This window comes from Electrona antarctica, assembly GCF_951216825.1.
Source record: "Electrona antarctica genome assembly, chromosome: 19".
NCBI lineage: Eukaryota > Metazoa > Chordata > Actinopteri > Myctophiformes > Myctophidae > Electrona > Electrona antarctica.
Genome location: NC_136800.1, coordinates 28,900,636 through 28,972,724, shown reverse-complemented (window position 1 = coordinate 28,972,724; position 72,089 = coordinate 28,900,636). Strand labels below are relative to the sequence as shown.

Sequence of the window (72,089 nt, the reverse complement as noted above, 5' to 3'; positions counted from 1 at the left end):
GCACACACACACACACACACACACACACGCACACACACACACACACACGTGTCAGCATGTGTCTCGGTCTGTGTTCAATGTGAGAGCGGAAAGATGAGACACATGGGATTTACAGTACTAAAGAATCCCACTGTGGGAAGTATATCCCACGTGTGGGGGGGAAGGAAACGAGGAAGTAGCAAGCTTAGAGTATATAAGGTAGCATGCCAGATAACAAGTGACTGGGAGTGTCCCCTGCATGCCGCCCCCACAGCCTCTCCTTCATTGGCTGAGCAGCGTGACATCACAGGGGGAGCTGACTTATAAAAATGCCAGTCTTCCACAGAGGCAGCAGACCACAGCGAAAGCAGCTCTTTGTCAGTAACAACGGAAGGCTCTCCACAGCTGCATGACACACTAACACAGCAACACACTTTGGAATTATACGCAGCCTAGAAGAAGGAACTAAGGAAGAAAGAACTAAACCATCTCATCCATCATGTGCAAAGGACTTGAATTACTGCCCATCACTTGTTTGGAGAGGTCAGTTCCATCATAGAGAAATTAATTTTTTCCTCTCAGACTAAAGTCATATTTTGTTACTGTGTCATGTGCACATACTGTATGAAGCAAATCGCTATACTGTTGTCAGGGCTCCTCAAGTCATTTGACTAAGGAGTAGTATATAATGTATGTACCCATCTTTAATGTATTTTTTGTTTTGTTATTGTTGTTACAGAGCAAAGGAACTCAAAGCCTTGTTTGGAAGTTTGCTGCACAAGCCAGACCACAGCAACATGGGACACACAAAAAAGACATGCACACAGAACACAGACGAGCCTTCAAAATGGAAGGAGTCGTTCGAAAAGCTTCTGTCTTGCCAAAGTAAGTACGCCCGCCGCTCAGCGTTCATACAGCACTTAGTAACTCTGTGAGAAAGGCTTTGAATCATTCCACGTGTGCGTGCGGTGTGACGTTTCTAATGAAAGCCAGACACTGACCCTCTGTCCTCCTCCCCGCTCGCCTCTCTCCAGATGGACTGTTCTTATTCAGAGCCTTCCTGGTGTCAGAGTTCAGTGAGGAGAACGTCGCTTTCTACCTGGCTTGTGAAGACTACAGGCTCACCAAGACCTCCAAGCTCGCCACCAAGGCCAAGAAAATCTACGAGGAATTCATCTGCAGTGATGCACCGAGAGAGGTAAATACCTACACTCCTACAGTATTCAAAGCATGATGACAGATGCTGTCAATTAAACCTCGTAGATACGGTGTATTTGTACATACAGAGCCCATGGCAGTGGTTCTGTCTGTGGAGCCTAGAGTCCTTAAGCGGCTTCAAGGGTGTCCCCCGCAAAATTAAGAACAATTTAACCACTTTAGTCCAATTTACGTAGGGTACTTAAAAGTAGCTAATCTGCACGCTCACTTTTTTAACATTATTTGATGATACTTAATTGTTCCTTCCATCCTCTTCTCCCAGGTCAACCTGGACCACGAGACCAAAGCGATCACCAAAGACAAGCTGGCGCAGCCCACCGTGGCCTGCTTCGACGTGGCCCAGGCTAAAATCTACATGCTGATGGAGAAGGACTGCTACCCTCGCTTCCTCAAATCCCCCACCTACCTGGACCTCTGCCGAAAGGGCAAGACAGGCTAAACGTGCCCCAATCCCCAACATGTTTTCAAATGTAGAAAAATTTGGTCGAGAGGCATGTGAGATGCACGACAGGGGTCAAATTCAAACTCGGGTCCTCCTGCAGGATTCACAAGGAGCATAATATTCTGTACACTAACTGACTGATCTACCAAGCAGCCCCAGCAAAATGAACCTTTCTGCAGGCAGATCGGTTGTGACTTGACCGCAAGCTGCTGGCTTACTTGACGCACAACGGAGAGAGTGTTTTCCGACAAGGGGGTGGGTCAGTGCAGAGTGGTCAGTGACTGGTGACACTACTGGAAGAATTTCAGTACTGTATGTATAAATAACTGGAAGCCTTGGAGCTTTGAAGAGCTCTCTGCTCCTATGACACAGAAGCAGAGACTAAAAGCTGTAGTGTCCCTGTACAGCGCACACACACAAAGGACTGCATGACGCATATGCCAGTGGAATGGCTCATAATATGAAGCTTTCCGGAACCTGTAAAGTTCTGGGATGTTTTTTTTGTTTACAAAAAAAGTTAAAAAACCAAGATCACTCTTGGTGAGAGAACACTGCTTTGCTTAATTTGCACAATGACCAGCTGGAGACAAGCTACTTTTAATTGTATTTATTTTTTTGGTAATGTGTGATGATGATGTATTTATTCTTTTGTATTTATTTTCCATAAACATGCATTTTTTTTAATTATGTGACTGTTCTGTGCAACAGTTTTGATGGTGACTCAAGTCTTTTTTCTATTTTTCTATACAAAGTATTGTGCGGGCAAACCGACCAACATGCTGAATAAAGATAAATGGTGTATAGTAACATAGTAACGCAGACTCCTGTTTACTTCTCTACCGTACATTTACTCAAGCACTGTAGCCTACTTCATTTTATACTACTCCACTACATCTCAGAGGCAAATATTGTACTCCACTACACAACTACAGTATTTGACAGCTTCAGTTACAAGTTATGTTGCTGATTTAGATTATTATATACCAAAGCCCTATTTTATACTTACAAAATAGCTGATCTACAAGCTCAAAATATGTTGCCATGAGACACATTGTGAGCTTGTAAATCTGCTGCTATAATAATAATAATAATAATACTAAATAATAAAATGAGTGAATAAAGCTAAGCAAATTTGTAACGAAAAAATAGTGAGAATAGCTAGCTAGCTATTTAGATCATTATAATTAATTAGTATAATAATAATAAGGGTAATAAGGGTGGTAATAATAATAATAAATAATAATAATATAATAATTTTGGTTTAGTTCATGAAAAGTTTTGCTTTTTTTGGGAATGTTTTTTGAAAATGTTTTGAAATAATAATAATTTAAAACCAAATTTAGGAAACCAAAAATAAGGGGACCCATAACAATGTGTCCGCGACCAACAAATGGGTCACGATCCAGTGTTTGGAAAAGTTTCCCAAACAGTGGGCTGGATCCATTTATGGGTCACAACTCGACAAATTCCCATTTCCTACATTAAAAAAAAGATATACAGTATATTTCAAAAGATTAAAATAATTTTATGAATTATAAAACAAATAAACAAAGTGGATAAATTCAATAAATAAAAATAAATACAGTAAATACATTAAGAAGTAGTGAAAATGGGGGCACGTTGGCACAGTCGGTAGTGCTGTCACCTCACAGCTAGAAGGTTCGATTCCCGCTGGGGACGCTGTGGGCGCTGGGGGCGTGTTCCCTCCTCCGTGTCATCAGTGCCCATACCCGAGGGGGGGTTGGCAAAAGGGCCTTTCTGTGTGGAGTTTGCGTGCTATCCCCGTGTCTCCTAGGGTAGGTAGTACCTACCCTAGGAGACACGGGGATAGCATGTTTTTTGTGAGGGTACCTACTAGGTACCCTCACAAAAAACATGCAGTAATCCTGGTCTCTAAACTACCTCCCTCTGGTCAGCCGGGGCGCCTGATGGAGGGGCAAGGAACTGTTCAGAATAACCACTTCCACGCGCTAAGTCCAACCGGGGAAATTCCCCCCTGTCAGGTGAAAAGCTTGGACTCCTCATGCATAGAAGGAAGCATGAGGTCAGTCCGCTGACTCACTCCCTCACTCCCTCTCTCTCTCTCTCTCTCTCTCTCTCTCTCGGTAGGAATATTCCGGTTAAAATAAAGATGAAAAAAGAAAAAGAAACTGCATGTGCCTTAATGCACGTGTCTGTGTGTGTGTGTGTGTGTGTGTGTGTGTGTGTGTGTGCACGTGCGTGCGTGCGTGCGTGTCCAGACAAAAGCAGCCCACGCTGCTTAATCATTCTTCTCCCACAGAGCGTGCGCGCAAGTGTGTGTGTGTGTGTGTGTGTGTGTGTGTGTGTGTGTGTGACTGCTATAGTCTCCATAGAAACAATAAAGACAGTTTTGTTGACCTGATAGCAGCAGGCACAACTCACAACCTGTGACTCACACCTCCCTCCCTCACCCACCGCCCATCCACCCCCCACTCACTAAATCAGTGCTTCCCAAACATTTTCATGTCAAGGACAGATAGGATAGACTAGAGGATAGATAGATAGATAGATAGATAGATAGATAGATAGATAGATAGATAGATAGATAGATAGATAGATAGACTTTATTGATCCCGAAGGAAATTAAAGTCTAAATGTAGTATGTAAAACATACTATACAGAATAAAAAGAGCATGATGAACATATAAAAATACATTACATCAGTAAATAGAATGCATTAGAAAAAAGCAATACCTATAAGGCATGAGTTAAAAGTACAACACCAGAAAAGCAAAGCAAATACGTTAACTGACCAACCCCCTCCCTCCTCGTCTCCCCCCCACGGCCCCCATTGATTTATTATATAGTCTAATGGCCCTTGGGATAAAGGAGTTCTTTGGGAACAAATGCACTGACTAAGTCACCCACACTCTCTCCATTCTCTGTCTATCCATCACCTCCACCTCATGTGCCCGCACCTCTGCGAGTGTTGCTCCCACGCCTGCAGACAGACAAGGGACTTTATGCAACGACGGCTACGCCAGTCGGATACGGCAACCGGAAATGGATCAGTGCTCCATACATAAACCTGCTCTCCGTCGCAGCCCTTTCTACTACGGCAGAAGCTACACTTACACGTAGTGTCTACAACGCCATGTCATAACCATGTTTATTGAAATTATAGCTGTCATACATTTACACCGATTGCTCCATCGCCTCTCTTATGCTGTGTAAAGTGTTGGCATGCTCTGAATGAAGAAATAACACTAATACCATATGTCATATTAACCATGTTTATTAAAACGGTTTTAGAATAACACAGATTGCTCCAGCACCCTCCTCTTTCCACTGCTGATCATGTCCAGCGCATGTAAGAATTAAGCAATATCGGCAAGTTAGCTGACGCGCGACGGGGTGTTTAAAAACAAAGTGTTTATGTTTGACACATGCTGCATAGACGCGTCACCATGGGAACCAATGTCGCCGTCGCCGACGGCTGTTTGCTTAACGATTTTGACAGCTACGGCGACGGCGTCATAGCCGCCGTACTTCCGCATAGCGTCGCCGTCCTGAAACAGTCGTTGCTTAAAGTCCCTATTCTCCTCCTTAAGAATATTGACGCTGCTCTGCGGCGACATGGGCATAAGGGCTACGCTTGCATGCAGGCCCTTTGTCTAAGACAAATTTCTTCCTCGGGAGACAAATAATAAAGAACCTTGAACCTTGAAGAAATGATGGCCATTAAAGCCCATCGCTCAAACACACAATCATGGTGAATGGAGTAGGTATGTATTTTGTTTTTCTCTTTCACAGTCTTCATGCATGCTTGAAAAAGGTCTGTGTGGCAGAAACTGTGCATGCTGTAATCCTTTTTTTTCTTGTACTTTGCAAATCAGAATGTTTGCTTAAATCAGTCACTAGTCTAACATGGGTAAAAAGTTCAAAGCACTTACAGTGTATAGGAGGATGTGTCTCTCATCTCATTAAAATGAATATCAAATATCTAAATATATAATCAAGCAACTTAAAAATGGTCTGCGAGTGCGGAGCACACAAAACCCAGAGTAGAACTTAAAATGAACCCAGAAGTGTTTTAAAATGACTTCTGTTCATTTACATTTAGTGTAGTCCTTGACTTGAAGTCCAGCTATTTGGTGGTACAGCAACAGGCCTGTTTGGGGCTTCGCTACTCTGTGCCATATACTGTCTATTTGGTGGTACAGCAACAGGCCTGTTTGGGGCTTCGCTACTCCGTGCCATACAGTATACTGTCTGTCTTTTTCTGTCCAGAGACTGATGTACCGTATGGTATACACAACCCTCATTCACACTGATCCTTTGTGTGAATGAAACATATTCTTTCTTGAGGCAAATGTCTGCTGGGCAAGTTCCATGAAAAACCTATCTTGCTATATCAGTAGTTCTCAAACTGTTTCATGTCAAGGACCCCCAAAATGTGGCTGTATTTGGCCCCCACACAAATATTGACACAAACCAGATTGGGGTCCTTGCCTTCAAAATGAGCACTACACTACACACTCACAACAAAGATGATCATTAATCATGTGGGAGTGTTAACTCCCTAATTTCTTAAGGCAAATGTCTGACAGACAAGTTGGCTTATAGATAATTATCGAAACCCTTGAAATGAAATCCAGTCAGACATACCTGGGTGTGCATGCTTTGTGTGGGTGGATGGAATGTGTCTTGAGTGTCTGTTTTGATCGGTTTTGCCTCAAGGTTGTTGAGAAAGAAAGAAAGAAAGAAAGAAAGAAAGAAAGAAAGAAAGAAAGAAAGGAAGGAAGAAAGAAAGGAAGGAAGAAAGGAAGGAAGGAAGGAAGGAAGGAAGAAAGAAAGAAAGAAAGAAAGAAAGAAAGAAAGGAAGGAAGGAAGGAAGAAAGAAAGAAAGAAAGAAAGGAAGGAAGGAAGGAAGGAAGGAAGGAAGGAAGGAAGGAAGGAAGGAAGGAAGGAAGGATCCATGCACAAATGTTAAACACATTATGGCAAGAAAGGCAATATTATGTGGGATGCCAGGATATTTGTGTGTGTGTGTGTGTGTGTGTGTGTGTGTGTGTGTGTGTGCGTGCGTGCGTGCGTGCGTGCGTGCGTGCGTGCGTGCGTGCGTGCGTGCGTGCGTGCGTGCGTGCGTGCGTGCGCGCGTGCGTGCGTGCGTGCAAGCCACATTTTGCCAATCTAAGTGCATGCTTTATACATTTTTTTTTTACCTTAAGCCTTTGAAGCACATTTTGAATACAACTGAAAATAAGAAATTACAAATTACATTATAACAAAACATTAAAATAAGAGCATTTCAGTGTATTATTAGATATTAAAACGAAAGAAAGAAAGGAAGTGGCAAATAGAAATGTCAGTTTTAAACAGGTCACAGGTTTCCCCTGTAGGGCATTATTAGCCTACACGTGTGGCAGCGTAGACAGCAACGGCAGAGAATGGGTTAACCTGAACATGACCCACATGTGTGCAAACGTGTGGTCGACATCTAACGCTGACTGTGACTGTATTCTTCACAGTCAGGGCGTCTGACTCACAGGTTTACAACAGTGGGTGAATTTCTTTTTCTTTTTGGGCAAGCTCCATCATTTGTGTTGTTTCCATAAGAGAAAGAGAAGAATGAGAAGGGGTGCAAGGGAAGAGAGGTCAATAAAAGCTAACAAATGATCTACATCTGGTGCGATAAGTACAATGGTATGTAAGCATAGCAGCAGATATGATACTGTACATGATATGGTACATGATATGTTTAGCGGTTTCTGATGTTATCAGACGATCAAATAGCCGCCATCAGCCCTTATCAAGACCATGCAATGGAGCCAGTATGGACATTTCCTACATATTAACGTTGTTGTGCAGGTATTGTCTGACGTCGCGTTGGTCGCGTTGTCCGACTACTAACGCTATTACTAACCCTATCCCAAACTCCAACACTAACCCTAACCTCAGTCTTAACCGGCAACGTAAGTAAACAAAATATGAAGTTGTTGTATAGCGCAGTTTCACTTTCGCTACTCGCGGTAGGCAGTAAGTAGGAAATGTCCATATTGTTCCATTGCATGGTCTGATGAGGAGCATATTGGTGATTATCGGTTGATAACACCCGAAGCGGGTGATATGTTATGGACGTTAGTTAAGGTGCAAATTGTAGGGCATAGGGCACAAATTGGGCCAAATCCGGGCCTGTGGGTCCAAGAGGAATATAGTCTGGAATATAGCCCACTGATGGGCCGTGGGGATCAAATAATTTTAATGATAATAATTCATATAAAAAATGTTTTGGAAAATGTGTTGTCATTGTGATGCCAATAAATAGAACGTAAAGTATACTACGTTAGTTGCATTGATCCAAGCTGGAACACGATGGATTGATTCATCATTAAATTAAACATACTCTAATAATGCACGTGGCCCACCCATCTGACCACTTAACAAGGCAGGCGTGTGAAAAGGTCAGATGGGTGAGCCGCAAGCCCTGATCCAGAAAAGGTTGGGGATGCCTGGATCAGAGCAAATCATCATCTCAATTACATTATGTCAGACACAGGACACGAGGCAAGGTGAAAGTCGAAATGCGGTGACCCACTTAAAGCGAGACACCTGGGTGAAATCTTTCAGGTCACAGTTAAACATTTTGCGTGTTTCGTGTATGTCTGGTTGTGTGTGTGTGTGTGTGTGTGTGTGTGTGTGTGTGTGTGTGTGTGTGTGTGTGTGTGTGTGCGCATGTGTGTGTGCGCATGTGCGTGCGTGTGTTGCTGAGCATGTATGCAAAGTTGTAAAACCTTCTTTTTTTTATCAGATCACACAGAATATGGGTCAGACTCATCATCCCCCAGCATGGGGGATGATGGGTCTTTCTTTGTGCCAGTAGCCATCAAACTCCATGACCACACTACTACAGACCCATCATGTATCTGCTCTCCTGTGTAATGGGTTAACAAATTCCTTCTAAATCAGTGGTTCTCAAACTTTTTGCGCCAATGACAGATAAGATAGATAGATGGAGTTTGCAGCTCCTGCTATGCCGTGCTGCAAACTTGTATATCTGCTATTTTTGAGAACCACTGTTCTAAACCACTGTTATAAATCAAGAGTTTTCTGAGAAAAACGTATGTTGTCATCCAAAATGACATGGATGCTTTCCTGTTTTAATGGATAAAGTTGTTGGTAGACTGCAGTACATATAGGCCTACAGCACTCATTATATTCACTTTGATTCATTGATAGACTATAATTATCCAGATGATATACCCAATGTTGTAGGGCAGCTAACACTGTACACCAGTCTCATATTCAGTAACTGTTGATAGTCTGTTCGTATGTCCATTCCATACTTGAAGTGCACTATAGGTTCAGCCTCATTCCTTTTTTTTTTTTTTTATTTTAATATTTTTCTTATCTCTGTACTGTCTTACCTGTATCCTATTATGTTGTTGCTACGGCAACACACCCATGGGGATCAATAAAGGTTTATCTTATCTCATAATGTGAATGTCGCCACCTGGATTTGAACCCTGCTCCTCCCACATGGAACACCACACACCTGGCACTCATCGCAAGGGGAATCCTCACTGCTCAAGGGTGATATTATATAGGATTCTAAGTTTCAGGCAGGGCTACTCAGCATTCAGTATATTCTCCCATGTGAATGAATAGTTTTATTTCCATCTTTTTCAATGAGAATTTACAATATAATTATTTTCTTTCTTTTAACGTGATCAAAACGGTATAGGCAGAAGCTTGTACTTTATTAATGCCTATCCTTATTACATTTTGTTACATATTAACAAGAACGGGAAAGAAATGTTGATTAATTGAATACAATGGAAACAATCCCCGGGACAATTTTGTTATCCTTTTAGCCTGAATGTCTGACTGTACATAATGCTGTTTACATTAATAAAGTATACAATCAATAAAAAAAAAGAATTTGGGGAAAAACAATCCAGAACGAGCCTTGGTTTTGGTGAATATCAATTTCTACTTTTTCTACTATTCTAATCGTAGTACAGTTTAGACATCAAGCCATGGAAAACCTCTGTCAATGCGAAAATGCATAGTCCCTTCTGGCAGAACGTTAGAGATATCGTTGATGTCTGGGTGGAAACCTCATATGTCCAAATCTGTTATCTGTTATCTTTCAGGATTCAAATTAAAAAGTAGCAAAAGTAGCAGATCCACTAGCTGCTACTTTTTATACTTTTGTGTGACGCTGTAATAGTGTAGTATGATCAAGTAGGGCATTCATTTAAGTTAAAAAAAGTAATTATGGACAAAAGAGGTTTCTGCCGACAGCAATAATGGACAAGATCTAGTCTCAGGGGTGTCATCATCGTGTTCAGGGGTGTCATCATCGTGTTCAGGGGTGTCATCATCGTGTTCAGGGGTGTCATTTGGGGTCCTTGGGGGATGGCAATTGCCACCACCTACAATAGCATTAAAGATTGACCTTTTCTTTCATGCATTATTTTCTCCACCTTTCAACATTTTTCCAGATGAATCAGATGAATCAATGCATCAGAATCCATGCCCATCCATCTACATGTGACACACATGTAATAGACACGTGTGCCACATGCCACTTATGGCTGCAACCATACATTCATTAGTCTCGTAAGTCTCTCAACCTAGTTTTTTTTTTTTTCCTTCCTGAAATGACACCTCTGATTGTGCACGTGTTCAGCCACCTGGCTGTGAACATATGTCGATTATGAACCATCTAGTTTCCTCTTGGACGTTGTCGACCAGGTAATCAAAGGAGGAAAGCACTGAGGCCCACACGCCTCTTTGCAGGTTCGAATTACCACAATTTTCAGTCTTTGGTGCACCGGTACATTGACTGATAATGATGTAGAGATGTGAGCGCCATCGGCAAAAAATATTGAAGCACACTCACACTCCAGCACAGATCCAGCACGTGATTTGATATCATGTAATATATAATATGTGAGTGCCATTGTCAAAATTACCGGAGCACCACTCGTCCAGCACAGGATGTGATTTGATACACTAGGTGGACAATAGGCTTGATTCACAGCAGCCATATTGGAAAGTACAGTAATTGGGCGTCTTCCTTCCTTCACAGGCCAAGGTACCCTCATGATTCCTTGACAAGTTGACAGAGTTCAAAATGACCCCTTACGGGTGTGTAACTAGTCTGAGAGTGTACAAAGAGTTATGGTGGTCCTTGAAATTAAAAGGTTTAAGAACCACTGTGCTACACTAAATGGAACAGAGCCTTAATTTGTATAATTGGTATTGTTATAATTTCATTCCAATAATGGCTGCTGTGCATATAATGTAATATGTGAGCGCCAATGGCAATAAAAAAAGCCACAGGTCATAATTCATTAGAAGTTCTTGCAACAGAGGGTGAGTCAAATGAATGCTTTTAGCATCATTGGTGTACACTTCCACATTTCAGAGAAATACATAGAAGACAGGGTATTATTATTTTCCAACACTATATCTCACACCAGAACATGATGGTATTTATTTAGGTTCAGAATTGGTGACATTTTCCAGTAAGCAGACATTGATCTATCCAAAAACTGACATTTGACATTTTCCTTTTCTCAGCAGTGTCATTGTGCCATGAGATTTCTGATACAGTAAATGCTGTTGAGGTGAAACAAGACAAATCCAGCTACAAACTGGAAAGCCTCGGACACAAATTTGGCAGCAGGTGACAGACATAAGTAAGTTGTGCGTAGGTAAGTATGTATGTATGTATGTATGTATATTAGAGGGTATGCCCGATTGCACGTGACATCATCATCATAGCCATACCCGGAAGTTAAGCGGGAATGCCTATACTGAGTGGCAAGAAACTATTTCCTGGCCTTGACAGCCGATACATCCAATCTCATTGCAGTAACGACGTTAAACAACGTTAAACTCACTTTGCCACTCGATTTGCCAGATCACCTTATGCATGCGCATACCCTCTTACATTTCATGGACAGTTCGTTTTGTGTGGCTGTAACAGGTGCAACAGATACTGTACAGAGACGAGTTCTGGATTTATTTCAAAGTAACATTATGGACATTGTGGCAGCGGTGGCCGTTTGCGGAGCGGTCTTGATACCGGAAGATCGCCAGTTCGTATCCCCGGACCGGCACGTTAAAATTACCACCGCTGAAGTGCCCTTGAGCAAGGCATTGAACCACTACTATGAAATGTTCTATGAGCAGGGCCTGGCTGTAAACAAGTATCTGATGCTTAGTCCAGTTACCCTGGGTAAATATAGTAACTTTGCTTTGCTTTGCTTACAGACATAAAATAAATGTGTGTGCACGTGCGCACATGTAGGGACTAATTTATCCTGTCTACATTGATTGATGCACTACCTGCCTGTGTCGTCACACCCAGCTCAGAGTCTAGACTATAGATTTGTCTAGTTTGATGACAGGTCAGGTGTGGCTGATCGCCCACCATATATTGCTTAATAGGACTGGGTGTTAAAATCCCTGACAATTCAGCACAACTTTGGGGTTGAAGATGACATTGTGAGCTTGTAGATCAGCTATTTTCTGAAGATTTTTATACAATTGAAAACTTGTGAAATGAGACATTTTGCATAATTAGTACTTTCTACTTTTAGTACTTTACAGTAAGTAGCGTACTTTTGATACCAATGCTTTTGTACTTTTACATTTGGAATATCTGGACTTTTACTTTGTAACAGTGTATTTCTACATTGCATTGATACATTTTAAGTAAAACATTTTGAGTAGGCTACTTCTCAATAATTGTGTCAGTACTCCAGGAAATATGTTGGTCTATAGCCTTATCATATTAATCTTCACTTTAAAACATTAACATTAACATTAAAACACAATAATGACAAAAATAACAGAACACTGATATTTTGTGATTTTGAGTGAAATTAACAGAATTCAATCAATTCATTCAAATTGTGTCTCGCTTTTGTTCTTAAATTTAAAAATGAAGCTTTTAGTTTTATGAAAATTATTCTTCTGCCCCTAATACATGCAATCATGCATGCAGAGTCACATTTTATGAAACATTACAGTATGGTAGAGAGGGTCATGCCAAATAGCGCTGAGCAATCGTTTGAAAATGAAAACTTTTAACAGGCATAAATCATGCCTCGTTTGGCCAAAAGCCATGGATCTTGTTTACACATGTGCCTTGACTCATGCGGACACAGTGCATGTGGACAGTTCAGAAACCCGTCCACCAGTGACATTATCGTTAGGCAGATAATATTAACAAAAAAAGATATATGTTTTAATTATCGTTAGAACGATGGCTTAGTAGCTTGGATTCCCCATTGATGATGTCACTGGTGGACGGGTTTCGGAACTGCCCACAGACCTCCTATGAGACACAGACTGAGTAGAAAATAATTGTGTTATTTTATCAGGATCATTGATGGACCAATTATATGAAGATAGGTTGAAAAGTCTGGAATTGGGGCTGGGGTGGACTGCGGGATATTTCTGTGCATCTCTGTTATATTGTTTTGTTTTGTTTTGTTATGTGTTTGTTTTGTTATGCATTTATTTTGTTTCATTAAATGAAAATCAAATTGCAATAATAAAAAATAAAAATGCTGGAAAAATCCCGCAGACTTTCTTCTTATCAACATTCTGCTTTCTGCTGAGGACAGAACAAAGAGGCTATTGTATTTTATGAATTCACTATGAGATTCAAGCCCTCAGCATTCAAGCCTTGGCAACAATATATACAGTACATATCAGGACTCTAGGGCCCTCATTTATCAACCGTGCGTACGCCAAAATATGGGTGTACGCCGAAATTACCGCAATTTTCGGCATTTATCATTTGCGCCAACGTTTGATTTTGAACTTGAGCCAAGACAAAAACCACGTCTGGTCGGGAGCTGTCGTACGCTTTGTCCTCACCTGTTTTTCTGTCGTAGAACAGCGGAGCAGCATTGTTTGACCAGCTGAGAGGCTGTCACAGGCATCGAAACATATGTATTCACTCCTAAAATGTTTATATAAAACTGTATGTATATGGGCTAAATGTAAAAAAGAAAAAAAAGTTAAGGAATACATCAACGATGTGTCTTTGTGTCATATGAAATTAGTAGGAGATTTCCAACTTTACAAGCAAGCAATTAAAATCGCGCATTTAAAAACAATGTTGCAAGTTAGATGCGTAAGCCATTTAAACAGTGTTTTGCATGATGAGCGCATACATGCGAGGATTTGGGCTGAGGATATTTCCATGACGGGACGTTGGAGAGTAGGCTATAGTGCAGCGCTGCAGCTGCGGAGAGTCCCAACATGGGTAGCCTACTGTAGCCGAATCTACAGCAGGCCGATGTCTTTCTGGAGTTACAGTAGCCTATGTGCAATCTCCTCCTCGTTTAATAAACCCGACGCGTCGCTCGAATGCCAAAATGTGCCGTGCCGGCGTGCCAGCGCAAAATTGGGGACCGCTGACCGCATCAGAGTTAGGTATAGGCTAAACCACCCAGCCAGGCTGCCAGCCCACCAGTGCCAGTGTGCCACATGAGGCTGGTTTAGGCTGCACATTTATATAATTGTCAGTTGACTACTGCGACTAGCGAGGTAATCTAAATAGATTGTCATGAACGTGCATGGTCGCGGTGTCATGAACGGACCACAGTGATAGAGACAGACAGGACAGGAGAGGAGGAAAACAGCAGCGTGTGTGTGCGCCTATTTGTTATTTAATTCATTGTTCACATGCAGGTTCAGATTTTCGTCCAGTAATATATTGTTGTAGGCTATATTAAATGAATAAATACTTTAATAATTTAATATAGGCTACAACTAACAACACACGGCAGGCGCGTAGCGCGGATCAAATGATTGACTGGGCAAATTAGCATGGGGGGGGGGGGGGGCGCATCCACGGCCGATAGAGAAGTGTGAACTGTGAACGGTTTGGGGAACCATTTTAAAACAAAGGCGGCTTGCATGCTGTGGTTTACTAACCAGAAAGTTGCATGCACAAGGCTCAGTTGGGCCAGCTCTAAACTGACTGGGCCACGGCCCGTATGTGCGTGTCGTGTGTGTGTGTGTGTGTGTGTGTGTGTGTGTGTGTGTGGGGGGGGCAGCAAGGCAAGCGAGGCGAGAGGAGAAACAGACAGGGTACTTTACAGCTACAGCTTTATTTAATTCATACAGGTGTTCGTTCTTTATTTATTTAAGATAGGCGACAACAAACCAGTTGGACTTGCAAGTTGCGTGTGCGTGCGTGCGTCTGTGTGTGTATGAGAGTGGGGGTGACTTTTGTATTGACTTTTTTCGTCATGTAACTATGGTTTCCAAGGTCGTACTGCAGTTGTTCATGTCGCAAAAACGAGGGCGAGGCTTGATTTCATAGGGCGTGCCAGATAGATTTCAGCCGTCACATTTATAAACGTCCGAACGAAATTAAGGAAGAAACAGCTGTCTGCGATCACTTTGTAAATGCCGACCCGACGTGGGTGTACTACGAATCCTACACTCGAATTTGGGCCAGATTTTACACTCGATTGATAAATGAGGGCCCTAGGAAACTACATTACGGCTCAAAGAAAGGTTATCAACTTGTCTTATTGAGTAGACTCAGTAGAGGACATGTGTGGGTAGACTGAGCGAAGGTACGTATCTGAATCACTGGCAGAAGATACGAGAGCAGAGTAATGGTATTCTGCTCAGCACATCTCTTATCAGTGTGAGTCAACTACTGTAGGTGCCCTTCCTTCCTGAAATACAGTACTCCTTAACCCATTTTGGGCGGGAACCCCTTTTGGTGTTTTAAACATTATGTTATAATTTAGCTATTGAAAAATAGCAGATCTACAAGCTCATAGCGCGCCACCGAGTGGCGCGCTACGAGCTTGTAGGTCTGCTATTTTTGAAAAATCGTGAAAATATTTATTTCAGAAAACTGGAGGATTTAGAAGATTTATTTTAAATTTCGAGGTCAGGCCTAAGGCAGAAGATACGAGAGCAGAGTAATGGTATTCTGCTCAGCACATCTCTTATCAGTGTGAGTCATGCAGCTAGGTGCCCTTCCTTCATGAAATACACTACTCCTTAACTAAGAAAAACTCTATCTTTGCTCTGAGGAAATCGGAGAGCTTTGAAAAAAAAAAAGTGGCAATGATGTATTATGTTAGGTCTTAGAGAATGAATGGAGCTCCACCACAGCTGTTCCTTACCTCACTGTCGTTGCTGACAGAATGATTATGAAGATTATTCAAATTTCAAGATTGTGTTTTTGAGTGGTGTAAACCACTCCTACAACTGGCTTTGTTAGTGCAGAAAAAATGAGCATGGTTGCTATGTTCACCCTGTTCACCCGGGTGTGATTTCATTACGTCAGACAGTCATTGTTAGTCTGTGCAGAAAAAATGAGCATGGTTGCTATGTTCACCCTGTTCACCCGGGTGTGATTTCATTACGTCAGACATGATTTCATTACGTCAGACAGGCTATATAAGACCTTACACCACTCAGTTCACACGGGTATGATTTTTATTGATATGTATGATGGTGTCACATGAAAATAGTGATCTGCAAGCTCACAATGTGTTACATTGTTAGCCCAAAATTGACAATCTCACAACACACACCTCTCTTACAATTAAAGTGTTGTTTTTGAGCAACCACTCCTATAGACAGCTATGTGTGTCCCCTCTGTGAGTTTAAAATATGTTAGAGAAAACATGACAATATGTACAAAGGATAGGCATCAATAAGCTTTGAGCCTATGCCTTTTCGATCAACTATAAGAGAGTGTGACTCCGCCCACAACCGCGCTCGTTCACTGTTGATGTTTGTCCGTATGTGATTAAGGATTGGACCAAGTTGCATTGGCAGCCATAGAATTTTTTTACCCCAGGCTAAAACCGGATGTGACATTTTTGGGCGTTCCTGTCTAGCGTGGTGTCAGTGTATGCTTAGAGGAGCATCTGCATGTGAGAAAACCTGACAAAACAAAGAAGTGTAGCCATGGCTACCATGTAACCTTGGGAACTACAGCCGAGCACAACTGAGTGGCATCAGCTTGGCATTTGCTCTGAATTAAAATATTATCTCCAGAGTGCTTTTAATTCGGTCGCACTTCAGTGGTGTGGAAAAATAGTCTGCAGCCAATAATAATAATCAACTCTGTTTAGTTCAGCTCCACTCCAACGCCCAGAAAGTGAGAATAAGGTGTTTTTCAATATTTATAGACTAGTCTCCATGTTCTAAGTTTTTTCCCCCCGTACATTCATCTAAAACTCCATTCAATAGCTCACAATGTGTTGCATTGTGATGTGTTATGAGCTTGTAGATGTGCTATTATTGCTATTCTCTCAGTGGATTTTATAAATACTGAACCTTCCCTCCTGGAAAGTAACTGTTTTGGGCATGCAAGGCTAAACGGTGTGGTATGGAGGGAGCTGGCCTGCTTTTCAACATCTGGTCCCAATTATCCAGAACCGGATCTTTCATACTGTACAGCAGTTGTGATTATTATTGTTGCTGTCAGGCAGAAACCTCTAATCTCCATACTTTAACCTGTTGTGTTTTTTCATTAACTTGTTCACACAAAAGCATCAAAAGTAGCAGATTAGAGGAGTTTCCTCCATGACCCTCCATGACTCACCTATCTGTCTGTCTGTCTGTCTGTCTGTTTGTTCTGTTACCATATGCAACGCATAAAGAACTCCAGGGAATCCTCCCAATACCAAATGACCCGCCCTTTTTCCACGTCGCCTGCTCGGAAAGTAGAGACATGTCACCCTGAAATTTCAGAAAATGCAGATATCTCACCCAGAACCGTGGCCAGCTCGCCCAGAACCGCGGAATGCTCGGTCCGCTGAAGGCTCGATCTCCCCAGTTCTGTCTCCCTATCTCACTCGCTCTCTCTCTCGGATTCTCTCTCACGTTTTATAACACATCAAAAAAGAGTGTGTTCCAAAAAGGAACAAATGGCCTCTCTCTCTCTCTCCCTCTATCTCATTGATAATTCTAATGTCTTATCTATGATGAAAGCATCAGCCATCATCATTTAGCCTATTTGCACCAGGTGAAAGAATGCATGTTTTCATTATTTGAATGAAGGCTTAATCACAACCCAATGATTCAGAAAAAGAGCACAACACAACAGAGCAATCAAACGTCCTGTCCTTCCTCTCTGTACAGTATGTGGGCCTGTCCAATATGACTAACAGCTAGTCAAATCCCCTCCACACAATACTGAGGCAAGAGGTATCATAGAGGCCAGAAAAGACAATTAAAAAAACAGTTCCGGCAGAGTAGTTCCGGAGTATCGGATTGTGTGGCCCTGGTCTTTCCCTAATGGGACTGATCGGAGGTAGCTATACTGGGACGTAAGTCGGGACTTGATCACCCCCGGCTGGGTCACCTGAGAGAGGGGTATGATGTTGCGAGACCGAAAACCCCGATGACCTTAGAGGATACATCACTGAGGATACGTCCCAGGTGCATCCATGCAATGTATTTTTGTTTTATATGAGACCATGGCCCTCATTTATCAACCGTGCGTACGCCAAAATATGGGTGCACGCCGAAATTACCGCAATTTTTGGCATTTACCATTTCCGCCAAAGCTTGAAATTGAACTTGTGCCAGGACAAAAATCACGTCTGGTCGGGAGCTGTCGTACGCTTTGTCCTCACCTGTTTTTCTGTCGTAGAACAGCGGAGCAGCATTGTTTGACCAGCTGAGAGGCTGTCACAGGCATCAAACATATGTATTCACTCCTAAAATGTTTATATAAAACTGTATAGGTATGGGCTACATATAAAAAAGAAGAAAACAAAGAAAAGTAAAGGAATACATCAACGATGTGTCTTTGTGTCATATGAAATTGGTAGATTTCCAACTTTACAAGCAAGTAAAATCAATGTTGCAAGTTAGATGCTTAAGCCATTTAAACAGTGTTTTGCATGAGCGCATACATGCGAGGATTTGGGCTGTCTGTGCTGAAATATTTCCATGATGGGACGTTGGAGAATAGGCTATAGTGCAGTGCTGCAGCTGCGGAGAGTCCCAACATGGGTAGCATACTGTGACAGTATGACCCCACCCTGTCACTGTCTGTTTGCTTTTACATGCCTTTCAGTAGCGCGCACTGTTTAGGTAGGGTATGGACAAACAAAACTACAAGCAAACAGATCACAAACAGCTCTCACCACAGTTTCACCACAATTTCTCAAACAGTTACTAAGGGGTCCTGTCACTTTAAATAGGGGACAGCACAGCACTAATGGGCCAAGTTGGGCCAAACCAACTCCTGTCTAGGGATAGGGAGGATTGCTTGTCGCCGAGGGACATTGGAGTCTAAAATGACGTTGGAAGAGGACTTGGGGGAACTAGGGACTTTGTGAAATAGAAGAGCTACAAGCTCATTGAAATATGAATGTATATAACTGCGTTTAACTTTTGACCTATACTGTAACATGTTGTGGATCATGTTGACCCCTTTTAATTTGGTCCTGTGTTGTGGGAGGAGCCAGGGGGTATATAGCTCTGGGAGATGGCAGTCTCAGTCAGTCTGGCCTGGAGCTGGTTGGGGAACTGTCTCGCTGAGGAGGTGATGTTTTGTTTATTATTTGTTACCATGGTTGAAAGGATCTAGATCTGTTGATTTATTATGATGTCTATATATATATTACAATATATATATTATGTAGTATGTTATATATATATATATATATATATTATATAATAATGGTTTATTTAAAATGATTTGATTTGCATTATTGTATATAATATAAAGTACTTGATTTTGAATATACCTTATTTTCAGACATTTGGTCTCTGTATTTTTGTCACTTATTTCTGCACTTGGAAAAATAAACTACTGTTAAAACTCTGCCCAACTGCGTTGCCTCGCCATTCCTGGTGTTCATATTACCCCGCCTGAGACAGGGGTGTGACACATACTGTAGCGTAGCCTAATCTACAGCAGGCTTTCTGGAGTTGCAGTATGTGCAATCTCCTCCTCGTTTAATAAACCCCACGCGTCGCTTGAATGCCAAATGTGCCGTGCCAGCGCAAGTGGGAACGCATCGGAGATAGTATAGGCTAACCCAGCCTGCAGCCCACCACCACTGTCCAGTGCCACATGAGGCTACGGATTTGGCTGCAATATTCATATAATTGACAGTTGACAGCCACTGCAGCGACTGCGAGGCAATCTAAATAGACTGTCGAACTGCATGGTCAGTTGGTCACGGTGTCACGGACGGACCACAGTGATAGAGAGAGACAGACAGACAGGAGATGCACCTTGCAAAACGGCAGCGTGTGTGCGTGCCTATTTGTTTAATTCATGGTTCAAAGGTTCAGGTTTTCGTTCACTAATATATCTTGTTGTATATTAAATGAATAAAGACTTTAATAATTAATATACAACAGGATAAAATGATTGACTGGGCAAATTAACATGGGGGAGGGGGGGGGGGGGGGGGGGAGCAGCGCAGCGCAGCGCATCCCGGCCGATAGGTGTGAACGGTTTGGGGGACCATTTAAAACACAGCTTGCATGCTGTGGTTTAAACCAGAAATTTGCATGCACAAGGGCTGCCAAAGTAGGCTATCTTGTATTGTTTTGTGAGGCGGGCAGCAAGGCGAGAGGAGAAAAACAGACAAGGTAGGCCTTCAGCTTTATTTAATTCTTGCAGGTGTTCTTTCTTTATACAACACACCAGTTGGGCTTGTTGCAAATTGCGCGTGCGTCTGTGTGTGTGTATGAGAGGGGGGGTGAGGCGGGCAGCAAGGCAATGTAACTATGGTTTCCAAGGTCGTACTGCAGTTGTTCATGTCGCAAAAACGAGGGTGAGGCTTGATTTCATAGGGCGTGCCAGATAGATTTCAGCCGTCACATTTATTAACGTCGGAACGAAATTAAGGAAGCATCAGCTGTTTGCGATCACTTTATAAATGCCGTGGCGACGTGGGTGTACTACGAAACCTACACTCGACTTTGGGGCAGATTTTACACTCAATTGATAAATGAGGGCCCATATGTGACCAAATTCAAAATTATATTCTGCTTTAAGTAGCATGTGATGTGTCCAACTAGGGGGTTTTCATGATTCTGAATCCATTCCAAGCATTAGTTTTGCACAAAACACTCCTAGGGCTAAAAACGGCCATAGCCGTCATCACAAATGTGATGAGGTCAGCACATTTTAGATACATTTGGGCAAGTGGCTATGGCCGTTTTTATGGCTGTCACATATATCCCCTATTAAAAGAAAAAGCTCAATACAGACAGCCGGTCAGCCATTGGATTCATGAATGTACAGTGTATATAGACAATGTTTTAGGCAAATAAAAAAAATATATACTAAATTTCCCACTTTAAACAAAAGAAGCCTGTTGGCTGCCGGACTAATACAAATTTTATTCTTTGGTGTACAATGGTGTTTCGGGAAAATAACTGATCTACATGCTCACAAGGTGTTGTATTGCAAATGTCAGCTTGTAGATTTGCAATTTAGGAAGAAAAAATAATAATCATTTCCTTTTCTTATTATTTGACTATGTGCGAAAATAGGGTCTCCCGGTTGAAAGTGGTTCAATCCTGCTCATAGCTCTCCAGCACATTCTCCTAACCACTGGATTAAGACCCAACAACTAACCTCATTATCCTCTTTCAAGGACCTGGTCAAGAACACATATTTATGGACGTTGCTCCGCCTCCTAAAAATAGTATCAGCGCTTCATTATTCCAGTCTGTGCCACTTATATTGGCCTGGTCATATTATCAAACGTGTTTACAACATGGTTGCTTTGGCAAACCTACTAGCTGACTCACTTAAACTCAATGCATTTATGGTAATAACTGTTGCTACCAATTTGTTGTTTGTGGTTTGTATTATACTGACATTGCTCTGATTGTTCTGCATTGTGTTGTCTATGTCATCACTGCTTATCTACACAATCTGTACTGAAGCTGAATACTAGCAGACTTGACTTTGTGGCTTATAAAGTATGTCTAACCGCCCATCTCTCTTAGACAGTTCCCTTTGCAATACATTATGTACTGTACAATCACGCTGCAAGTAAATATGGTAGTAGATATACAAGATACTTGTTTTGGTTCAGCTTGTTCAAACATTGCTAAAGCATAAGAAATAGTGTATACTTGAAGCAGCATAACTTTCCTCTTCTAACAGTCAGTGCATGCCAATGAATTACACAACAGTTAGGGGTGAGAAACAAGTTTGTAGCTTTTCTGTTTGTAGAGAAATAAGTCTGAACAAGCATTCACGTGTGTATGTGTGTGTGTGAACCACTTTAACCCTACAGTTGGTTGACCGGACTCAATATTTTTCCCAGAATATGGAGGCTGAGCACAAGCCTTCACCTCTGACCTCCATCGTTCTTATTGAGCAACAGAGTTGTTAATTCACTGGGCATTCAGCCAACAGGCTGCCTCTCTATAATGATGACACATACTCAAAGACACAACCTTTTCCCATAATCTGTTTCTGTTCCATCGATGTGGCAATTTGACACAAGTGTCTATGCTCAATACAGATCAGAATGTTGTGGTATTAAATAACATTTTATTATAATTTATTATATATTTGTTTCTATCATGGGGCAAAGAATATCAGTATAAGTTTAACATACTGCGCTTTTACATTAATATACTTTATATGTATCTTATATTATCTGACGGGATACAACCAAACACTCATAAGAATACAAGAAGATGCACAACATCACAAACTCAAGAACAAAAAAAAAAACACTTCTTGTCCTTTTCTACAGTATGTTATGCCAAAACGATATAATTATATAAAAAAATGCTAAAAGTCATTAGAGCTCATCATTGGACAGAACGTGGCATTAAATATTAAATCGTTCAATAAATACGGTTCAATAAATATGGGGCGGCAGTGGCTCAGGGATAGAGTGACCGGATGGGAACCACAAGGTTCCCAGTTCGAACCCGGGCTCCCCCAGAGTTAGTGTCGAAGTGTCCTTGAGCAAGACTCTGAACCCCAGTAATTGCTCCCGATGTGCAGGTTGGTGCTTTGCATGGTTTCCTCCGGCATCGGTGTGTGAATGGGTCAATGTAATGCACAATCTCTGTAAAGCTCCTTGGATAAAGGCTATATAAATGCACCATTTATCTTGCAAGCGGTCTTCAAGCGTCAGTCAAATAGTTAGGGTTTATCCTCCATGATTGCACTCGTCACATTTCATGGAAAGATTCCTGAGATAATGTGCACTTGAATTCAGCTTCTCCTCCATGATTTTGAAAATGTATACATACTTGTACACAGCCTTTCATCTCAAAATAATGATATAGACACACAGATACGACGTGGGAACGCTGATTATATTGGGTGGATTTGTTGGACGGACCAGATCATCTGGTCTATACTGTATATCCAACCATGTACGGCAACAGATCAGAAACCTTGCCGTTTCGTACAGCATGAAAATAAATCAGATCTGTCAAATGACATATTCAGTGTGATGAAATGATCTGTGTTAATTCAATTAACACCTCATTTAACTAAGATTATAGGGAACAGGAAATAGTCAAATTAAGTGAAAATACTACAGTACAGAATGTTCACACACATGCGCGCATGCACATGCACGCACGCACGCACGTATGCACACGCACACGGCACGCACATGCACACAGTCTAGTTAAGCTCAATATATTTGCAGTGCATCGTCAACAAACATGTTAATCAAAATGACAGGGCATGCAAAGATGGACATAAAGGACAAACTCTGATAAAGACATGAGGGACAAACAACACAAGTGAATATTTAGCAGAACCAGTTCTGGTTTAAACTAAAACTTTACTTGAATACATGTACTTAGTTACTCTCCGCCACTGCACTTTAATCAAAATAACACTGCAGCAATTGACATAAAGGACATAGGCATACATGTAAGGGACAAACATCAGGAGGGATTTGGCAGGTAGGTAAGCTCATGGCAGCAACAGCGTGTATTCAACAGCTACAGCATAATTAGCTCTGTGGGAAGGTAAACTTTAATTTTGTTAAGCTGAAAACTACAGCACACGATGTATGGTCTATTTACTGAGCTATGAAAAGCAACCAGTGCTTTGACGTAGTTGCTGCTCTGTTTGTTTGTACGCTCTCACGGCACCTCATGGATATTGACACCAGAACTGGCAGCTCCTCTCTTTACCAGTGGTGGACGAAGTAGGCTACTCGGATATTATTCTTTTTTTTAATTAAGTAAAAAAACAAATCATAAAAACATACTGTTACAAGTAAAATCCTGTGTTTCAACATTTTAAAAGTAATTTGGCATCAGAATATAGGCCTACTTAAGGTACCAAGTAAAATAACGTCCGATCTACAATTCTACATGTTTATAGATTAGCTATTTCCGAATAGCTGTTCTACTGTACTTCATATTTTACTGCAGTACTTGAGTAAATGTACTAGTTACTTTCACTGGTGTTTACCACCATCTCAGATTATACCATGCGGCACTCGGCCGCACAGTTTAGAAGCACCATGGAAATACATGAGTGAGTCGTTGTTTATGAGAGTCACCATGACAACAGTGAGGTGGCAGTATACTATCATTAAAACAGAACCTTTCTGTTTGGAGTAGAATCGCTCAGCTTGGATCGCTGCCATCAAACCATGATTATTGACCAATTACACTTGCCCTTTTCATTCACTGACACACTCAGACACAGGTGTTTGATCTACTGTATTCTAGGGATAATTACCGGTAACCACTTAAACCATATTCTTGGTTGACTGGAGTTCAGAGTCAGGGTTCTATACTAATTTCTGTTTTTAGTCTTTATTCAATATTTTTGCAGAAATTAGCTGATTAACCATTTTTGGCAAAACCTTTTCCCCAGAACACATACCGGGGTTTAACTGAAAATCTATGGAAAACGATATTTAGAATCAACAACGAACTTGATCTTGCTCAAGTAGGTTAGTCGAATAAACAAGATGGAGTTTTTCTTATATCAACGAATCGACGCAAAATAATTCTAATATACTCAAACTAATTCAATTAGACTAATTAGACACTTTGTTGAACAATTGCGGCACTACAGAAATAGATCTGCTATTTTCCCTTTTTTCATTTTCATAATCATTCATTAAAGGTAGAGTAAGTGATTTTCTTTGGTTAAGTGTTAAAATGCTCTATATTGTGATGGTACTCATTGCTATAGAGTGTTTGTTCAGAAACAGGAGTCTCCATGTCTCTTCAGCTTTTTATTAAACAGAAAATGTATTTTCAGGTCAGGATACCTTGCAATTCTATCCAATCAGGGTAGCGTACGCACTAGTCAGGATACAGATTGTGGAATTGTAAGTGATGACACAAAGAAATGAGCAGACACAAATGTTGTCACCTATCTGAAAATGTATTTTCTTGTTTATTAATTTAAAGAGCTGGAGAGACAGGGAGACCCCTGCTACTGAACAGACACTCTATAGCAGGGGTGCCCAAAAGGTAGATCGCACAAAGGTAGACCACATGACATGACATGGTCCTAAATATATTTAATTTAACATGTAAAATAAACTTGTTCGCATCTGCCACTTGAATTAAGGTGACATGATTGATTGACATATAAAAGGGCCTGTCAGCTCAAACCCACAATGCAATACTTTGCTTTCAAGAGTGTTGTACACAAACGTCAGTAGCATTACAAAGTTATACACAAAAAACCCTACAATTCCATTTCCCCTCTATTATCCATTCCAAGTATGTGCTTGTCTCATGTCTTACTGTATGTAACTATTCCAATTCCCCCTCAGGTACATTTTTAAACAAATTTCAGCAATGGGATCATCATTTTTTTGATGTGTAGATCTCGTTGAGCTGTTCATTTGGAAAGTGGCTCTCGATCTCAAGTATAAAAAAAAGTGTGGGCACCCCTGCTCTATAGCAATTAATACTATCAGAATATAGTGATTTAAACTTTTGACAAAACCTTTTTGTTTTAACCAAAAGAATATCACTTAGCCTACCTTTAATTGTAATAGAAGCTGATTTGAAGTCATATCACCGAGCCCTAGTTTGATGAAATGATGGACTAAATACTGTGGGAATATCGTTAAACTAAAGCAAAGGTCTTCCCTGTGGATACCTGTTGATGCTACGTTAGAAAGACAATAAAATAACAGCCAGCAAGCAAGCAAGTCAAAACATTGAATAATACTATAACACAACCATACAGCCTGCATACTCCTTGTATCCTTAGATAAAGAAATTACAGTATATTTTACAAAGCCTTTACTATACCCCCAAACCGAAGCAGCTTAATATAATTTAACTTTATGAATATTTGGGTTTTCCCAATTCACAGTGTAGAAAGCCTTTAAATCAGTAGAACATCCATCCATCTTCATCTGCTTATACGGAGTCAGGTCATGGAGGCAACTGTTCCAACAGAGAGTTATGACTTCCCTTTCCAGGCCACAGCCACTTCATCCTGGCATTCCATGGCCTGGATGAATGAATGGATGGATGAATGAATGAATGAATGAATGACCGGACGGACGGACGGACGGACGGACTATCTGAACATGACCGGTTTTCTGAAAAATATGAGGCAATGTGTCACATTTGATAGTTATACAATTACGTTTCTGTGATTACACGACAAAGTCTAAGTTATGCTTTTAGGTGACGTGTGTCATGAAACACATGAACCCATTAAATTGCTGCATTAAGTTCAGTCACCAGAACATTGCACCTACAGTGTGAAGTGCACGTCTCGAGTGCCAAAAATAAATGGGCTGCGCCTGCTATTGTTGAGTAGGGAAACACACGTGCTGTGTACCTTTGTATTCGGGGTCTCTCTGTTCCAGGTTGACAAAATGAACAAGAAATATGGAGCCCAACTGGTCTTTTACCTAGGAAGTCCCTGTGTCTGTGTGACATAGGTGGCGGCTGTAACAGACCGAAAGCAGATTGAAGTCTATTATTTCCAATGGGAGAGTGAACGTGAACATAGGTTCTGAACAATTTTTATTTTGTTTTATTTTAATAATATAATAAAATAAATCTGTACATTGAAACTATAGAAACTATAGGATGCCAGGTAACAAATTAACCTACAGTAGCGTCTGTCTAAATAACATGCTATCTAAATTACATTGCATTACCTTTGCATGAGACTGCATGGTCATTGTGCTACAGGCTAAGGTGGAGTCTGAAGAAGTAATCAGATTATGGCGGAACATTGGGAGTGAATCTGCAGTTCTAATTGCGCTGGGGAGTTTGTTCCACAAAGCCGATCTGAGTGAGCGGGAGGGGTTGGCCCCAATCACACCCATGGTACCTGGACTAAATATTGGACCCAATTGTCACAAGCCACACAATCTTCCTAAAATCTGACACTAAAATAGCTTTCAGCGAGACAAATCAGGAGAAAATAAAAATCGGTATTGACCTTTCTTTTCCCAGCAACACAATCTTGCGGATCTAACACCTGCAATAGGATGTTCAGAATATCTGCCGGCAGACAGCATCCAAGTAGGAGACCATTCACCATTGTGTATAATTTTGCTTCTGGTGATGAAGCATGGGTTGGGCCATCTTCCTAAATGAAGCATCTTTGTTAACTAAAACCAATTAAATAACAAAAACTAGAATTGAAAACAGCATTTTATAGTTAACTGAAAGGAAAACACAAAAGAGGCCTTACAAAAGACAAGAATTAACTGAAACTGTATTGTGAGTGAATGATTGTTGATCTGCTATTTAAAAAAATGTTCTGACCATGTTGAGTCTTGCTCCTGACTAGTTCATATTACGATAAAACACTAGTAACTCAGGGTTCCATCCTTGGTCCCATCCCACTAGGCTCACTCATTAAACAACACAATGTATCATTTAATTTCTACGCAGATGATGTTCAGCTCTACTTACTGCTAAATACGACCAGCGCCGACCCCGCTCAGCCGCTGTTAAAGTGCCTCTCCGATATCAAATCTTGGATGAATACAAACTTTCTCACTCTGAACGAAAGCAAGACCGAAGTCATCATTTTTAACCATGACCCTAGCTCTCCCATCACCCCACTCGGTCCCTTCAGTGCCAATATCCGTTCTTCAGTTAGGAGCCTTGGTGTCACGTTTGACAGTAACCTCAAATTCGACAAGCACATTAGCTCTGTGGTCAAGGCTAGCTTCTTTCAGCTTAGGCTTCTAGCTAGGGTAAAGGCCTATCTGCCCCGTACCGACCTTGAGAGAGTCATCCACGCTTTTATTTCTACAAGACTAGATTACTGTAACGCTTAACCGTTTCCGCGCCATTGCCGACGATTAAAGTCAATTGAAGCCTAATTTTGATACTGACGCTTAACGCCATTGGCGACGGCCTACGGCAATTGCGCTTTTATGGCGCGTTCGATTGCTCGAGCCATAATGCTACTCACGTTAGCCGGTTAGCTAGCTGTGTTGTTAGCACAGCACTGGATCGCCCATCTTAAATCGTCGTCGCCATAATAATCCATTCTATCCATTTCTTTCAATCGCCTGTAATCTCCTATTCCTTGTCCCAGATGGCATTTTGGTCAAAACAGCGTTTCTTTGACGGCACAGATATGATGATCTGGAGCTCTGCAGAGCTCCGGTCTGGCTTCAGATGGTAAACAAGGCCTGTCCGCTCCATGTAGTTTCCTAGGTTAAGACATACTGCTCATGGACCGGAAATGGCGGCTTTTCAAAATAAGAGCTAAAATTAAAAAAATGCTGGCGTGAATTAGATCCTAATTTTTCAATAAATGATAGCGGCCTAAGTGTTAAGTTAAAAAAATCTGAACTATCCCTTTAAAGCCCAAAATGACCTGTCCCCTCCATATTTGGCGGAATTGATCACTCCGTACGTCCCAACAAGAGCCCTGAGATCGGCTCATCAGTCTCTCCTGATTGTGCCTGACACACATTTCAGGACCAGAGGAGATCGCGCATTTGCCGTGGCCGGACCCAACCTCTGGAACACCCTGGCGCTCCATGTACGCTCTGCTCGGTCGGTGACGGCTTTCAAATCCCTATTAAAGACTCATTTTTACTATATCGCTTTTAATTTCAACTATAAATCTACCCATGTACGATGTTCCCATGTACTGCTTATTGTATTTTACATTTTGCTCTCTGACACCTTGAAGCACTGAGAAAACTGTTGCGCCTTTCTTCGTCCTTTTTCTTTCCAAACTTGACTACGGTAGCGGTGGTCTCAAAAACATAAGGGAAACTTTGACAGGAAAAGACTCGCTCACCGTATAGAAAATAGAAGTAAAACTCCTTAAACTGAGACTTAGGAAAATATTTTTTCTTTATTTTAACATGCTCACATGCTCTCTGACACCTTGAAATAATGCTTTTCCTTCCTCTTTGCTTTCTTTTCTATATTCTATCCTCTTTTCCTCTGTTTGCCTCAGTGTATGTTATTATGCTCTGTAATGTGAAGCACTTTGGTTCGACCTCGGTCGTTATAAATGTGCTATACAAATAAAGTTTGATTTGATTTGAACTACTAAGGCCTCATTCACACGTACCAAACACCAATCAAGCAATGTTTGGTCGTTTTTTTGGGCCACCACAATGCTTTTCCAATGGGAGTCACATGGTTTGATCAAACATTTGTGTTTGATGGCTGATTGCTCCCCCCTCATCAAACAAAAATGTTTGGTCAAACCATGTGACTCCCATTGAAAATGAATTGGAGCAGCAATCAAAAAGCAATCAGGTATCACACACGGACCGAACATTTGTTGTGTAGGTGTGAACTAGGCCTTACACTTAAAAAACTAAACTAAATTAGTTGGTTGCAGTGACATGAGCCAAATCCGTCGGGAAATCTGCAAGGAATCTGCTGGGAAATTCCGCTTCTTAATGTATTTGTTCTTCTTCATGTGGGAAGCCATTTGCACACTTGTAATTCATGGGATTATACTAGAAAGTTCTGTTCTTCATGAAATCTCTCTTCTAATTTATATTACATATTGTGACTTCACTCCTGTCTGATTATATTGTCCAATCAGAAAAGGGACAGAAAATGTACTTTCTGGGTTACAAAAAAACGTCCATTGAACTCAATGAACGTGAACGAAAAAGCTTAACAAAAAATAGGTTTCCTTTAGTTGGCATAAAGGTTCTCGGACCTAGAACGAGAGAGGGCGAGATCCGACTAGAAAATCGGCCATTTTGGATCTCGCCCTTGCTGGAGACCGACTAGCCAGTCGGCCATTTTGGATCTCGCCCTTGCTGCCTAGAACAATAGTGTTACCTACACCAACCACACTAACTAGCAAACCACTTAAGACTTAAGACTAATCAAAACTAAACTGTTAAAATGTAATATATTAACCTGGCTCTGTACCTCAGTCTGAAATACATAAGGGAGTCTGCATGGAAAAATGGTGCTGTTTCCAACATGATATTACATGATTATAGTATGTGTTGTGACACATTGTAGAGCTATGAAGTGGAGGTCTGACTTGGCCTGCTTTGGACATTATGCAGAACAATGGGGCCATCTGCTGGACACTAACTAAACCACTACCAGTCAAATAGAACCCAGAAATAAATACCAAATGAATCAGCTGATTAATATAAACTTGATGGCTCAAATAGCTCAAATAGCAAATTCACCCATAGGATTATTGAGTGATTAAAAAAAAGCCACATACACATACTGTTCCCGGTTACAACTCACACCTTCAACGGCAGATAAAGCACAACATACAAACTGTAGATTCACATCAGCATTCAATTCCAGAGCCACAAACAGTCACAGAACATGTTTCATTGCCACCCAGTCATTCATTGGGTCCCAAAATGACAGTAATAGTACACAAGCTTGAATCACACAAGTATACTATACACACAGCATACAACACAAGCAGCAGCACAAAGAAGCAAAACGTTCTTACCTTGAGCCGTCTTCTACTTGTTTTCATCAGTTGTGTAAGTGATGTCAGGGTCTCCAGCGGCATCTCCGTCCTCCATACATCTGGCTAGCTGGCCAGTACCCTCTTTCTCCTGGCTGCCTTCTTCTCACAAGTTCAGCCTTGGAGTTGAATGTTTAGTACTGCTCATAGCATTCTGGTGTAGTTCAGTAGTCAGGGATTTAGGACAGACTCTAGGGTCCAGCATTTACATGTCACAGGAGAATGGACTCTGGGCTGAGAAGAAGCTGAGCTTGGGGGTCTGGGGTCATCACCCTGGCTTGTGTACCTGTGGAGCAGGTTGAGAGAGACCAACCTGTAGACACCATAAGCTTTTAGTATAAGTATGTAAGTAAGGTAGAAAGAAAGAGTGTGCTGACCAAGAGCCTGCACATATATACTGTACACTGCACCCTGTCACAACTCACAGACAAACATACACAGCCTGTTGTACTGCATCCTTCCAGTTACAACATACAGGCAGCCTATAGCTATACAGTACAAATTACAATACATATAGCCTATTATATCCTGTCACAACATACACAGCCTAGTACTTACGTACAGTAGGTGTACTATAATATATGCATAATGTTAGTTTTATATTGGATAAATAATACATTTTAGGAAAGAAGCTGTGTGAACTTTGGACATGCCTGGACTGCCTTGAAATGAATTGAGAGATAGAATCACCTGCAATTAATTAACCATCATTGGTAAACAGTTAAGAATGAAGTTTCATACAAGATATGGTGCTGTGACACCCCAAACACCAAAGCACCTTTATGTTTGTTATTTTCACCCTCCCTCCCTCTCTCACTCACTCACACGCATGTCACACAGACACACACACACACACACGCGCGCGCGCAAGCCCCCCACCTCGAAAAGTAGCACTACAACACCACGCAAGCACTCACACACGTAAACATAGGTAGCTAACTCACCTGCAGAATAACAACAAAGCGACCAAGCAGTTTGTTATTAATTACCGTAGCTTAATCTCTTTCAAACTTCCCGGACCACATGTTGAGAACCACTGTTTTAACTTGCTGGGGACCCCTGCTGGTCCCCGGACCCCACTTTGAGAACCACTGTTGTGGCAGCGGTGGCCGAACGGATAGCGGCGCGGTCTAGATACCGGAAGGTTCCCAGTTCGAATCGGCCGTCCGACACGTTAAAATTACCACCGCTGAAATGCCCTTGAACAAGGCATCAACCACTACGATGAAATGTGTTCTATGAGCAGGGCCTGGCTGGAAACAAGTTCTTGAGCTTAGCCCAGATACCCTGGGTAAATATAGATTTCATTTCATTTCATTTCACACGTGCTACTGCTACTACAGATTACAGAATATCACCTGGATGTCATTCCAAATGACACCACCAGATGTCATCAAATCCTCTTCTAGTAGCCCCACTGTATCCAGTGTCTATACCCGCCCCCCTTTGGGCTATCCTTGGTTTAACAGCCTTCTACTAATATGGCAGCTAATTATTAATCATGGAACGAAATTGCGTCGCGACAAGTGACACTCCTCTTTGAAAACCCTAGTTCTGGTCCATAGCTGCCTCTAATGCGTTGCATTTACGCATTAGAGCTATGAAAACCCGTGCGTCATAGGTGCGGAACCCCGACAGCATCGCCATCATATCAGTGATGCCTGCCGTCGCTTCCCCACACAGACACACAGTCTTGGAGAGTGAAGAAGACGTCGCAAACTACTGCAGTTTAACCTTTTAACAGAATTCATTATTGAAGGCAAATTAATCAGTCTGACGCGACTGAAGTCGAACAGTCTATCTGCTCTCCTGTTCCAGCTCGCCCTCTCCATATGGAGGATGTCGCTTATTGCCCCCACAAAAAAATAACGTACGCGACGTACGCGTGGTTTAGGGCAGGCTATACATAACATCCCCTGTAGATCGGTTATTTTTGGACAAGCGACACCGTCGTACTACGGAGCGATAAGTAGCCCCCCCCCCCCTTCAAATGAGCTCTCTCTCTCGCTCTCTCTCTCTCTAGCCGGAGGTCTCTCCTCTCCTAGCGCTGTCATAAAACAAGTGGCGGGGCAGCAGCCTAAAAGCGATGCCAGGCGTTACAACAAAGTATAATTTAGTGGACGATGTGCACGATTTGAGGCTCCCCATGCACAACGAGGACGTCTTTCAACATGGGGTCTGCTTCGAAGCGAAGGTAAGACATGCAGCAGTGTCTTACCTACCTGAGACACCGTTTGGCTGCGTTTCTGGCTCCTAATCATGCGCGATGTTGGAGAATTAACATAGAACTATAGGTGTGTGTGTGTGTGTGTGTGTGTGTGTGTGTGTGTGTGTGTGTGTCAGTTGCTTTAGGCTACAACAACATGATGGTGAATGGCACTGTGCATATGGTCTATTATTTTATTTACCTTAATCATAAATAAAACGGCTAGAATTCACTGAGGAATAGCCTATCAATATAGAATTGCATCGTCTGTAAATTGAAAAATATACAATAATAAATCATAATATTAATATTAAATAGGTACATATTTTCCTCTCAAAATGTGTGCATAGTACATCGGCAGTTTGGAGGTGGGTCGCCCAGGCAGCAGGATGGAGATAGTGGCTGCAATGAGGAGAATACGGGTAAGCAGTAGGCCTACTTTGATCACTGTTTCTGTGTTGTTGTGAAAGTCTGCTAAACAAACATGCACTCAGCTTCATTGATATGATATGTATTTAGCCGCAGACCACCCATCTGAAAAGATGTCGTGCCACAGAACTGAAGAGTTGTGTCCAATAAATTAATTGGACCCCCCCCCCCAAGGATGGATCCCTGGGGGTCCCCAGTCCTGGGGGGGTCCCCAGTCCCCAGTTTGAGAACCACTGCTTTGAATGAACTCATCGTCAGTATAGTCTTAACCACTATAAGCGTTATAGTTAAGTTGACCAGAGTCCCTCAGGGCTTTATGCTAGTGTATTTTTCTGCTTTGTGGGGAAATTGACAAGCTTGAAAAAGACGTAGCAACGCGCCACATTGTAAGCTTGTCGATCAGCTATTTTCTGTGAAGGCTTACTCTGAATACGAATGGTGGGGTTTAATTCCTCCGTCTCTCTGTCTCTGTCTCTCTCTCTCTCTCTCTCCCCCCGCCACCCCCCTCACCCCCTCTCCTCTTCATTTTTTTGTAATGTGTGCCACATCTCGCTTGTGTCCTGCATGGTGCTTAAAGAAGCAATGTACACTCAGACCTGCACCCTCCAGACTCTCCCCCTAAATCAGTGAGGCCATATAATACTGTTCCCTCAGCAGGTTTTAACTGGCCGCCACACAGTCATTAAAACCACGATAAGATTTACTAGGCATTAGGCCATTCTTTTAGTTTACAGCTCGGCGTGTGATACGTTATGCATTCTCACATCAGATGCTATAAAAGTGAGCTCCACCACTATATCCCTCTACCTCCATTCAGACTGAATGCCGCAGACGACACTGACATGGCCAGCTGGCATTAGAGGACGAGGCTGCAGTGTTGGAGAGTAAAAAGCCCGCTTTATACTCATGCCGCACGCCTAAAATAGCAGATCTCTAAGCTCAGAACGTGTTGCAGATGAGCTTGTAGAGCTGCTATTTGAGGTGCACGACACGATAACTCAAGCAAGTAATACTTGATAGAGCAAGGACAGGATTCAACCTGGTAGAGTAAGTGATATTCTTTGGTTAAAACAAACAAAGTTTTTTCTTAAGAGGTTAAGACAACCCAATTGATCAGCTTCAGTGTTATAGTGTACGAGTTCCAAATGTGTCTGCTCAGTTGTTTACCCTGTATCCTGTATGAGTTATCTCTCCTAAGTGGATACAAGTGGCATTCTGACCTGAAAAAGCGAGCTTGTACATCTGCTATTTTTGAACATTTCTTTAAAATCTTGAAAGTATTGGAAATATTTGTATAATTTTGTATAGAAAAAAAGAAGAAAACACAAATCCTCTCTTCTGGCACAAAACATTTTGGTCCGTGGCCAAATATATGTCAATTTGGGGGTCCTTGACATCTTTCAGCACCACTGACTTACAGTACAGTACTGCACCTTTTAAGGCGGTTGTCAGCTGGTGAGAGCCTTGCATTCAATCTAGGTATGCAGCAGCAGTTCAACCTGAGGTTGTCTGCATCCCTGATGAATGAATGAATGAATGAATGAATGACTGATGACATGTGACCAAGCTACACCTGACCGTGGTGGTCGCACCACTGGCCACTTCACTTCTGTGGGTTGCCAGACAAAGTCGACCTGATATTATGTTTGATACTTGTGTCCTTGCAGCTAACATAAAACATGCTACTGTACAGAGTTTACATGACACAAACAAGGTGGTGAGAAAGCTAAAATCAGAAAAAGTGACACTGAAATGTCAGAACCTGGGAAAAGACAGCTCTCTAAAGCTAGTAGTGTTCTGTGATGCCTCACTGGGAAACCTTCCAGATGGTGGCACTCAAGGGGGACATCTCATTGTGCTGATGGGTGAGGAAGGAAGATTCTCACCTGTTTATTGGCAGTCAAAGAAGATCAGGAGAGTCGTCCGAAGCACACGTGCTGGAGAAACACTCGCTCTTGCAGATGCTGTTGACAGTGCTATTTCTCTTTCTGACCTCCATGCAGAACTTACTACAGGACATCTTACCCAGCATGTCTTACCAATAGTGTGTGTCACTGATAACCACTCCCTTGCTGATGCTATCAAGTCTACTAAGTCAGTGACAGAGAAAAGGCTCCGCATTGAAACAAGTGGTATCAAGGAACTTCTTCAGAGCAAAAGAATCCAACGGATACTGTGGGCACCTACAGGAGAGCAGCTAGCTGATTGCTTGACAAAACGAGGTGCATCCGCACTTCAGCTCCTAAAGGCACTCAGTGTTGGAGTATGGAAAGTGGAATAGAGACTTCTGTATTATTTTTTTGAACTTTGAACTGTAATTTTGTTTTTGGTCACTATGTTCTCACATGCCTATGGACATTAATAATAGACTTTGTTTTTTTTGTTTTAAAAAAAGAAAAAGAAAAGAAAAGTGGGAGATTGTAAAATGTTCTGTTTTTGCATTGCACTATTATGGTACTTACGGTTCTGCCACTCTATTGGTGTGTTCTTTGGTACTTCCCACTACCCAGCGGGCTTAGCACTATACGCAGGCTTTTGCAGACAGTCTATTATGTGAATCAATGGCAGTGGCCGGTTTGTTATTTTGCAGTACGTTCAACTCAGTAAAGTTTGTCAATACAAAGAAGGTTGTCGTTTTTGACTTATCACTTGACATCTTTCAGCACCACTGACTTACAGTACAGTACTGCACCTTTTAAGGCGGTTGTCAGCTGGTGAGAGCCTTGCATTCAATCTAGGTATGCAGCAGCAGTTCAACCTGAGGTTGTCTGCATCCCTGATGAATGAATGAATGAATGACTGATGACATGTGACCAAGCTACACCTGACCGTGGTGGTCGCACCACTGGCCACTTCGTTTTCTTTTGCTGTTGGCTGAGGCTTACTGCAGTGGTCCTCAAACGTTTTCATGTCAAGGACATGTCAAGACTTGTTTGAGAGAGCTATCATCAATGTCGTGTACATTAATGGTTTTTGTTTAAAGGTTCTTGTAGATCTGCTATAGGCCTATCTCACAGCCCCCTTTCCACGCCCCCTTCCGGTAGCTAGTGGTGTCATTTAACATTAGCATTTACACTTCTTTTCTCTGGAGAATCTAAGTACATTTCCTAATGTTAAAATGTCAAAGACCGATAATAATATGAAGAAAACACAATGGTATAACAACTCAAATAAGTAGAATAAACCTTACCTTTACAAAACGGTAGTTTGTGGCTTGTGGACTGCAGAAAAAATAACACCATTAGCTCCAAAAGGGGGGCGTGGAAAGGGGGCGGGGAAATGCTGTGAGATAGGCCTATTTTCTGCTATATAGGCTATGCAAGTGACATCATCGTACCCGGAAGTTATGTGGGAACGCCTACTAAGTGGCAAAAAAACTACTTTCTGGCCATGATCAGCCAATAGACCAATTATTTGTTTACAAACATTGGGACTGGGCGCATGGGTGACTGTTTCATGTAATCAATTCCCAACAGATCTCCAAACCTGTTGTTTTGGGGAGCGCTGGTTCCAGTCCATTCAGCCTCCTCTTGTGTGTTGGCTAGTGGGTAAACCCTGGGTAAACCCCTCACCAGATTTGCAGAATGAAACCTTGTCCAGCAGGGGGAGTGGGTTTACCCAGGCTAGGGTTCTTGTGCTGCCGGTATGCGCGCGCACGCTGTGGATAAAAATCCACCATAGATATGCTATGAGCTAGTTTCTGTCAATAAAGTCTGTGCAGGTGATTAAGTGTCAGAGTTTGGAAGCGGTCGTTTTCAATAACGCAACGTCCTGCTGCCTCCTGCATTATGTGCAATTTAGAAACAGGTGCTGTATACGCAGAACCGGTGAGTGATTTCCAACAAGCACTTCCAAACTCCAATGCTGCTCAATGTTTTGCCACTCAGTCCAGATGAGGGGGCGTGTCCCGGTGGAAAAGGGATTTCCCGCCCCTCAGAACAGGGATCTAACTGCTAAATGTCATGATAAATCACACAAAGATTTGGTGGTCCCCCTCTAGTAACTCTGAGGACCCCCTAGGGGTCCCGCACCGCCTGTTGAAGACCAATGATTTACACTTGTTGTGCACAGTTCAGCATCAGTCACAATCACTGGACCATGATGCTTGGACCATGTTCCCAAGATCACAAGTTCAAATTCCATTTTTGTTTTGTCCAAAGCATGGTTGTTTTTGGTTACTGTGAGGATAGGTGGGCATATGTTTTGTGAGGTTAAGGTTAGGCCCGTTAGGGTTAAGCAAGGTTAAGTTTTAGGCATCGTTTTTGTGAGGTCAATGTTGGGGTTTGGTTAGGATTATTAGGCGTAGGTTCGTCAACATGGGGCGACCCCTCATGAAATGAAATGAAATGAAATCTATATTTACCCAGGGTATCTGGGCTAAGCTCAAGAACTTGTTTCCAGCCAGGCCCTGCTCATAGAACACATTTCATCGTAGTGGTTCAATGCCTTGTTCAAGGGCACTTCAGCGGTGGTAATTTTAACGTGTCGGACGACTGATTCGAACTAGGAACCTTCCGGTATCAAGACCGCGCCGCTATCCGTTCGGCCAAATGTTGACATTTTAGTCCACTTGAGTATGGGTCCCCAGCATGTAAAAACTGCCGGATGCTAACTTGCATATGTTGAGCAATTTTCATAATATGTAATATGTGACCATACCATTAACAACCTATAAGGAAAAGAAAATCTAGATTTCATCATGCTTTAAGTAGCATGTGGCGTGTCAAACTAGGGGTTTTTCATGATGCTGAATCCATTCCAAGCATTAGTTTTGCACAAAAAACACTCCTTGGGCTAAAATGGCCATAGCCGTCATCACAAATGTGATGATGTCAGCACATTTGTGGCTAAACTGGCTATGGCCGTTTTTAGCCCAATGGGTGTTTTTTTTGCTAAACTAATGCTTGGAATGGACGGATTCAGCATCATGAAAACCCTCTAGTTTGACACGTCACATGATACATAAAGCATGATGACATTTTGAATCTTTTGCCTTCTATAGGTTGTTAAGGTATAGTCACTTATTATGCCAATTATGAAAGATATGCAAGTTAGCATCCGGCAGTTTCTACATGATGGGGTCCCATATAACATAAAACCTTGGTGTACTCAACATGTCTGGGTTCACAATGGGGCTCTATGGGCCTGCAAGTAGACTATTTTAGGGCTACTAGCAGAGCTGCAAAATGTGACGCCTTGGGAGTGAGAACGGGTTGGTAATGTAATTGGAAACTGCACTTATGCACTCCATAAAACTGTCACCGATTGAACATAACACAATGAAAACCAATTGCCACTTACACATCTCTCTCCAGTCAATGCTGGCTTACTACTTTTGACTTACACATACATAAATGCATAGTACACACACACACACACACACACACACAGTCACACACACACACACACACACACACACACACACACACACACACACCCTGACATAGCCTAATTTACAGTATATGGTGCCGGTTGCACCTGAGAGTGATTGACTGACACATGACAAACTATACTGTCGATGGACTGTAAAAACATAAGGAACATACAGTATTATAGGAGCACTTCACCCATGTGTGTGTGTGTGTGTGGGGGGGGGGGGGGGGGGGGAAATTACTCAACCTACCGATGATGTCACTGGTAGGCAGGTTTCTGAACTGTCCACACTGCAGCCCTACTCCCTACTCTGACACAAAGGAGTCAGGAGACAGAAATGGTACAATACCATCTTATAATGAGCATTAGTGAGGAGTCCAGTATTAACTATTATTTAACTATAAATTAATAAATAAATAATGTTTATGTTTCCAATTTTAATTGAAATTAAAATGTACAATATATACAATATAGCACCCCCTGGTGGCCCCCACTTTGAAAACCTAAATTTGGCTTCAATTAAATGACTAGTGGTGTAGACCATAATTTCCTTTCTTCCTTTTTCATTTCTTTAAGGCGATGCAGCAGGGAGTTTATTCAAACCTCTGTGCAGTGAGGTTGACAGTCCATGCCGAGGAGAGACAGAGATATACAGTATATGACTGAACTAATGCGCTCCATTGCAGCTGTACTTGTACTGTCACTATGTATACACGTACATGTTTGATATCTACTGCATGTGTTGTCTCTCACTTACACAAGGGACTGCTGCTGTATATCGTTGCTGTCGGGCAAAAAACCCTTATCTCCAATAGGCAAATATATTTTAACTTTTTTAGTTTTTTCATAGATGAATGCCCTACTTGATCATTCTGTAGTGTCAAAAAGCGGCACGTTTTGAGCTTGTAGATCTGCTACTTTTGCTATTTTTGAACTTTTGGACATATGAAGTGACATGTACAGAGACAATATGCATATCTAAATGTTGTCTGTACTTGCACAAAAGACTGATTCCCTCGCAATCAATGCCCGTCCATCTACATTTGACACGTGTTGGATAAGCAGTTTATTGTATGCAATCATTCATTTATTATCCACTTTCATTGTGGCATCACATTTTGGGAAGGCGAACATTTTCAAACATTTTCTCTTCACCCCAAACAAATAGCAAATATAGTTGTACAAGCTCTCAACTCTCTCAACACGTCACTTGGTGATGCGTTGAGAGCTTGTAGATCAACTATCTTTTGCTATTTTAGAAATGGGGATTAAGTGGAAACCTATTTCATTCTGAAATTACGCCTCTTTCCACCTTCCTTTCGCAGTATGAATTCAAACTGAAGAACATAAAGAAGAAGAAAGTCAACATCGTCGTGTCTACAGACTGTGTCCGAGTGATTTTGCGCAAAAAGAAAAAGGTCAGTCCCCGCCTAATCTGATTTAGTTTCCATTGCCATGCACTCATCTGTCTGGTGCATTGCTTAACGTATTAAGCCCTGTTCTCAATTTGTCAACGCATCACATCATGATGTATTGTGAGCTTGCATTATATGCTATTCTCTGTTTTTTGAACAATTTCAAACTAACTAAAATGACTTGGCCCAAAACAGAGACAACATTTTAAATGAATTTATTTATTTATTAATGTCACCATAGAGAAAAGAATGGTCGTGGGACGACAGCGCTGTGATAGTGACACAGGACCCCATTTACAGGTAGGGGCTCTGGGGCCTCCTGCTAAAGCTCAGATACTGAGGCAAACTCATCTACTTCATAAAGATTTCCCCCTCAGGGGGTTTCAATAAAATTCAAATGAAGCCGTTTCAATCTAACGTGTTATCTTTCTTGCACAGGATATTCTATGTCTCACATGACGCACAAGACTTGAAAATCTTCAGCTACATAGCGAGAGACGGCCAGAGCAACACCTTCCGATGCAATGTGTTCAAGTCTAAGAGGAAGGTATGTTCACATGACAATTTCCTTTCCACACACAAAAAAAGAAATGCACCCGATTTATTGCTTCAAATGTGCTCAATGCAGGGCCGCTGGGCCGGTGCTTTTTACAGTACATGCCTGGGGAAAGGGAGTATTTTCTGGTCACTGAGGGAGGGGAACTGCTTGTTGGGGCGGGCTTTCTGACACCCACTCAGTTATGGCTGCTTAAATGGCTTTTCATACGGAAAGCGACAGGCGTGCCCACGCTGCCTAGTAATCCATTTTCAATGAGAGGCGAGCGGGCAGGTAGCAAGGCGCAGGCAGTACACCCTTGGACAGTACATCCTTGTTACTGAACAGACACTCTAGCATTGATGACTGTCAGAATAGAGAGCTATTTAACACTTAGTTTAACCAACAAATATTACTCAACCTTTTCTCGATCAGGGCCCGCTTGAAAATCTTGATAAATAATGTCCACGGCCATCTGACCACTTTACAGAGCAGTCATTCGGCCAGATCTACGCAGAGCGAATGTCTGTGTGTATTCACATGAGAAGCACAGTGTGACCACGCTGATCCATGCGAGAACGCATGGGGTTCTCACCATCTCTAAAGCCCTTTCAAGTACACCCTGGCCTATATAATGACACAGGTGATGGTATATCGAGCTGCCGTCCGACACAAAAGGTCAGTTGTCCCCACAGACAGTGTTCATAATGTGTTTTATGGACTGCTTTAGAAGAATGTATGGGGAAATAACAGGCATGTGTGTGTCGCCCCAATAAATGCAAACCACGCCAATTTGTCGCCGTGACAAAGACAGAGCACCCTCTCCCCTTCACCATGGAGACCAGACAGAGACACGCTGAATACTAATCATTCTGGTGGGAAGAGAAAAACACAAGGGGGTTATCGACTCTGCAATTCATAAAAAAATTTTGCTCATAGTGTTTACTGACAACCCCCGCCTGCGCCTGGCCAGCAGGCACCCATGGCAGGGGGCCTAGGATGTGTGTTTTGATCCTCCCGCTGGCTATAGAGGGCACTAGATTGGCAGACCAAGCAGGAGAACTATATAGCCTTATTCCATTTTCATGGCACAAAGCATATATTGTAGCTGATTCTCAATTATCACCTGCAGTCAACTGTAAATTCAGTGAAAAATGCCATTTTTAACCCTTCCTTCGGTCATTGTGCTATTTAAGTATTATGCCCAAAACATACCAAAATACTATATTCCTATTATGTCTGCCAGGCTGAAGGCACTAAGCAGTAGTGATGCGCTGGTTAGAGCGTCGCAGTCCCGCCCCCTACCAGTGCCCAGGAAATGATTCCCTGTTCATTTTCCTCATAGACATTTCAAAAAGTATTTATTTAAAGACCTTTTAAGCCTCGTACAAAGCCAACTCGAGTTGTGAGAAATCATGACAACAAACAAAAAGATTCGGGCTGAACAAATAATTAGAAAGAAGAAGAAAACGGCAGGTTACAACACTTTTTTTCTTGTTTTTCTTCTTCGTAATTCGAGTTGGCTTTGTACGACGCTTAAAAGGTCTTTAAATAAATACTTTTTGAAATGTCTATGGGAAAAATGCATTGGGAATTATTTCCTGGGCCTGGCGTCGTCATGATAGGGGGCGGGACTGCGACGCTCTATTAACCATGCAGTCTGCAGTAGGGGCGACTGTGGCTCAAGAGGTAGAGCAGGTCGTCCAATGATCCATGGGTCGGCGGTTAGAATCCCGACTCCTCCTGTCTACATGTCGAAGTGTCCTTGGGCAAGACACTGAACCCCAAATTGCTCCCGATGGGCTGGTTGGTACCTTGCATGGCTTCCGCTGCAATCGGTGTATGAATGTGTGTGTGAATGGGTGAATGTAATGCACAATCTATGTAAAGCGCCTTGGAGAAAGGCGCTATATAAATGCACCATTTACCATTTACCACTAACCATGCAGAGCCATGTGGGGAAATATACTCTATACATCCCTGGGTTGGGTCATAGGCTATATGAAGTTAAAATATGAAATAATAAAATAAATATACTTTTGAATCACTTAATACTCTATACTTTGTTGACCCGGGTCCCCCCAGGGGTCTGTACTTGGTCCCCTCCTTTCCCCCCCCTCTACATCAAATAGCCAATCTATGCTACGACTCCTTTGCGGTGCATTTGATCTCGTAGATAGGCTATATTCGGTGAACGTTCTGTGTATTATGATACGACCAGAATAGGGGCTGTAGGGTTCAATTGTGCTTAAATATTCAGAATACATACTCTATACTGTTTCATTTCCGCATTCCCATTAGGATGAGACTCTTTGGCTCCATTGGATCCACTGCATGAGATCCACTGTTATGATAGATAAGATAGACAGACCTCTATGGATCCCTGGGGAAATTCAGTTTCCATAGCAGCACTGCAGTGTAAAATCAGGTATTACATCGCCATCAAGATTTGTCGACAAAATCAAGTGTAGATAGGGCTCCAATTTTGTCGCATCCTTTACCCGCAGCGCGGCCCGCAATTCACCCGCCTGACCGAAAATTACGAATATAGGAGCTTTCTCTGTCCCTTAATGGTATTTTCGTCCCGTGTCACCCGCTATATTTTTTGCCGACACCGGTATTTGCGCCTAGAGGTGTGGTCATGGGCGTGTTGGCACGCTTTCCCCTAAATTGCTATTTTGGTCACACACATTTGGGAAAGCGATAGTGGCATTTAAAAGCACCCGTTAGCCATGCCAAATTAGTTTGGTAAAGAGCGGCCACCGCGCACTTCAATGGAGATGTCCAGGCACAGACTAGTCAGGCTAGTCATCTCTCATATATTCATATATATTGCATCGCTTTGTTATTTTCCTATAATCAGCTGAAGTGAGTGCCTGCCACTTCCCTGTGTCCATTGTGTTTATATAATTGTATAGTCAAATAAGTTATTTGTGCCAGCCTGCTCTTCAGTTCATCACCAGCGCAGCAAATAGTTTAATCCGACTTGCCGAACTTTCCTTTTCGCTTCATACCGTTCCGTAGAGACGATCTACACGCACGATCCATATACCAAATGAAAGCCCTAATTTCGTAGTTTACATAGAACTTTGAAAATCTTTAAAAATGAGCAAGATTTGAGCGAGTTGTGACTCAATGAAAAGACGAGTGTTCTTGGGTCTGTGCGTGTGGAGAAAAAAAAAAGAACGGCACAAGGGGGGGGGGGGGTGGTCGCGAGACATGACCAACGCATTTTCGCGGGTCCCCTGCCAAACACGTTGAGAAGCCCTGCTCTATACGCTTGAGATGGTCAGTTGTCAAGGCCCAGCTGGTCAGAAGGCCCAGCTGGTCAGTTGTCAAGGCCCAGCTGGTCAGAAGGCCCTGCTGGTCAGTTGTCAAGGGCCAAGCATAGTGAAGTGAAGGGTCTTGAGATGGTCAGTTGTCAAGGCCCAGCTGGTCAGAAGGCCCAGCTGGTCAGTTGTCAAGGGCCAAGCATAGTGAAGTGAAGGGTCTTGAGATGGTCAGTTGTCAAGGCCCAGCTGGTCAGAAGGCCCAGCTGGTCAGAAGGCCCAGCTGGTCAGTTGTCAAGGGCCAAGCATAGTGAAGGGTCTTGAGCTGGTTAGTTGTCAAGGGCCAAGCATAGTGAAGGGTCTTGAGTTGGTCAGTTGTCAAGGGCCAAGCATAGTGAAGGGTCTTGAGCTGGTCAGTTGTCAAGGGCCAAGAATAGTGAAGGGTCTTGAGCTGGTCAGTTGTCAAGGGCCAAGCATAGTGAAGGGTCTTGAGCTGGTCAGTTGTCAAGGGCCAAGCATAGTGAAGGGTCTTGAGCTGGTCAGTTGTCAAGGGCCAAGCATAGTGAAGGGTCTTGAGCTGGTCAGTTGTCAAGGGCCAAGCATAGTGAAGGGTCTTGAGCTGGTCAGTTGTCAAGGGCCAAGCATAGTGAAGGGTCTTGAGCTGGTCAGTTGTCAAGGGCCAAGCATAGTGAAGGGTCTTGAGCTGGTCAGTTGTCAAGGGCCAAGCATAGTGAAGGTTCTTTAGCTGGTCAGTTGTCAAGGGCCAAACATAGTGAAGGTTCTTTAGCTGGTCAGTTGTCAAGGCTCAAGGGCCAAGCATAGTGAAGGGTCTTGAGCTGGTCAGTTGTCAAGGGCCAAGCATAGTGAAGGGTCTTGAGCTGGTCAGTTGTCAAGGGCCAAGCATAGTGAAGGGTCTTGAGCTGGTCAGTTGTCAAGGCTCAAGGGCCAAGCATAGTGAAGGGTCTTGAGCTGGTCAGTTGTCAAGGCTCAAGGGCCAAGCATAGTGAAGGGTCTTGAGCTGGTCAGTTGTCAAGGCTCAAGGGCCAAGCATAGTGAAGGGTCTTGAGCTGGTCAGTTGTCAAGGCTCAAGGGCCAAGCATAGTGAAGGGTCTTGAGCTGGTCAGTTGTCAAGGCTCAAGGGCCAAGCATAGTGAAAGGGAACCAAAAAAACCTTACTTCTCAACCTTGTTAAGTGATCAGATGGGTGGGCCGCGTGCGTTTTCTGAGCATGTTATGATCAATCGATCCATTATGTTCCGGCTTGGATCAATGAACCTAACATAGTATTTAAGTTAGCGGTATGGGCGGTGGGCCCACTTGCAATTTCCCGATGGCCCACTAGTGGGCCCCAGCCCACAGCTTGAAAACCAGTGGTTTAAAAGTCTCTAAAAGGTGAAAAAGTGAAGAAAAGTCCTGTTCTGCAGAGGGCCATGCAGGGCTGTCACCATTATGACATTTTAGTCCATGATTAATTGTCATGCAAATAATTGTGATTAATGATTTAGTTGTGGTTTTAGCCGTGGGCATGGGAACATGATTAATACAATTACATTTCTGTTTGCCGTTTATGCTTTGTAAACAAACAAAAATATCACAAATGACGGTACCAATAATCAACATAAATAATTTGCTATGGCTAAATCTTTATACACTTTTATAGTTACAAAAATATGAAGGTGCCACTGCCTAATCGACAAGCTCAGTGTAAGTCATGTAATATGAAAACAAAACAGCTTACCAAACTTGCCAGGATGAGCCTGTGAAGTTCCAGGTTCAGTAGGTCAGTAGGTCAGCTGATTGTGTCCAGAGTGAGAGAGAGAGAGAGAGAGAGAGAGAGAGAGAAAGAGAGAGAGAGAGAGAGAGAGAGAGAGAGAGAGAGAGATGATGGAGGCATGTATAAAACATTGTGAATAGAATGGAACAGTTCTTGTGTGTGTGTGTGTGTGTGTGTGTATGCGTGTGTGTGCACTGTGTGTGCTCAGAGAGGGAGAAAGTGCAAATGGAACGGAGGAGGTATAGGCTACCTTAACACAGAGATAAGAAAATGTGGTTTCCCATTTTAATAGCAGAATAGAACACTGTTATCACAGTCTGAGTGATTGTGTGCGTGTGTGCACATGTGCGTGCGTGGTGTGCATACGTGTGTCACGGACGGTACCTGGCTGACTGCCTCGTTTTTTTTTCAGACCTCTGTTTTTAATGACAGTGGCCATGATGATCCAATCTGGTTTGGAGAATCGCTGCAGTAGAAGCAGGCCATGTCTGCGTGAGATATTCATTTTCAGATGTGTGCAAATCCCCTCTATCTCTCTCTCTCTCTCTCTCCCTCCCTCCCTCTCTCCCTCCCTCTCTACCCTTGGTTTGCACAGTCTCTCTACACTGCCCTAGCCCTATTTAAATAAAGCATACAGTAACATGCCAAAAATAAATCTTACCAAAAAGAAAAACAAGCACAAGGCATCAGGGAGATGGAGGCCGTGAAAGGCCTGAAACATGATGGAGTGTTGCAAACATTTTCTACTAACTAAACCAGTCTATTACTGTAAAGGCTTTATAATTATTTTAGTGCGTCGGTCTCTCTATCTCTCTCTCTCTCTCTCTCTCTCTCTCTCTCTCTCTCTCGTAAATAATTCAGCTTCAGCTTTTGAGAATCTGAATTATTTGGTCACAGTCTGAATTAGGATTAAACAACGGATCCTGGTCTCTTGTCTTGACTCGTTCTATGAGCCTCTAGGGGCCGTTCTGCTTACACCCAAGTGGACCAAAGTGCTTTAAACCGACCCACATTGCCCTCCTTTGAGCCCTGTGGTCTCTGGCGGGGCTAAAAATGGGAAGAACATTTAAATAAAATTATTATTAGAGGCAGAACGAGGCACTAGAGGAAAGGCCATGTGCTCGCCAATTCAGATATCTTGCACACACACAAGAGGCAATGTCCATGGCGAGCCAGGACATTGTATATTGTATTATTGACACACATGTTCTCTAGCAAAGTTTGATCACTGATATAAAACAAAATTCAGGAGCAGAGAACAGATTTATGAGTGACTGCAACCCTGTCAGCGGCTAATAGCTTAGTTATTACAACCGAATCATACTGTTATGTGAAAGATGACCTCTAATGGCGGAGTAGGGGTGGTGCGGTACGTGCTGATATCACTGCCGTCGGCAGAAACCTCTTATCTCCATATGTTGTACTCTATGTTTTTTCCATAAATGAATGCACTACCTCGTCATACTACAGTGTCACAAAAGTGGCAAAAATAGCTGATCTACAAGCTCAAAATGTGTCGCGATGCGAGCTTGTGAGCTTTTACAGTATATGGGCAATTTTTGCATCCTGGAAATGAACAGTTTTGGAGATATGAGGTTTCCATTTCCACCCAACAGCAACGATATACAGATGTCCTCTCGTTAAGGCCATTTTGCAACATCACCTTCCCGACTGCCCTGAATGGACCCATTCATCACCATGACAGCCATATCTAATGCGGAGTGGACGCACACGGACGAGAATGCTGAAATACTGTGTGTGCTATCCAGTGCTGGACGAAATACTGAAAAACTGTGCTATCCAGTGATGGACGAAGTACTCGGATTGCTTAAGTAAAAGTAGCAATAGCACAGTGTTTGTATGAGAATAAGTCCTCCACCTATCTATCTTTCCATCTCCCCCCCCGCCTGCCCCCACCCAACCCCCCCCCCCCCCCTCCCCCCCCCCCCTCTCCTGTGTTGCCTTCTCATCACTCGGGCTCCCATCGTATTCCTGTCACCATGTCTCATACGCAAACAATCAAACGCTCGTCCAACCGTCCATCCATCCAATCATCCGTGTTTCCATTTGTCTTCCACTTCCGTTCATCATCCATCCGCCTGTTCCTGGCTCATCTTCGCCTCGTCTCGCGCTGTTCTCCTGGTACTACCATCCCCTTCCCCCCCTTCTCCTCCTCCTCGCATACCCTTCCTCCTCCCTCTCCCCCCCACCCCCCTCCCTCAGTCTCAGGCCATGCGGATCGTGCGGACGGTGGGCCAGGCCTTTGATGTGTGCCACCAGCTGACAATGCAGGGCACCGAGGAGCAGGAGGGAGGAGGAGGAGAGGGGAGCACAGAGGGCACAGACTCAGCGCCAGGTGACAACCCCCCCCCCCCCAATGCTGCAGTACCTGCCACCAGAAACATTATGGACTAGAATCCTTAATCACTTCTTAAACCCTCTAGTCTTAGAGAAATTAACTGGAGTTAACTGTACTCGGGCCAGCGGTTTGAGCTCGTAAATCCGCTATATTTCTGCGGCAACGTTCGCCCCCAAAATATGGATGCTGTAGTTAAAGCTTGGTTAACCAGCAAATATATAATATATTTTGTAGACTATTGGACCCCTTCTACTTTCCCCTCTACACTAAATATCTTTGCAGGAAATAACTAGACACACACACATGTAGATCTGCTCTTTTCGTAGAATGTTCACTCCAGAATTGAGACGCGAGAGGTTAAAGGTGATGAAAGACAAAAAATATAGCCTACCCTGTGTAGTGTGTAACAATAAGAATCTCTCTCTCTCTCTCTCTCTCTCTCTCTCTCTCTCTCTCTCTCTATCGCCATCTTTCCCTCTCTCTGTTGCTCTCTTCCCTCGCTCAATGTCGCTCTCCCTCTCCATGTCTCCCCCTTCTTTCTCTCTACCAGCTAAGAAGCGATTTGCGCTGTCAGAGGAGACCGACCTTGAGGCAACCACAGAGGAGAGCATCGACTGCCTCTCCTCATCAGACCCCGAGAGGAGCAAAAGGGATGAAGCCCTCCTTAAGGACGCAAAGGTCATATCTCACCATCTGCTATCATTGAATAATCTTCCCACCGTGTTTGTGCTTCACTCGGCTGGCTTATTCTCAGAACTTCAACCTAAAACCGTGTTGTTCTCAAATAATTTATGTATGTGGTCGTGCATCTGAAGAGATTTTGTTCCAGGGCTCTATAGCCTATTAGTGTATTTTCTGTTTTCACCGTACATTCAATATCTTAGATGAAAATAGCTGATCGACAAGCTTTACAAGGCGTTGCAGCGTGACACATTAGTAAGCTTGTCAATCTGCTAAAGAATTCCCAGAATACAGATGTAGTTTCAAGACCCCTAATTTTAAAATTCTCAATTGTTTGAAAAGGGCAAGATCTACAAGAGTCATCAATCAGCATTTTTGTCTCCACCAGGCCGAAGGCATGGGGAGAGAGTATGTTTTGCACTCCGTCCGTGTGTGTGTGTGTGTGTGTGTCCGTCCGTCCGTCCGTCCGTCCTTCTGTCCGTCCGTTACCAGCTAATCTCCGGCACCGTTAACCCGGTCGATGCCAAACTTTGCACACACACTCCCTGGATGCCAACGATGAACCTCTGCCCCGCATTTTCCAGAACGGCCTGTTATAGCGCCACCATGAGGCAGCTTTTCTCATTTTTTACCTAAAACTGCACCGATCTGCGTGAAACGTTGCATGCACACTCCCTAGAGGCCAAGGACAGACCTTTGACCTGCATTTTCCGCATCTGCCTTTTATAGCGCCACCAGGAGGCCGACTTTTGTAAAACACATTTTTTGATATTACTCCTCCAGAATCTGTCCAAAAATCTCACAAATCGTTACACAGTATCTCTATGGTCATGTGCTCAAGTTGGATCTGTCCGATATTTCATATTCCATCCTAATTGGCTATAATTGGCTTTCACAGTTTGCAAGATTGCCCCGTTTTGAACAAAAGCCTCAAATCATGAACGCAGCATGCAATTTACGTGAAATCTTTCACACATTTTCTTACTAGGCTGAGGAATATATCCCACCCTTTTCACATTGGCCTGTTATAGCGCCACCAACAGGTTGATTTTTGCAAAACACATTTTTGGAAAAAAATGCCTCAAATCATCCAATTGCCATCAAAGGCAAACATGTTTATATTACTCCTAAACATTTTGCCAAACATCTCACACAGTCCTATCCTCCTGGTGGAGACCTGTGCCCAGAAGGGCACTTTTTCTAGTTTTAATATATACCTGTATATTAAATAAAATGGGTTACTCACTGTTACTCATTTTGCTGGGACCACCCATGGGACCCCCTCAAGGACCCCACTTTGAAAACACTGTCCTAAAAGTCAAGCAGCAAGCACTCGATTCTCTATATAATGCTATCGACCTGTGGTTGCTAACAGCCTAGGTCAGGTGGCCGTTTATGCCTTTTCAGGGTTCAAATTCATAAATAGCAGATGGACAAGTGAAGCACGTCACTTCACGTCACATCTTGAGCTTGTGGATCTGCTGTTTTGGAAACTTTTGAGTGACGCTGTAGTATGTACAATTAGGGCATTCATTTATGAAAAAATAAACGTCAAAATATGGAGATAAGAGGTTTCTGCCCGACGGCAACCATAGGCATTTTCCTGCTGACTTCCCCACTGCCGACTAAATGACGGAGTCTAACTGGAAATCGAAGGAATGTAATAATTTGTGCCGCACACAGACGCCATATGAATAATGAATTGAATCCATAAAGTGAGTCCCACAGCGTTTGAACAGCTACGTCTCAGCAAGGCATCCGTTCCTTTTAACGGGGCCATATTTGCATTATTTAAGTATCCAGAAATGTAAATCATCATACTAAAGTAATTAAACAACTCCAGAGGCTCGAGACACAGGGAGATGAAAGGCTGCCCTCATGAAGAGCTGCAGGACGATCAATAGATGCTACTGAAGCCTGCAAACAAAGCTTGTTTGACCACTTGAACCACCACCATTTTACATTTCATCGCACAATGCCATTGAGTGGCAGAAAAGGACGCTTTGCAACGTGACACACTGGCACAAAATCAGACCGTAAATTATGAATTGAGTGGGCAAAACTATACCTATATTAAATTGTTTATAAGATCAATATTGTTTATAGGATCAATATAAGTAAATTAATATATGATAACCCTTCCACAGGAGTAGCTTTTTCATATTTATCACACATTTTGTAATTTTCACCTATAGTAGGCCTATACAGTATGGTAATAGATAAAATTTGAATTAATAGTTATCACCATGAAACTTCCCCAGTTGATTACTTACACGAAGACAATGATTTATTGTATTACACATTTTCTGAAATTGTATATTTAAATATGCAAATTAGGCATTATGTAGGAAAATGTGCAAAAATTACAAAATATTAAAAAGCTACTAATGCGGAAGGGTTATCATATATTAATTTACTTATATTGACAATTTAAGGTATATTAATTAGGTATGGTTTTTCCCACTCAATCCATAATTAACGTAACAATTTTGGAGGTCTGGCTCATGGACTAAAAACTGGTTCTGAACTGAACCGGTTCTCAACTGGTGGAAAAGGGGTCACTATGGGCTTGTTGATCGGCATTTTGCACTATTTCTTAAAGTAAAAGATATATTTTTAACTAGGCTACTGTACCAAACATACACCAATGAAGGGACGCTAAAGGTGGTTGCACACTGGACGCGTTTTTCGGAAAACCGATGGAGAAACGCCGCTAAAAATCCGAAAAAACTCGCTTGGTGTGTGGGGACCTTAAGGGCTTGGTTTATGTTTAATTTGACAAGGACATGACAATCACATTGGACAAACCAGTGTTCTACTATTATCAACACAGTCCACAGGAGGCTTTTCTAAATCGAAACTCTAATCTAAAACCCAATCGATTACAAGACAAAACATTACATCATTATAATAAAACTAAGACATAATACATTAACTGTGACACAAAAGCAACATAATCCTTTGTGAAGAGGTAGTGTGGTATGTTCAAAATAAACTGATGGGTTCAGCCAACCCATCAGTCTGACAACACGAATGGTTGTTGTTGCCGTGCCCGATGCATTCTTTGTCATCTGAGCTTGCTTTGATCTCTGTCTGATACTCTCCGCGTCACTCTGTGCCAATATACTCTGTTTGTAGGCTACATTTGAATGTTGAGGGATAGATCAGTAGATGGGTGCTTGAGATTGTGTGACGTATAGTCACATAAAGTAGACGGCGGCTCTTCACTCAGTAGAACCAGTAGAAAGCCTAGAAACATACCCTACTTTATCATTCATTTTAAAATGAATGGGAACATAATATATTAAACTCATAGAATGATGATTTAAAAAAGACTTTAAACTAGCGATTGAAAATACAAAGTGTTTATGCCAATGCTTATTAAGGTAATGTAGTTTGGCCCAAAACCCATCCGCTTGAATAGAGCGTTATTGGTTCTGACACCTGCAGGGGGGAAACAGCGAGACTACAGGCCATTCATATGAACTGTCTCTTCCTAATACGGCATCAATTCACAAGTTAGCCCCGGAGACCGCAGGTGTTTTTTCACAAGCCAGTCCCTTGTGTGAGACCAAGCACAACATCTCTTGTATATAGCTAACACCAATATTGCAACGAGCAATAAAACCAAACCAATAAATGTCCCATCTCTCATAGGACAGATAAGCCCTATTCCTTATTACTACCCACAACAACACTCCAAGTTAATTGTATCTGCTATAATTACTGTAAAGCTGAGCCACCTGACATCAATCCATACCTCTATGGGCTCTAGCTGCATTGATTGAGTTTCCACTGAAAGCTGCACGCCTACAGCCCCTAACTATATCCTGTCACTGATGTCTGATTGAATGATAAAGATGCTGTTGGCCTGGATTCAGTTGTGGAAAGTATAATTAATTATATTTACTCAGTGCTGCTGTGTTTACTTTTTTTTCGGCCACGCTACACCAGGCTTTTCTCGCACGTTTACCCTAAACGCGCGGCCCGCGCGTGCGTTTTTTAAAATAGGACTGGACCTAAATTAAACGCACGCGCGGGGGTAAACGCGCACGTTTTGTGCGCGAAAAGCCTGGTGTAGCGTGGCCGTGAGGCAAACATTGTACTTTTTACCCCTCTACAATCATTTGAAAGGTTTAGTTACTTTGTACTCACCATTCAAAAAAGATCACAACACAATGTAGATCTTCAATTTCTCCTGCTTGGAAATAATGAGTACATTTTCTTTTGGTCAGGGCAGAAAAGTGAAGACGCAAATTGTGATTGGCCGGAATGAGATGATGTATGATGATAAGAGCATCCCCCACTTCACACCTGTGTGTGTGTGTGTGTGTGTGTGTGTGTGTGTGTGTGTGTGTGTGTGTGTGTGTGTGTGTGTGTGTGTGTGTGTGTGTGTGTGTGTGTGTGTGTGTGCGTGTGCGTGCGGTGAGAGCACCAAAACCTCTTAGTGTCACTTTTGCATTAACATTGTTGTTATTCGGTGGAAACCTCATTATGTTAAAATTTAAATGCGACACATTTTGAGCTTGTAGATCTGCTACTTTTGTGTGACACAGTAGTATGATCAAGTAGCTATTCATTTACAAAAAACAAACAAATACAAAAATAAAATATGAAGATAAGAGCTTTCTGCCCCACAGCGTTGATATTTAATATATTATACACAATCTCTTAGTTTATTCCTTGTTTTGTACATAACCTTTATAATTGATGTGATGATCACTCCCCAGACGCCCTATGAGCGGTCCCTGCTGCTCAGCTCCCCCATCCTGGGTGCCTCGGTGTTGGGTCGGCCGGCTAGAGACGCGCCCTGCTCTTCGGAGCACCAGGTTCATCTGCTCCAGAAGCAACTGGAGCAACAGGAGCAGCAGGCCCAGGCAGCCTCAGCACAGGTACTGCATGGACATTGGACACTCAACACTCAACTATGGAAAATGTTGACATTGAGCAGAAACCTTGTAGCCAAAACCCTTACTATTGGGGGGAAAGGACCTATTATGTTACAGTCGATTCAATGTAGCTATTATTTAGTGACACATAGGCCTATCACAATTATTACATAATCACCTAATCGTAATTGTTTTTGCATAATCGTCAATCGTTTCCATGTTAAAAATCACACCCGTGTGAACTGAGTGGTGTAAGGTCTTATATAGACTGATCAGCTGTGGTCTGACGTAATGTCTGACGTAATGAAATCACACCCGGGTGAACTGGGTGACCGTAGCAACCGTGCTCATTTTTTGAGCACAGACAGACAGACAGACTAACAGAGCCAGTTGTAGGAGTGGTTTACACCACTCAAAAATGCCCATACATTTTCTAACATTTTTCAAAAATACGTCACGAAAGTGACGTCACGAAAGTGACGTGTTGTAAGCTTGAAGATAACTATTTCGCTATTTTGTAAAAAAAAATATTAAATGTGTCAGTGATTTCTTTGTATATAAGTTATATAAACAGAAATTCAAATTGTAACTTTCTATTGTTCAATGCAAAAAACACAATTCAATTGTTACTCGCATTTATTTGTGGGAATTCAAGAAAATAAATGTGAAATAAAAGCACAAACTTGTGATTAAAGTATAAATCGACTTAGTACACCAAAATGTATTTTGAAACCAGCGCTGAAGAAACCCCCATAGGACAGGATTGTCATACTTGTTGCCACTAATGAAGAATGGAACTATTTCTGGGTCTCCTTTAAGTCAGCTGCTGTATACAAGAACGCTGTGGCTTACTTTGTCATGCCTTTTTCTCTTCATCAAATATATCTGCCGTGACTGAAGGCCCTTGTTAATGATGCGCTGCTTTCTTTGAGTTTTGGAACAATGATTCTCAATCTTTTTCATTCCAAGGACCCGCAGTTTGATATTGTTGCTGTTGGGCAGAAATTCATAAATGAATGCTCTACTTCGTCATACTACAATGTCAGTAGCAAAAAATAGCCGATCTACAAGCTTAAAATGTCACTTACTTTGGAAATATGATGTTTCCACCTAGCAGCAATTACTATATGCATTGGGCCACGGACATTTGATATACAAGTTTTCATGTCTGGGAATCAGTGTTTATTTAACTTGAGAGTGCAAAAAAGTACACTCTCAGCGTTATAGAACCGTAATGGTCCTTTTGGACCCCTGGTGGTCCCTGGATCCGACGTTGAGAATCAGCTTTAGAAATGACTGAGGCCTCCCGCAAATTTTACTGATATCTAGGCATTTCGCACAGCGGCGACTTGGTCTGTGCCTGTGTAACGGCCGAGATTCAAACACCGGTGTCTTGCGCGCTAAGGGACACTGTAGCCAAACATCTTAACCTACTAGCCTAAAGTAAAGGGGAATTCCCCTTTGTCTGGGGGAGATATTGCTGTGTCCACTGACCCCTTTGTCTGGGGGAGATATTGCTGTGTCCACTGACCCCTTTGTCTGGGGGAGATATTGCTGTGTCCAGTGACCCCTTTGTCTGGGGGAGATATTGCTGTGTCCACTGACCCCTTTGTCTGGGGGAGATATTGCTGTGTCCACTGACCCCTTTGTCTGGGGGAGATATTGCTGTGTCCAGTGACCCCTTTGTCTGGGGGAGATATTGCTGTGTCCAGTGACCCCTTTGTCTGGGGGAGATATTGCTGTGTCCACTGACCCCTTTGTCTGGGGGAGATATTGCTGTGTCCACTGACCCCTTTGTCTGGGGGAGATATTGCTGTGTCCACTGACCCCTTTGTCTGGGGGAGATATTGCTGTGTCCACTGACCCCTTTGTCTGGGGGAGATATTGCTGTGTCCACTGACCCCTTTGTCTGGGGGAGATATTGCTGTGTCCACTGACCCCTTTGTCTGGGGGAGATATTGCTGTGTCCACTGACCCCTTTGTCTGGGGGAGATATTGCTGTGTCCACTGACCCCTTTGTCTGGGGGAGATATTGCTGTGTCCAGTGACCCCTTTGTCTGGGGGAGATATTGCTGTGTCCACTGACCCCTTTGTCTGGGGGAGATATTGCTGTGTCCACTGACCCCTTTGTCTGGGGGAGATATTGCTGTGTCCAGTGACCCCTTTGTCTGGGGGAGATATTGCTGTGTCCAGTGACCCCTTTGTCTGGGGGAGATATTGCTGTGTCCACTGACCCCTTTGTCTGGGGGAGATATTGCTGTGTCCACTGACCCCTTTGTCTGGGGGAGATATTGCTGTGTCCACTGACCCCTTTGTCTGGGGGAGATATTGCTGTGTCCACTGACCCCTTTGTCTGGGGGAGATATTGCTGTGTCCACTGACCCCTTTGTCTGGGGGAGATATTGCTGTGTCCACTGACCCCTTTGTCTGGGGGAGATATTGCTGTGTCCACTGACCCCTTTGTCTGGGGGAGATATTGCTGTGTCCACTGACCCCTTTGTCTGGGGGAGATATTGCTGTGTCCACTGACCCCTTTGTCTGGGGGAGATATTGCTGTGTCCACTGACCCCTTTGTCTGGGGGAGATATTGCTGTGTCCACTGACCCCTTTGTCTGGGGGAGATATTGCTGTGTCCACTGACCCCTTTGTCTGGGGGAGATATTGCTGTGTCCACTGACCCCTTTGTCTGGGGGAGATATTGCTGTGTCCACTCACTCCACTGACAATGTCTTTTGAGCTGAGGAGCGCTGTAGCGCAGTGCTAATATTAACACCCACACCGTTCAAACCGATCAACCATTGCTGTGCTCAAATGTCTTTATCCATGTTATTAGCACAGATAGCTTAGCTGCGTCTTTACCATAGAAATGCATGGCAAACTGCTAGTGGTGGAAAAAGTACTCACATTCTTTACTTTAAGTAAACGTATCAATAGTGCAATGTAGAAAAAGTTAAAGTCTCTGGACCTGATCACCCCTATATCTCCATATATGGAGCTGGCCTGTTCTGACATCACAACACTTCATATTTGGGCATGCCTGCCTGACACAGAACTCCATAGGAATAAAGGGACACAGAGAGACAGATACATAAATCTCCATAATGGGCATACAATGGACACAGAAAGATGGGTGGAACGGGTACTCTGACACGGGTACAACGGGTGGGGCATGGATCTACGGGTGGATGAAGTGGCTAATGTATGTTTCGTAATAATCTTAATCAAAATCTACAAAGTATCTATTAACTAAACTTTGAAGTAGAAGTGTTGAAAATTGGAAATAGTCAGGTAAAGTAAAAATACCTCAAGATGTTACTTAAGTAGCCTACAGTACTTGAGTAAATGTATACCACTGCAGACTGCTGCTGCCAGCTCAAAAGGTATTCTCAGGGGACACACAGCGTGGATTTTGGTCTTCAGGTAAAAGCTCTGTAACCTGGTACTGTATCCCGGGTAGGAGACAGTCAAGACTCAAGACACACGTAAATGTGAATTTTTCACGCGCCCGGGATGGTTTACCAGGCTCTGGAGGCTCTGAGACACTCTGCTACACATGCCATTGCTGCAGAGCTTATGGAGAAAGACAATGGCTAATGTCAGGGGTGTCATGGTAGGATTCTAAAGGGATTTCACGGAGCTAATGAGCTCCGCGTTCCAACTTTCTGTTCCATATTTAGCAGATCCTCCTCTGGCAAGATAATGGCTGTAACGATGCTGTCCTTATCGAATGTGGGAGAAGAGGAGAGAGCTTTAATCATATCTAAATGTCACCATCATTGCCATTGGTGTATGTGTGGTGTATGTGTGTGTGTGTGTGTGTGTGTGTGTGTGTGTGTGTGTGTGTGTGTGTGTGTGTGTGTGTGTGTGTGTGTGGTGTGTGGTGTGTGGTGTGTGGTGTGTGGTGTGTGTGTGTGTGCGTGCGTGCGTTGTTCTTGCCTCTGCAGGTGCACGTGCTTCAGGAGCAGCTGTCGGTGGAGGTGTGTGCGCGGACGGACGCTCAGGCGCGGGTGCAGAGGCTGCTGCAGCAGAACACAGACCTGCTGCAGCACATCTCCCTGCTGGTCAAACAGATTCAAGAGCTGGAGCTCAAAACCACCGGCCCGCTGAAGTCCAGTGAGTTATTCTTTTACGCTATAGGGCTGGGCAATGCAACTTCAAATCATTATCACCATTATCGTTTTGTACTGTAGTATGGTAATTGTAGTATGGTACAGGGTTTAGTCACTAAACGAAAATTATCACCATTAGTCTCATAATACACTAAAGTTTAGTGTATTATGAGACTAATCGTGAGACTAATCGTGATCAATTCCGTGTCAAAGAAAATGACATGCCCACAATAGGGAACCCAGGTTGAAAGTAAATCATCCCGTTCAGACCTGCAGATTTTCATCCTCTTGCGTCGCTGTGTTTTAATTTCTAAATTTTTATCCCACGATTTTGTAACCCGGTGCCAATTGCCTAAGCTGTAATCTTGGGTACTGGCATGGGCCATGGCTCAATTGTCCAGGCACCTTGGCTGGTAATCCAGTCTGGCAGTGTGCCGCGGGTTTGACTCCCGATCCCGACGGCCTTTACTGCATGTCTTCCCCCCATCTCTCTCCCCATTTCCTGTCAGCCTACTGTCTGTCCCTCCATAAAAAAATATAAAATAAAGACGAAAGCCACAAAATCTTGGGTACTCTCTGCCAACCTGGGGAGAGCCCTGAACAGAGATAATGCTTTCTTGGGTAGCTGTGTTTTAGCCTTCTCTATTTACCATCCTATAATCATACCTTCCTCTGTTTTATTTTTTATTATCATCATTATTCCAAGTAATTCTTCCCCACACACTCCCCGCCGGGATTCCCTGCCTCGAACACGAGAAAATTGTGTCCGTATATAGACAAATCCACAGAGGGGTGCTCTGGGCGCAGCCATAGCTGAGGTGTCACATAAACGCAACTTGACACCTATAAGCATTGATTGCCTACACCTGGCCTACAGGGCACCGCTCCATGGATTTGTCTATAGACCTTCCTGTGTATTTTAATCCCCTCCCCCTTCTTGTAGCCTGGGTTCCTTCCAGCCTGATTCGCTGTGTTCCGTGGATTTGTTTTGTCACTCGCTACTCAGTCTGGAAAGGGTCCTGTCTCCATGGTAGGCGAGATATGTAAAAGGGTGAAATGGATCCGTGGCTTCTGATTTATTGGTCTGTGGTGCGTAGATAGAGTGGCGCTGGCTGATGACGTATCAGCGACAACGTGGCTACGTAACGGTTGACGTTATGAAATGCAAGTCTGCTGCCTGCTGGCCAGACTGAGTAGCGAGTGACAAAACAAATCCACGGAACGGAATCAGGCTGGCCCTCTTTTCATTAAGTCATGGTCACCCTCTCAGAGGACTGTGCTCTCTTTGGAGCATGGTGGCTAGTGTTCTGTCACCAGGTCATGAATTATCAAAGTGTGACACCAGCGCGTCAGCAGATATGTCAGCGCTGCTCGCTCTAACCTCATCTTGTATGCTCGCACCTCTCTCCCCCTGAACTCCCCTCTTAAACACTGTCTCTCATCAGAAAACGTACATTGGATACTTAGTGACCACTTTCATGCAGGTAATTGCGTATTACTTCAGCCAAACGTTTTGTACGTGTTAAGATACATGCCTTATAGACCTTATCAATGTGTGGTCCAGGGACATAGACCAGTATTATTTTGAATACAAACATTGAGACTGTGTGCGATTTGGTTCATTCAATGCCCTGTGTTTGAGGCTCTCAAGGCGTGCCTGAGCAGCACAAGCACTCCCTCCGCACGTCTCAGATAATCACAGTGATTGGGGACGGGGTGAGGTTTTGAAGACAACTGGTTTGGGAATTGCTTACAAATAAAACAGTCTACTGTACTGTATATTTAAAGAAGATAAGGTCACAGTACACATTCTAAGCCTTCTTCCTCCGCAATGGGAGGATTTGATTTCAATATACTGTTTGTATTTGTTTTCCATTGGAAAAAAATAAATAATAATAACTACTTCATAAGATGTGTCTTCACCTCATTGTATTTTGAAACCAGTGTGGAAGAACCCCCATTAGGACATGATTTTCATGCTTGTTAACACTGATTTCTCGTTCTGTGTTAAGTCAGCTGCTGAAAAGAACGCTTTGTTCGTCATGCACTTATCACATCCATCAAATATATCTGCCGTGACAGGCCCTTGTTAATGATCCACTGCTTGACTCAAACTATGTAGAAAACTAATTTGGGCCGCTTGTATCCACTATCTTATTCTTTCGGTCATGACCCATACTTTATCACTATACTGTAGGACAGTAGGAATCAAGATAGACAGTTATATTGAGAGCTTTGCCTTATGGCTCATCTCTCTTTTTGTGCAGTACAGTGACTTCAATACCGCTCCTGTATTATTAGTACTGTAGATCGTCACTGTCGGGTGGAAAACTCATACTATATACCAAAACTGTTACTTTTCAGGATTCAAATAAAAAAATCCAATCCAATCCAACTTTATTTACAAAGCACATTTTAAACAACAGAGCTGACCAAAGTGCTGTACAGGCATAAAAATAAATAAAAAACATAAAGCAACACAAGGAGAACATACAATAAATACAAGTACCGTATTGTGCCGAATATAAGACGACTCTGATTATAAGACGACCTCCATTTTTCAAGACTCATTTATGGAAAAATAACATTGAATGTCAAATAGTCTATTCCCCGATAATATGACCCAATTTGACCCAATTTTTTTAGGATATTTCCATTAGAGAGAGAGAAAAAGAAAAGAAAACATATGTCTTATATTCAGCACAATAGGTTAAGTACAAAATCAATCAGGGTTTAAAAGCCAATGAATAAAAAATTGTTTTAAGATGGGTTTTAGAAACAGGTAGTGTAGGAGCCAGCCTGACATGTATGGGTAGTTGGTTCCACAGTTTGGGAGCAATAACTGAGAAGGCTCGTTGTCCTCTTAGCTTAAGCCTCTTTTTTGGGACAACAAGCAGCAATTGGCCAGCTGACCTCAGTGATCTGGAAGGTACATATGCATTTAGAAGATCAGGGATATAAATTGGCACTGACCCATTTAAAGATTTAAAAACAAACATTAAAATCTTAAAAAGCGTACTGGGAGCCAGTGGAGTGAAGCTAGAATGGGGGTGATGTGTTCATGTTTCCGGGTTCCTGTTAAAATTCGAGCAGCGGCATTTTGCACTAATTGTAGATGAGAGAGGAAGCCTTGGGTGATGCCGGCATAGAGGTCATAATCACTAATCGAGGCGAATAGTAATAAAAGCATGTATCACTCTTTCAAAATTACTAAAAGACAAGAAGGACTTAACCTTGGATAAAAGCCGTAGTTGGAAGGAGGATTTTAAAACAGCATGTATCTGTGTATCAAATTTAAAATCACTATCCATTATTACACCAAGGTTTCCCGCATTGGGCTTCACATAGGGAGACAGGGGGACTAAGTCGGGGTGAGGCAACTTGCCAACAGTCGCCGGTGTAAAAATCATGACCTCGGTTTTGCTGTCATTACATTACAAGGCCATCCAGGCTTTGATGTCCGTGAGACAATCAAGCGGTGGCTTCAGTGCATTGGTATCATCTCTTCTCAGGGGTATATAAAGTTGGGAGTCATCCGCATAAAAATGGAAGCAGATGCCATATTTTTTCATGACGGAGCCTAGGGGGAGGAGGTAGAGAGAGAAGAGAATAGGCCCAAGGATTGATCCCTGGGGGACCCCACATGGCAGGGATGCTGAGGCGCCACCGCAACTGACTGAGAAGCTTCTCTCAGATAGGACTTAACCAGTCTAGTGCAGTAGTAGTACCCTTTATGTCAACACTCCACTGTGCCAACACAGTGCTCGAGGCACAAGATGAGGATGCAGTGAGCCACTGTGTGAAATGCCGCTGTAAGGTCTAAAAGCATAAGAATATCTGGCTCTCCAGAGTCACTAATTAATAAAAGATAATTAAAAATGCGTAAAAGTGCAGATTCAGTGCTGTGAAAAGTTTCTGTCCTCTTCCTCTCTTCTTGTCCTCCATTCTTCTGATGCATGTGATCTTTCAGGGCCGTGCTCTCGTTCTCCCCCTCACTCTCTCTCTTCCTGTGTTTCAGTGGGATCCATGGACAGCCTCCTGGAGATCACCTTCCGAGCTAAGCCCCCACACGTGCTCTGTGACACGCCCGTCGACTCCACCCGCCCCTCTTCCATCTCCAGCCAGCGGTCGGCGCTCCAACCCTGGGCGACGACAACCAACGGCCCCTGGGCCTCCACCCCCATCTCCGGGCCCCGCTCTCCGGGCGCCATGGCGACGATGGATGCCAGCTCGCTGGGGATCAGCGGCAGTGCGGTGCGACTTGAGTGTTTCCGCTTCACCTCCTCCCGGCTGCTGGAGACCCATGATCGTGGCGTCGGCGACCTGGGGGAGATCCCCGGTGACGGAGGAGGCCCCCCGGGTGAGAGCTCGCCGCTGGGGGAGCAGGTCCTGGGCGCACTGGAGCTGCTGCGCTTCAGGGAGTCGGGCATCGGCTCGGAATACGAATCCAACACGGACGAGAGCGACGATCGGGACAGCTGGGGGCGGGGCGAGGGGCCGGGGGGGCTGGAGGGTGCCGCTGCTCGCCTCTTTAACGTGCTGAACGCTGACAGCCCCTCGGACAGCCTAGGGGACGAGATGGCCGTGTAGCGGCGCCAGCCGCTGCCACGCAGTGCCCACATGTAACCATTTGAGCCCCTAGCATCCCTATTCCAGGCAGGGGAAACGTTGGCCAAAAATAGCCGATCTAGAAACTCACATTGCGTTGCATTGCAAAACACTGTGAGGTTGTAGATCTCCTATTTTGGTTTTGGTGTAGAGTGGGGGGAAAAGAGCGGACCAAGTACAGAGGCAACTCATGTCCAACTAAGTACTAAGTACAGAGTGTTTAAGTGGTTAAACCGAACAGCCTGCGAGATAGAAGGAACACTGTGTTATTTCACGCTCTGCTATAAGCAGCTCACATGTCCATATACTGTAAGTATGTCCTACGATAGTTTAGTCAATTTGCTTTTTTTCTCATGGAATTTTGGTGCCATGCTCAACTGTTGTGTTGGGCTTGTTTACACTGTGTCTGTGTTGTTGGAATAGTGTGACACACACACACACACACACACACACACACACACACACACACACACACACACACACACGCACATGGTACAGACAGAGTCACCCTTGTGTTTTGTATGTGTAGCTTAATCAATAGAGCACTCACCTTTGGACCGTCGACTCAGCGCATGAGTAGCACGGTGGTAACTAAGTCATGCAGTATAGAGAGTATGCACATGCATGATTTTCCCATCAGGACACGCCCCCCTCATCTAGACTGAGTGGTAAAACATTGAGCAGCATGGAGTGTTGGAGTTTGGAAGCGCTCGTTGGAAATCATTCAACTGACCTGCGTACCACCTGTTTCTAAATGTCACATAATGCAGGAGGCAGCAAAATGTTGTGTTATTGAAAACAAGCACTTCCAAACTCTGACACTTAGAAACATAATCAAATGCAGGGCATTTCTTGACAGAAAGTAGCTCATAACGTTTCTATGGTGGATTTTCATGAAACAAAAACTAGAAAGAGGATAATTCAAGCTTTTCGTTCAGCTGCAATGTTGGTGAGTTTAACATTGTTTAATGCAATCAGACAGGACTTTTCTGTTTGAATGTATGTGCTGTCAAGGCCAGAAAGTAGTTTTTTGCCACTCAGTGGGCGTTCCCGCATAACTTCCAGGTACAATGATGTCACGTGCATACCCTCTATACGTACCTGGGGCTGACTCCACCTTGCAAAGGGGAGAGACACCCATCTTCTGAGCCGATACTTACAATAAGTCTCTCCTACTTACATCCTTGTTTTTACAATTTCTAACTCAAATGGAGTCCACAGCACATCTAGTAACGACTAGGGCAGTGGTGAACTATATTGTTTGAATCACTTCTTCAAACCCATTATTAAAAAAAACTAAACATTAAACATGCTTACAGATGGTTATGGTTCATCGGTGTGGATGCTCACATTGTTATCGTGATAGTTATCTTTATAGTAATCTCTCAAGGCAGATTCAGAGCTCCACAGCTGAAACTGTCCACAACTCCGTTTACAACACTTAGATTTGTTGTTAGTAGGAACCTAATCAACCTCCTCCTCCGGAAGAGGAGGGCTGAGGGTGGACCAAACGGGCCAACATCCTGTCATCCACATTCTATTGGGTGGTGGCCCCCAGAGGCAAATTCCAAGGGGGAAACAAAAACAGCAGGGGGCGCTGTTTTTCCCCTTTTTTTGCCGATGGGTTCCCAATCCCATATTGTCTTTATAGTTACAGGTTATGGTCCTTGGTGTGGATGGTCCTCAAGTCTTTATGGGTATCCTAACTAGGGATGGAGCTCGATAACCGATACCCGAGAATTGAGTACCCGTTATCAATAAGCTGTGGCCTTATCAAGCCTGTTATTGAGCACAGCACCCCATGACGTCATGTTTAAACAATCAAGATAAGAGGCGATCAAGAAATAAATGTAATCATCCATGCTGGCACAAACATGTTGGTCTAAAAGTGGACCACCACCCACCAGGCAAACCAGGCATACTTTATGACCACATAAAAACGACATTTTAACAAATACTGTACACTTTTTTGAAAAACTTCTTCCTCCTTTTATAACAATAAGACCTGATGATCATGTTTTAGGGTGGAAAAAAATAATGGCATTCCATCTTTAATATTATTTTATTGGTAAAAAGGTCAATTGCCTTCCGTCTGTTAGAAAAGTACTGTATTTGAAGGCCCTAGTAAAATATACTGGTTCTGTTCAGAATTTATTTTCTCCCGTCTTTCCACAAAATAATAGAAAATGCTCGATAGTGGGCTCGATAAGAACCTGGCTCGATAAGCCTGTGCTAACACGTTTGTATTGCGTGAACATCATGGCGTGACGTGCTGTTTATTCGTCTGCCTACTGTGAACTGTACTGAAACAATGGGTTCAAAATGAGCTTGTGTTTTCTCACTCTCATTTGCTTTGCTTTTCCAATGCAGTGTAAACTGTCTTTTTTTCTAATACGACTGATTAATGTGATCCAAAACATGAAATATCAAGCATGGATTTTATGGATACTGTTAGTATACTGTTACTTATCGTTTTATATGAACATTACATCAGAACATTCTTTCTCTGGATGCGTAGCTGTGTCTGATGAAGTGTTATAACAATGTAGTGCAGCGATTCCCAACCTGTGGGCCATGAGGATATTGCCAGTGGGCCCCCAAATAAAAACACTAAGACTATTGATAAAATAAAATAAATGAAAAACAAAAACATTTGTAAAAAAAAAAAAAAAAGTCATGGTATTCTTTTCTTTAAAACCTTGAAAAATAAATTCCTTTATAATACAGACAAATAAGAACTTAACGTATAGTACAGTAGTAGCCTACAGTACGTTAGTTACGTTCCAAGCTGGAACATGATCGAAAGATTGATCATTAAAATAAAAACACGGCCACAAATAACACTTAGATTTTCAAGTTGGCCCCTGATCCAAAACATGTTGGGAAGCGCTGCTGTAGTGGTCCTGTGGCCCGTGCTGCTATCCTGTCTTATCTGTGTTCACTGCTGGTGTACAGTTGCCGTCACAGAGTGCTCGTGATGCTGGACTGTTCAGTGTTGTATTATTACGCTGTTGCTTCAGCTTTTTGGAACTCTCAACAGGACCGAAGAGGCAGGAAAGATGCCGCTTCAGAGCAATGGCACCTTGCAGCCTTTTCTTTCCCTTTGGAGCCCACCATTCTCATACCGTAGAAACCCACATACACACAGGGCTCCATTTTCGTCACCGCCAAACCCCTTATCCCTAAACTTCTTTGCCTTTTTTTTACTATCTTGAAAAGCATTTTTGAATAGTTCAACTAGCCAATCTACATTGACACGTTGTGAGCTTGTAGACTGGCCATTTTAACTATTCAAAAATGTTTTGCAAAATAGTAAAAAAAAAAGGCAAAGAAGTTTAGGGATAAGGGGTTTAGCGGTGACGAAAATGGAGCCCACAGTGTTATGTTTACCACTTAAACCCTTAATAAATATGACAAATGTACTGTATAGCCGATCTAGAAGTTCACAACGCTGTTGTGAGCTTTGTAGATCGGCTATTTTCAGCAAAGAGGTTTGCACAGGGAAAAAGAGCAGACCATGTACCGAGCCAAAGGTCAAGTTAACAAAGTATTAAGGGTTTAAAGGTGGTTAAATAAAATATTGTCTGAAAATACACATGAATATGAATCCAACATGTAGCTGGGGTCCCTGTTTCATATCTCTCTCTCTCTCTCAGCTAGGGGGTCCATGGGCTGAACAACGCTGAAGACCCCTGCTTTAGAGGACTTGTATAATAGCCGTGGCTCGTGTGGTCCCTATGCTGCGGTCTGCCCACGGTAGCGACACCAAAGCTCATAATGTTTGCTGTCTGGCAGAAACCTCATATCTCCATATTTCAACTTTAATTATTTTGTAAGTGAATGTCATACTTTGTCATACAAGTGTCGCACAAAAGTAGTGGAAATAGCTGATCTACAAGCTCACGACGTGTTGCATTGCGACGTGCCGTGAGCTTGTATATCGGCTATCAAATCATAAAAACTGAAAGATTTTGGACATACAAGGTTTCCACCCGACAGCTGCGATATTGGAATGGGTCAAACTGCTCCTCCAGCCCTGGCTGCTGGCCAACTCTTTAAATCACTGTATTGGGGAGAGAGAGCTCTTTGAGTTCATTCCAAAATCAATAAATCTCCTCCTTTCTCCTCCCTTCCTTTATTTTCCTCCTTTCGTTTACCTCACTTAGTTTAGCTCTTTCTTTCTTTTTCATCATCCTTGTTAACTGCACCCTCTCTTTCTCTTGCTTTATTTTCTTATCTCTGGTAGGATTTTATAATAATCTGGTGGTTCTCAAACTGTGTCTAGTAGTATTTGGCTGCAGACCCGGCCCCCATCTGAAATGATTCTGTGGGACATGGGATCCCCATACAAGATTTGTGTTAAAATGATTCCACACTTAAAATAAAATAAAAAATTGCACATACTGTACAGGTAGTCGACGTACTGTATTTAAAATGGTTAAACTAACATTGATGCTATATTAACTACTTTAGCTCGGGACCCCCTGGAACCCCCACTTAAAATCCTCAACATTTCTTTTCAAGGTGATGCCTGTTTATGTAAAGCGTGCAAAGTGGAGGTGCACTTAGTTTGATGTGTTTCCTTGTGGAATTAAAATGGCCTTTCTAAAATTGCCGGTATATCCCCTTCTGTTCCAGGCTATACCGCTGGACTTTTGTGCACAGTCATCATGCTGTATTATAGTAGGCTATAATATAGTGCTGGAACTGTGAAAATACACACGCTGTTGGTCGTATGACTCATATCATCACTGTGGAGAAGAGACCTTGCATCACTTTATTATTTGATCTTTTATAGTATGTTGTTTTTTCATAAATTAATGCCCTATATTTCTCAAAACCTTTTCATGTTAAGGTCCCCAAACTCAAGACAGTGTATTTGGCCACGGACCCCCATCTGTAAATGTTTTGCTTCAGGAACCGCCCCCGGGAAGAGAAAAATTGTGTAAAATAATTCATAAATAATAATAAAACAAAAAACAGTTTTCAAAAATATTCCAAAATAGCAGATGTACAAGCTTGCAGCGTGTCTCAAACATCCCTGGACCCCACTTTGAGAACACTATATGATGCAAATATAGTTTTAATGCCTTCAAACAGCTATTTTACAACTTTTTGTTTAGGCAAATGAACAAACAGTCTGTAAGCCTCCTTGGGAACCATAGGACTCTCCACGTTCTGTATAATACTAAGGTTTTCACTGATTCACTCGACAGCGAATCAGCGATGCATGATCTTCCGGCTCAGCTTCTGGCAGTGTCACAGGCTGACCTTTTCAAAATGTTAACCATATCAGTAATTAATTATACAGTTGGGTGCCACCGATATTGTCCCTTATCATTTGACCTATTTAGGCCTGACCTCAAAAATTTAAAAAATCCTTCTAAATCCTCTGTTTTCTGAAATAAATACTTTCACGATTTTTCAAAAATAGCAGACCTACAAGCTCGTAGCACGCCACTCGGTGGCGCGCTATGAGCTTGTAGATCTGCTATTTTTCAATAGCTAAATTATAACATAATGTTTAAAACACCAAAAGGGGCTCCCGCCCCAAAATGGGTTAACTGTCCTTTTGCGCAGATCACGCAAACCTCAGCAAAAAGAAAAGGACAATATCGATGGCCTCAGCTCTGCGTGTTTTGTGTGCGTTGGAGCCTGGAGGTCCTCTGGTGAAGGAAGATGACCTACAGCAGGGGTGCGTTGGAGCCTGGAGGTCCTCTGGTGAAGGAAGATGACCTACAGCAGGGGTGCGTTGGAGCCTGGAGGTCCTCTGGTGAAGGAAGATGACCTACAGCAGGGGTGCCCACACTTTTTGACTTGAGAGCTACTTTCAAAATGACCAGCTCGGCAAGATCTACCCACCAAATCAATTATACCATTGCTGAAAATAGTTTAAATATGTACCTGAGGGGGCTTCGGAATAGTAGAGTTCGTGTTACATTCTGTACAGTATAAGACAAATGCACTTGGAATGGGAAATAGAGGGGGAGAAATGTTTTTTTTTTTGTTTTTATCGTTTTTTTTCTTCAATATATTTAAATGAAATACTCTTTAGGGGCATGTCATGTGATCTACCTGCACAGCCTTTGTGATCTACTGGTAGATCGCAATCTACCTTTTGGGCACCCCTGACCTACAGTATCTGCCTTTGTAAGGGGTGACAGCCACTCCTTCGGCAGGCTGACCTCCCCGGCCCACAGCAGTGGCTTTCAAACTTTCTGTGCTCAAGGCAAGTCAGCATCTGAAGGCACACTATTCTCAATCCGTGCAAAATATTCTCTATAACACGTGTTGTTAACATTTATTGATACTTCTAAAGTTAATGTCAATGGGAATGGAGCGATTCGTTGCCATTAGCGGATTTTTTATAAAAGGCATTGGCAGAATGCGCAGTATAGAATCAAAGTTTAATTGGTGTGACCGTATAGGCCCACCTAACCTAAGACTGATTTCATATTTCCACAAATAAATAATTTTAAATATTACAAGCTCATGTCACAAAGTGACATGTAGATTAGTTATTTTAGCTTTTTGTTGCAGGAAAAACATTTACATAATTACATACATTAGAACTTCACTTCACCAGGTTGAAAGTTGATTTTTAGGTATATAAATTGCTTCTGTTAAGTTCTGTATAATGTGTGTTTGTCACAAAATCCCCAGTCCTGACAGAGTACCTGTGGGTTAGGCAATGTATTTCCAAATGTAACTAAACAATCAGATGGGGATTTGAAATTACAATGCAAATTTGCTTCACTTAAGACCTTTAACTCGTTATTGCTTTAATACTTCCCACCTACAGCATGAAGGCACCTGGGCCTTGAAGTATTCACCTCGGCTCATGTGGGTGGTACTCATGCATGAGCAGAATGTTCAATGAGGTGCAGGAGCATTTATGATGACTCATAAATAGATTCCCATGACTGTACTCTATCTCTGCTGCCACCCAGTGGTCAATGGTACTAAGGCAGTCTTACCAGGCCACTGAATAAAGATAACCAAAATTAACCAATAATTTGGCCTTCTGGAGGTCTCCTCTTACTCTCTTCTCTCTACCTAAAGAAGCATTAAGTTAACAGAGATTAAAGCTAAAACTAATATCACACATATCCCTTCACAGATATTAGGCCTCTCCTCTCTTTGTGTGTGAGGAAGTGACAGCAAAAAAAGAAACAAGTATGACTCATGAGGCCAATGAAATCTGTAATATGTGGCTGTGACTTTTGAACCTCAGCATCCATATTCTGGGGGAACATTAGGCAAAAATCTGCAGATATTATTCTATTATTATAATATTTTTGGCAAAGACACTTGGTGTACATGGGGGAAAAGCGGTCAAAGTACAGAGGCAACATCAGAACTAGACCTACAGGTCATCTGCAGGCCAACAACAACACAATTATACACTGTTTTCTGGCAATCTGGGGTTGTGTGGGACTCGAGCAGCTTTTATAGGTGTTGGGCAGAGCTGCAGCTGCAATCAGGGATGAGCAGCAGGTGCATGCTGATGAGAGAGCACAGCTGTCATTCCATCTGTCCTCATGGACTCATCGCTGTCGGTAGAGGCACACTGTCAGTGTTTCCAGACTTGGACGTCGGCGCTGCGGTTTTCCGCTCAGAGCGTCTCTTCTGGGTTTTTAGACAGCTGGTGGATGGAAAATTAAGCTCGAACGCGGCTTCCATTTGCCGCGGGGGCAAGCGTTTCCGGGAATCTGGCCGTCATGGCATTCAGCCGCGTGGGTGGAGCTTAATTTCCATCCTCCAGCTGTCTAAAAACCCGGAAGAGATGCCGGCTCTGAGCGGAAAATGGCCGCGCCTAGATGCTCAAGTCTGGCAACAGCTTGTCGCGTCAAGACCAGAGTTTAGAGTAGGAGAGTAGCGACACGCTTTGATCTCGCCGCAAAGCAGGTGCCTATGGGCTATAGTTCCATGATCCTATGGCTGGAACTATCCCATTGAGATAGAATGAGCACGTCTGCATTACATTGTTACAATGGGAGTCAACGCTAGTGTCGCCACTCTCTTACTATATTACTCTGGTCAAGACAAGCTGTTGCCAGACTTGAGCGAATAGGCGCGGCCGTTTTCCACTCAGAGCCGGCATCTCTTCCGGGTTTTTAGACAGCTGGTGGATGGAAATTAAGCTCCACCCACACAGCTGAATGCCACGACGGCCAGATTCCCGGAAACGCTTGCCCCCGCGGCAAATGGAAGCCGCGTTCGAGCTTCATTTTCCATCCACCAGCTGTCTAAAAACCCAGAAGAGACGCCGGCTCTGAGCGGAAAACCGCCACGCCTAGACGCCCAAGTCTGGAAAACCTGACAAGGCGACAAGAAAGTGCCTAGAGCAGGCACCTCTTCCTGGTTTTTAAACCGCTGGTGGATTAGTCTCACGTAGCCAGACAACTATTCCACAATCTCCAAATGCTATACAGAGTCTGGAACTACGCCTCCCGAAATCAGAGTAAGGAAGCTGCTATTTCCGTTGAAGAAAATCTATTTTAAAATTAGATTTTTTTTTATTTCCTTTTCTGCTATATTTCCTTTACAAGCTATATATGCTTAGATGTTTTCTATATGATATTAGGATACATTTGTGCGACTGTAAAGACGAAACGGAAGTGGGGAGGAGGCTCCACTTCCGCTTTATATTTTACTCATGATAGCTTTTCCATTGCTCCAGACTGTATGACGGAAGCATTTGGAAATTGCGAGAGGCAACAGTCTGGCAACGCAAGACTACTGGTGAATGGAAATGACGCTTGCACGCGGCTTCAACTTGTAGCGTCGGCAAGGCGTTTGCCGTTTTTTTGCCGATGCTACAAGTTAAAGCCTGCTCTAGGCGTTTTTTTGATGTGAAGGTGTGCTTGCGACCTATCGCCTCAGTGGGTTGACCAATCAGTCTGAAGTTAAACATGTGCATGGACCATTGGCATAATGAAGAAAATGACTTAAGACCAATGGTTCACAAGACTGCTGTGGGGAGTGATAGATCAGTGCTAGGGTTATAGAGGGTATGCGCGTGACATCATCATCATACCCGGAAGTTATGTGGGAGCGCCTACTGAGTGGCAAAAAACTACTTTCTGGCCTTGATAGCTCATCCAAACAGAAAAGTCCTATTTGATTGCATTAAATGACTTTAAACAACATTAAATTCACTTTGTCACTCACTTTGCCACTCGATCTGCCATTCACTTTATGCATGCGCATACCCTCTATTCATGGTGCTTGCAGTTGTCTCTATAGAGGGTATGCAGTATGCACGTGACATCATCGTACCTGGAAGTTATGCGGGAACGCCCACTGAGTGGCAAAAAACTACTTTCTGGCCTTGACAGCCCATTCATCCAAACAGAAAAGTCCTGTCTGATTGCATTAAACAATGTTAAACTCACCAACATTGCAGCTGTACGTAAAGCTTGAATTATCCTCTTTCTATCTACAAAGTTTTTGTTTCATAAAAATCCACCATAGAAACATTATGAGCTACTTTCTGTCAAGAAACTTTCTGTCAAGAAAATTTCTGTCAAGAAATGCATTATTTGATTATTTGATTATATAAGTTTGGAAGTGCTTGTTTTCAATAACACAACATTTTGCTGCCTCCTGCATTATGTGACATTTAGAAACAGGTGGTACGCAGGACGGTTGAGTGATTTCCAACGAGCGCTTCCAAACTCCAACACTCCATGCTGCTCAATGTTTTGCCACTCAGTCTAGATGAGGGGGGCGTGTCCTGATGGGAAAATCATGCATGTGCATACTCTCTATTGGGCATGCTTGGAGCTGTGTGGTCAAAGTGCAGAACTTTTGTTTAAACACTTTTTAACACACACTGTAGTTAGCAGAGCAGTGTTGGATATTATGAAATTCCAATAAAATAAATCTGTAAAATGAAGACAATTGTACTGT

The 72,089-nt window shown here is 42.9% G+C and overlaps 2 protein-coding genes across 3 annotated transcripts; both read left to right on the top strand.

The window, feature by feature from the left end:
- Positions 1–346: 346 nt before the first annotated feature.
- On the top strand, positions 347–2,440 carry rgs5b (regulator of G protein signaling 5b). The gene is made up of 4 exons (XM_079488584.1): positions 347–522; positions 719–864; positions 1,014–1,177; positions 1,460–2,440. The coding sequence occupies exons 1-4, from the start codon at positions 479–481 to the stop codon at positions 1,634–1,636; spliced, it is 531 nt and encodes a 176-aa protein (XP_079344710.1). The 5' UTR covers positions 347–478; the 3' UTR covers positions 1,637–2,440.
- A 30,173-nt stretch (positions 2,441–32,613) lies between these two features.
- LOC306912392 (carboxyl-terminal PDZ ligand of neuronal nitric oxide synthase protein-like) lies at positions 32,614–62,156 on the top strand (the record flags this gene model as incomplete). Of its 2 annotated transcripts, none has more annotated exons than XM_079488571.1 (10): positions 32,614–32,721; positions 33,084–33,155; positions 39,861–39,953; positions 40,192–40,250; positions 40,389–40,497; positions 47,752–47,884; positions 48,438–48,565; positions 53,299–53,460; positions 57,402–57,570; positions 61,585–62,156. In XM_079488571.1, the coding sequence occupies 10 exons, from the start codon at positions 32,614–32,616 to the stop codon at positions 62,154–62,156; spliced, it is 1,605 nt and encodes a 534-aa protein (XP_079344697.1). The 2 variants fall into 2 exon arrangements, with proteins under 2 accessions (XP_079344697.1, XP_079344698.1); XM_079488572.1 differs by having other exon boundaries at positions 32,662–32,721; positions 33,052–33,155.
- Positions 62,157–72,089: the final 9,933 nt, after the last annotated feature.

Coding starts and splice junctions, on each gene's coding strand:
- rgs5b (XM_079488584.1), top strand. CDS start 479: ATGTGCAAAGGACTTGAATTACTGCCCATCACTTGTTTGGAGAG. Junction 523..718: donor CCCATCACTTGTTTGGAGAG/GTCAGTTCCATC, acceptor TTGTTGTTACAG/AGCAAAGGAACTCAAAGCCT. Junction 865..1,013: donor AAAGCTTCTGTCTTGCCAAA/GTAAGTACGCCC, acceptor GCCTCTCTCCAG/ATGGACTGTTCTTATTCAGA.